Source organism: Budorcas taxicolor, chromosome 5, assembly GCF_023091745.1.
Source record: "Budorcas taxicolor isolate Tak-1 chromosome 5, Takin1.1, whole genome shotgun sequence".
NCBI lineage: Eukaryota > Metazoa > Chordata > Mammalia > Artiodactyla > Bovidae > Budorcas > Budorcas taxicolor.
In genome coordinates this window covers 149,109,749-149,181,685 of record NC_068914.1, presented here as the reverse complement: position 1 = coordinate 149,181,685, position 71,937 = coordinate 149,109,749, and the positions used below count along the sequence as shown (strand labels likewise).

The window sequence follows — 71,937 nt, the reverse complement described above, 5'->3', positions numbered from 1 at the left end:
CGTCTGAGGCTATTTTCTTGTTTCATTCTGAGTTTATCACTTGTATTAGTTGATCTCTGTCACATATCATTTTAACAGTTACTTTTTGCCACTACTTTTCTACTTCTATAACATTTTCATTATGTGATCTATTTATTTCTCAATCCCATTTTATGTCCTATCTAACTCTATTTATCGTCTATCTATCTACTATCAGCCATCTATCATCTATCAATCATCTATCATCTATTAAACCATCTATTTCTCCATCCTAATTCATTTTCATTCTGTTTTTGTTCTCTTGTCCTTTCTCCTTCATGTCTAAACAGTTATCTATCTCTTAATTCAGTCTTTCATCCTTATTATTCCCCCATTTTTCCTCTTTATCCCCTCCACTCTTTTCCCCACCCTTATTTCCACACAATCACACATCAGTTATCTTCTTTCAACGTCTACTTTCTTCCCTCCCTCCAACTGTTTGTTTTCATCTCATTAGTTAGTAATAACAAGCAAGAATACTGGAGTGAGTTGCTATTCCCTTCTCCAGGGGAATCGTCCTGACCCCAGGATCAAACCCAGGTCTCCTGCATTGCAGGCAGATTCTTAACAGTCTGAGGCACCAGGGAAATCTATAACAAGCAAACTTTTGTATAGCCTTTCTTATGTGCCAGGGAAGGTTGTAACTATTTTACTTACATTCATCCACTTTACCCCCAGGACGACACTGTGAGGTAGTTGACTCTCATTATCCCCATTTGGAGGAGACCCAGGTCCAGAGAGGTTTATAAGATGCCTAAGCTCTCCAGCTAACAAATAGCAGTGCCAAGGCTCAGTTCTCCAGCATCTGCTATAACCACTATGCTTGCCAGCTCTCAAGAAGGTCCACAGTCCCTCAGCTTGTCGGAGCCCCATCCTGCGCACTGGGTTGATGCAGACTCCATCATCACGGGGGCGCCTCACTCTGCAGGACAGGACAGAATTCCTGGGAGTTTTGTGCATAACAGAATGCTAAGCAGAGAGGCCCTACTGGTCTTCAGTCCACTTGGCTGAGCTGATACATTCACTTGCAAACAGGAGTCATTTTGGAGGCTCCGAGCCGTGGAGCTCTAGCGCCTGGGGTCATGCTTCTAGGAGGCAGCACCATCACCCTCTCTGAGCTCCCTACTAGTCTCAACCAGAGATCACTGATTCTTCAAAGTCTGGGGGACTCTCCTGCCCTGCTCTGTTCTCTCTGATCGCTCAGTTTCAGCTCCCATTGTTCCCAGAGGGTCTCCCCCTCCCAACAGAATCCCAACCTTGAGTTCAGAATTTCTAGATGGAGTCAGGAGGGAGGGTTGTCTACAGGTAACTTGCTTTTGGCCTCACTCCTCATGCATTATCGATGAGGGAACACAATATCTGCACCATCTAGGAATGCAAGAGGGCGATACAGAGGGAAGAAGACTTAGTCAATCATCTCAATAAATTATCCTGGAGCATGTCCTGCTTTCCTGGATAGAGTGAGGTGATTGTAGGCAGGAGGTGGCAGCAGGTCCTATTCTGTCCAGGTCTCCACGCCTCTGGGCCTTCGTGTCCTGTTTCTCCTCACATTATTCCTGCTTTTGTAGCTGGGGTAATCTTCTTGAAACACAGTTTCACTCCATGCACTTTCTCTTTAGAAATGCACAGAGGATGCCCTCTGTTCTGGAATTAGATCATGGTGATGGTTGCGTACCTTTGTGAAGATGTTAAAAACTTACACTTTAAAAAGGTGAGTTTTATGGCATGGGAAATACAGCTCAATTTTTTAAAGGAAGGCTATTATCATCTTTGGCCTTGGAGTTAAGTGCAGTCTTCAGGGTCTCCCCGATCTCTCCAGCCTTACTTCTTTCCACTCACCTTTCTTTCCACCACTCTCAGCTCTCCCTACCTCTGGTCCTGTCACTTTCTAAAATCCTCTTCCCCTTCAGTTCATAAATCTTTGTCTCGTAGTTTCTTCAAGACCGGTTCAAGTTTGGCCTCCTTGATGAACCTTTGATGTCAGTCTTCACTGACATCTTCCACTCTAAGCTCCCTTACACGATCGATCTGTTCCTACTTCAGCATAAACTTTAGAAGATGGACCATTCCTTGAGTGAAGGGATTCTTTTTTTTTAAATCTTTGTGACTCTGCACCCCACAGTACCTGGCATAGAGGCCACCTTAAAAAGTGATAATAAATGCATTATTCTAATCTCTAATTGATTCACATGTGCCTTGTTGTTGTTGTTGTTGTTGTTTGGTTTTGTTTTGAACTAGATTGTAAGATCCTACAGGAAGGGTCCAGGTCTTCACCTGAGATTTAGCACTGGATAAGAAGAGGATACCTGGTTGACCATTCAGCTCCTTACTTACCTGATGGCTCAGCTGAGAAAGTCACCCGTTTCCATTTCACTGGTGATGGGCGGGAAAGGGAGGATACTGAACAGGCAGGGAGGGTCCCCAGGATGCTGGTTGAATGGTGGTTGCTCCACCCTTAACCACAAATGGTTCATTGACCACCGCTTTGGCATCTACAAGGGCCTTTGGAAAGAGATGTAGCAATTTCCCCCCTCGTGGCTTATTTTTAAAATCAGTGGCTGAGAATGCCTTCCAGAAGTGGGGTCAGACAGCTCTGAGCTGCCAGGTGGACGGAATGGGTGCTGTCTGAGAGGAGATACAGTGGTTGGTCCTTAATTTCGGACCTCTACTTCCCTGGAAGAGGAAGCTGGGCCAAAGGGAAGGAGTGGCTTACCCCAAACAGATCACAGCTTCCATGGTGATACAACCATCTAGCCAGGCAGTTTTCCCAGTCCTGAAGTTTGAAGGCTGGGGCTGGGCCAGCCAGAGAGCTACTGGCCTTCCATTCACTTGATGGAAAAAAAAAAAAAATGAAAGTTTTATTGAGTTCTTACGTGTGCCAAGGACTCTTCCAGGCACTAGGGATTGAAGTGTGGACTAGATATAGTTTCTGCCCTCCAGAGGCTCATAAATTAGCAGGAGAAGACAGAGAAGTACACATGTAAATACATTAGTAGGTAAACACATCAGCACAGTAAGTGCAACAATGGAGGCAGGGGAGAAAGAGAGTCCCTGGAGTCTTTGAAGAAGTGGCATCCAGGTGGAGACCTGGTGATGAACAAAGGTCAAAGGACAAAGGAAAGAGGCATTCCAGATAGCAGACTGTGAAGTGCTCATGAGATGAAAGAAAATGCCTTGTCCACGGGTAGTTCAACTGTTTAAAGCAGGAGTCACCACACAGTGGCTCAAGAGACAAATTCAGCCAGCTGCTTGTTTTTGTAATTAAAGTTTTATTTTCACATAGTTCTACCCATGTATCTACATATTGCTCATGGCTCATCTGTGTTACAACTGGAGTTGAGTTCTTGTGACAGAGAACATGGTCCAAAGAAAGTGGTCTGGGGAGGGTCTGGAGAGTGGCAACAAGGCTGATGGGGAGGCGGACTATGAAAGGCCTTGCAACCAAGCTAAAGGGTTCACTCTTTAAATGCTAGGAGGGAGCAAAAGGAGAATAGGCAACCACTTGTACTCAACATTTACCATTTCACTTTCTCTTCCTTCACTCCTGATCTTCTGAGTTTCTTCCTGAACCTCTAATGTCTGAAGAACTTCTCTTAGCGATACATTTCAAGCAGGTCTTTTGACAACAGATTTTCTTAGTCTTTCTTCATCAGAGAAGGTCTTTATTTCACTTAACTGCTGAAGATATTTTCACTGGGCATAGAGTTCTGGACAGTCTTTTCCCACTTCCTCCTGCTTCCACGGTTTCTAACGAGAAACCTGTGGCCACTTATGTTGGTGTTGCCCTGTGGGGAATGAGTGCACTGTTTCTTCCTGGCTGCTTTCAGGAATTTTGTTCGTTTGTTTTTAGCTTTCAGCAGTTTGATGTGTCTGGATGCAGATTTCATTGAATTTATCTTGTTTGGGATTTACTGAAATTCTTGAATTTTTCAATTTATATCATTCACTAAATCAGGAAGTTTTCAGCCAATATTTCTTCAAGTATTGTTTCAGCACCACAGGCTTTTTCCTCCTGGGACTCTAACAACATGAATGTAAGACACTTTACTATTTACCCACCTGTCCCCTGAGGTTTAGCTTATTTTCCCCCCAATTTTTTTTCTTCTGTTGTTTAGCACGAAGAATTTCTTTTGATCTGTCTTCAAGCTCACAGACTCCGCCCTTCATCATCTCCATTCTGCTTCTGACCCTATCCAGTGATTTCTCCCTTTATTTTGGAGATTGAATTTTTCAGTTCTAAAGTTTCCCTGTGGTTCTTCTTTACATCTATTTCTCGGCTAAGAATTTTTAAATTCGTCTCAGGAGAGTCTGTATTTATTTCATAAAGCATTTTCTTCTAATAGCTTGGTGGTGTAATCCCAACATCTGAGTGATTTTAGGTTGTCTTCGGAGTTGAGATTTTTCTTGTTCTTTGTATGGCAAGTGTTTTTAGATTGTATTCAGGACATTTACAATATTATGTTATCAGATTCTAGGTTTCATTTAAATCCTATGGAGAATGTTGATATTTTTCTCCTAGCAGACAACCGACCCATTTTATAATTTCAGGCCACAAGTTCAGACAAACCTTTTTGTGGGTTATGGCTTGAATGTTAGTTCTATTTTCAAAGCCTTTGCGGTGCTATTTGAAATTTTCTTGCACTGGTGCTGCTCAGCAGACAGCCTGGAATCCGGGTGGTGATCTATCTCATCATTCAGTTCTCAAAGTTTTTAGTAAGACGTTTAAGATCAGATCCATGCTGCCACATCTCTGGAGTAAGTCTAGGGGCTCACAAACTATTTTGTGGTACAGGTTCCAGCTTTTCCCTCTCTATGATTTCCCTAGTTCTTTCCGTGTCTCCCATTTTTGGTCCTTTAACCAGAAATCTGGGGATTTATTTTCCCTTCTCAGTGTACTTACCTCAACTACTCTTTTTAAAAATTTTGCTCGTTTCATTTTATTTCCTCAGCCTGGGAAAGCATCTTCCTGTACTCTGTCTGGCTAACTAATATTAATTTTTCAGGTCTTAGCTTATACATCATCTTATCCTAAAAGCCTTCCATTATTGTCATATCAATTATGTTTATCTCTTTTCCATAGGACCCAGCATAGCTTATAGTTATATATGTATTTGTTTATTGATCTAATATATCTCTCCTACTAGCCAGGGGATGATATCATGTGTCTTGTTAATCTTTACGTAATATTTCTATATTTTAAACAGTGTATGACACAAAAGACACACTCAATACATATTTATTTATTTAGTTTCCTTCCATCTACCCACCCATGCATCCATGTCCTGCCTCACTTCCCAAAAGATATTAAGATCCTCATATTCAAATATGGCCTTGGCTTTTAACAATAAAATTAAATCTTATCTTTTTATTACTTTATCATTTATAAAACATTCTCGCATTTCCTTTTTTTGTGTGTGCCTGATTTTATGAAGTTGAGAGGGAGAAGGGTAAAAAAATAACCGAACCTTACATCTCAAGGAACTAGAAAAAGAAGAGCAATGTAAGCCCAAAGTTAGTAGAAGGAACAAAATAACAAAAATCAGAGGAGAAATAAATGAAATAGACACTAAAAAGGCAATGAAAAAAATTAATAAAGCTAAGAGCATTTTTAAAAAGATAAGCAAAATAGATAAACCTTCAGTCAAACTAACCAAGAATAAAAGAGAGAAGACTCAGATAAAATTAGAAATGAAAGAGGAGATATTGTAACTAATGCCACACAAATACAAAGAATCATAAGCAACTACTACGAACAACTATATGCAAAAAAAAAAAAAAATCAGACAACTTATAAGAAATGGCAAAATCCTGGAAACATTAGTCTATCAAGACTAAATCATAAAGAAATAGAAAACCTGAACAGATCAATTACTAGTAAGGAGACTGAAGCCATAATCAAAAATCTCCCAACAGGGAGTTTGGGGTGGACATGTACATGCTGCTGTACTTAAAATGGATAATCAACAAGGACTTGCTACAGTTTTTAAAATTTCAAACTATATTACAATGCTATAGTACTCAGAAGAGTATAGTACTAGCATAAAAAAAATGAAACAGAATAGAGAGCCCAGAAATAGATCCACACATCTAAGGTCAATTAATTTATGACAAAGGAACCAAGAATATACAATGGGCAAAGGATAGACTCTTCAATAAATGGTGCTGGGGAGACTGCACAGTTGCAGGCAAAAGAATAAAACTGCACCCTCATTTTAAACCACTCACAAAATTCAACTTGAAATGGATTAAAAACGCTAATGTTAAGATCTGAAACCATAAAACTCCTACAAGAAAACAGGGCATAAGCTCCATGACATTGGTCCTAGCAATGATATGTTTGGATTTGACACCAAAAGAAAGGCAACGAAAGCAGAGATAAACAAGCGGGACTACAAAGGAAAAAGCTTCTGCTCAGAAAAGGAAACCATCAACCTTGGGCTTCCCTGGTGGCTCAGACAGTAAAGAATCCACCTGCAATGTTGGAGACCTGGGTTTGATTCCTGGGTTTGGAAGATCCCCTGGAGGAGGGCATGGCAAACCACTCCAGTATTCTTGCCCAGAGAATCCCCATGGACAGAGGAGACTGGCGGGCTATAGTCAAAGGGGTTGCAAAGAGTCAGACAGAACTTGGTGACTAAGCCCATAGCACAATTAAAAGGCAACTTATGGAGTGGGAGAAAATATTTGCAAATCAGTTCAGTTCAGTTGCTCAGTGGTATCCGACTCTTTGTGACCCCATGAATTGCAGCACGCCAGGCCTCCCTGTCCATCACCAACTCCCGGAGTTCACTCAAATTCATGTCCATTGAGTCGGTGATGCCATCCAGCCATCTCATCCTCTGTCGTCCCCTTCTTCTCCTGCCCCCAATCCCTCCCAGCATCAGGGTCTTTTCCAATGAGTCAACTCTTCGCATGAAGTGGCCAAAGTATTGGAGCTTCAGCTTTAGCATCAGTCCTTCCAAGGAACACCCAGGACTGATCTCTTTTAGAATGGACTGGTTGGATCTCCTTGCAGTCCAAGGAACTCTCAAGAGTCTTCTCTAACACCACAGTTCAAAAGCATCAATTCTTCGGCGCTCAGCTTTCTTCACAGACCAACTCTCACATCCATACATGACCACTGGAAAAACCATAGCCTTGACTAGATGGACCTTTGTTGGCAAAGTAATGTCTATGCTTTTCGATATGCTCTCTAGGTTGGTCATAACTTTCCTTCCAAGGAGTAAGCGTCTTTTAATTTCATGGCTGCAGTCACCATCTGCAGTGATTTTGGAGCCTCCAAAAATAAAGTCTGACACTCCTTCCACAGTTTCCCCATCTATTTCCCATGAAGTGATGGGACCAGATGCCATGATCTTCGTTTTCTGAATGTTGAGCTTTAAGCCAACTTTTTCACTCTCCTCTTTCACTTTCATCAAGAGGCTTTTTAGTTCCTCTTCACTTTCTGCCATAAGGGTGGTGTCATCTGCATATCTGAGGTTCTTGATATTTCTCCCGGCAATCATGATTCCAGCTTGTGCTTCTTCCAGCAGCGTTTGTCATGATGTACTCTGCATAGAAGTTAAATAAACAGGGTGACAGTATATAGCCTTGATGTACTCCTTGTCCTATTTGGAACCAGTCTGTTGTTCCATGTCTAGTTCTAACTGTTGCTTCCTGACCTGCATATAGGTTTCTCAAGAGGCAGATCAGGTGGTCTGGTATTCCCATCTCTTTCAGAATTTTCCACAGTTTCTTGTGATCCACACAGTCAAAGGCTTTGGCATAGTCAATACTGGACTATAAGCCTATATAATTCAGAGTATTCAAAGATAATATACAGCAGCCGAAATGAAGGAAGTAGCTCTATTTGTATCAATATGGCTGAATCTCAAAAGCATCGTATTGAGTTTTAAAAAAGCGAGTTGTTAGGATTTCTCTGGTGGTCCAGTGGTTAAAGACTCCACAGTCCCAATGCAGGGGATTCCCTGGTGGCTCAGAGGGTAAAGAGTCTGCCTGCAATGCAGGAGATCTGAGTTCGATCTCTGGGTCAGGAAGATCCCCTGGAGCAGGAACCTGGAGGGCTACAGTCTATAGGGTCGCAAAGAGTCGGATATGACTGAGCGACTTCACTTTCACTTTCCCAATGCAGGGAGCCTGGGTTCCATCTCTCCTATGGAAACCAGATCCCACATGCCACAACTAAGAGTTCACATGCCATAGCTAAAGATCTCACATGTTGCAACTAAGAACAGCCAAATAAAAAAATTATTTTTTAAAAGCAAGCTGTTGAATGATACTCAGAAGATAATGCTTTCCTTATGAAAGCTTTTGCACATCTTGGTATGACACATTTTATGGCTACACTATATAGAGATGGATACACACTCTACAGACATGCCTTAGAACTATAAACAAGCCCATGAGAATGAAGAACATCGAAACCAAGACAGCAATCGCTACTTGGGAGAGAGAGATATACTGGCAGCAGTGTTTCTCCCCATCCTGCATCCGTGCTTTTTGCTATGTAACTTTAGGAACACTTCTCATCAAGACAGTGAACCTATTCCCTCACTCCTAGAAGATACAATGGGTTTGCAAATTGCTTTAACCAACAGCATGTAGTACAAGTGACATGTGTCATTTCTGAATCTAGGCCTCAGAAGCATTGCACGATTCCACTGTCTATTCTAACCAACCTGCTTCCGCAGGTAAGCAAGTCTGGGCCAGCCTCATGGAGAAGGAGACCCAGTTGGGGGACTATCCAGATGTCCCAGCTGAGGTCAGCCTATTCCAGCCTGCAGCCAGCCGACCTCCAAACACCCGAGAGAGACGATGATCTTCAGAGCTATCCACCTGACCTCTGAGGCCCGTCTGAAAACTCATGAAAGAGCCCAGGTAAGACCAGAGCAACTGAGGTGACCAAGGAGCTGTAAGGAGTCAGAAGGCTTTACTGTCTCAGCCACTAAGTGTCTGGGTGGTTTGCTACTGAAGTAGCCGATATAAAGGGGGAGTATGGAATGGGGGAGGAGCAGAAGGGACAAGCGGCCAATTGTATTGTTCATGTTTCATGTCTTAAAAAAAGAGAGACCTGGGACTTCCCTGATGGTCCAGTGGTGAAGAATCCACCTTGCAGAGGATGCTGGTTCCATTCCTGATCAAGGAACTAAGATTCCACATGCCGCAGGACAACTAAGCCCACACACCATAATAAGAGGGTCTGTGCGCCCCCAACGAAGAGCCCAGTCCTGCAACTAAGACGCGATGCAGCCAAATAAATTTTTTAAAAACACAGAGACCTGAAGCAAACATAGCAAAATGTTAAAATTTCACAAACACAAGGAGTAGAAAAATGAGGACTGGCTATCTAATTCTCCTAATGCTCCTAACTCTGTATGCTTGAAGTATTTCACATTAAAAGAAACCTTACATGGAAGAGTAAATATCCAGTGTGCTATGCCAGACAAGATGGCCAAGATGATTTTTTAGAAAGTATTTTATTATTATTTTGACTGCACCACCCAGCACATGGGATCCTAGTTTCCTGATCAGGCATCAAACCTGTGACCCCTGCATTGGAAGCCTGGAGTCTTAATCACTGGACCACCAGGGAGGCCCTGGCCAAGAAGATTTTAAAGAGAAGAACAAAAGGAAGAAGCTGCCCTCTCACCTCCTCCCTCCTTCACTGGCACCACACACACACAGAGCAGAGCAAGCGCATCAGGGATGGTAGAGTTCCTATCCTCTTCTCTCATCCCCGGGACGTCTTCCCTAACCTCCTGGCACTGGATCCCTTGCCAGCTTTTAATCCTCCAGCCTTAGTGAGTCATCCGCGAGACAGCACACATCTGATCAGCTCTCAGACAGGAGATCCTCAGAGATGAGCCAGGAGAGTATCACAGGGGTGAATTCTATACGGCTGCTTTGGGGGCAGCAGACCTGAAACCTCATAACTACTTCATACTATTGTTATGTTCAAAATCCAGGTTCACCCGATAAAAATGTGAGTCCTTCCTGCCGCACTCAAATACGGGGTTAGTCACCTCCCCTGTGACTTCCTCCTGACACTCTAACCTGCCCCATCCTTTGTGTCTGAAGTTGCTGCCACTCCTGGCAAAGGTGGCAGTGTGTGTCTGCCAGGAGACTTGTGCCGGCCCATCGAGAGAGACGAGGGCTCCCAGCGGATATGCACTTTATGCCAGAGAGGGGCAGGGCCAAGCTGACTGCTCTCGAGGGGCTCAGCATCCCGCTCGGCCCAATGTGTCGCTCCTGTGTCTGTTCTGATGTCCAAGCCCACTGGGTGCACCATGTCCACAGACCACTGTGTGCACAGCACTCTGTGCTGACTGTGTAAACACCTTCTTGCATGCATGCTGGCCCTGCAAGTTACCCTGAATGCTTGTCCCGACTCCACTGGGCTGCACGCTGCCCGGGGACACAGTGTGCTAAGTGACTTCGTGTCCTTACCATCCAGTGAAAGGAAAGAAGGAAAAGAGGAGAAAGGTCAGACAGGAAGGAAGAAAGGGAGAAAGGGGAGGCAGCAGGAAGGAAGGATAATAGCAGCGTGTATTTATAGAATGACGATACACCAGGTCGTGTGCACTTTCTTATTTAATCCTCCAACTACTTGGTGAGGTAGATACTATTATTAATTTTTCCTAGCTTACAGATGAGGAAACATCCTTCCGAGGGTTGGGTAACACGCCCGGTGGAACAAGCCACGGAGACTGAATTGCAGAGGCAGTCTGTGAGCAAGATTTATTTAACTGTGTTCCCATCTCTGATGCCAGACTGTCCAGCTGTGTTCCCATCTCTGCTGCTAGACTGTTGCGTTGAATAGTTTTGAGCACAGAGGCGCAGATAACGGGGAACCAGGATGTGGCTTTAAAGAAAGAAAAAGGGAGAGGAGAGAAGGCAGAAGAGAACATAGATGAAAGGGGGGATCTACACACAGAGATCTCACACCGGACCTGAGACAGCATGGTTTCTGCTTCATTCCTCGACATCTCCAGAAAGGAAGCATGTGCTTCCCGGCGATGTGTTCCAGGTTTCATTTTCCACGTGCCAAAGGCATCCACAGAGAGCCCATTCTGCCTGCCTGCCTGTGAGAGAAGATGGGCAGACAGCTGACTCTGGGGCTGTGCCCCAAGTTAGCAAGTCCTGGACCACTGCTTGGGGCGGGGAGTTGGGGGAATACAAGTCTCTAGTGACATTCTCATCAGCCAATCAATACGTAACTTTTCTTATGTTTGTTTCTGTTTAAAGATACCTGATTTTAATAGACTGTTGACTCATTATGTACACTGAACTCAGGACCAGCAGCACCATAACTGATGCCTGGGCGGAGCTTGTGCACAGACCTGTATTTCCACATAAGGCACATCACAGCCTTCTAGCACTGAGGAATCCTAGACGATCCGTCAGTGTGACACTTGGGGGTACACTTTAGCCTGTAAAACCGTCAACAACACTGTCAAAAAGGTGGCAGGAAATAGACTGTGTAAAGGACACTTGATTATGTTGGTGGAGCTGACATCAGAAGGCAGAAGGTCACCCTGCCCTTCTCGGCTGGGAGTGTACTTGTCTGCTGACTCAGTTTTCCACCGTTCTGCATGTGTGTGTGCACGTATGATGCCCAAAGTGGTTGCAAAGGCCTCCCATTTCATCCTGAGGGTCAGTTACAACATCCAAGCAACTTGGAATTGACGAGCCTATTGCTTTTGCTCAGTGGCTAAGTCGTGTCTGATTCTTTGCAACGTCACAAACTGCAGCATGCCAGGCTTCCCTGTCCTTCACTATCTCTTGGAGCTTGCTCAAACTCATGTCCATTGAGTTGGTGATGCCATCCAACCATCTCATCCTCTGTCAGCCCCTTCTTGTCTGGCCCTCAATATTTCCCAGCATCAGGGTCTTTTCCAGGGAGTTGGTTCTTCGAATCACGTGGCCAAAGTATTGGAGTTTCAGCTTCAGCATCAGTCCTTCCAATGAATATTCAGGGTTGATTCCCTTTAGGACTGACTAGTTTGATCTCCTTGCAGTCCAAGGGACTCTCAAGTCTTTCCAGTACCACAATTTGAAAGCGTCAATTCTACGGTGCCCAGTCTTCTTCATGGTAGATGTCTGGTTACTTCTGGGGTTACAAACAAATGTTAGCAAGTAAGAGAATCTGCAAATATAGAGGCCATGATGAATGAAGATTCACTGCAGGTAGTATTAAGATCGACCAGTTCTCAGACTTGGACATTACAGGAACTTGGCCCTCCTCTGGGAAAACAGGAAAGGAACAGAGACCTGGGGGGCATGGCAGTAACTGCAGCTGTATGAGTAAGAGGACATCACATACTTGTCCAGCAGGGACCCTCAGAGGCCAGCCATCCATGCTGGGATTTAGCCGGGATTATGTTCTGGTCATTAGAGATGGTCAGCAGCACAGATCCTAGAAGAGCCTCCAGTCTTCTCACTTGAATCAAATAGCTCCTCAAGGCCATTGTCTTTGTATAGCCTTCTGGAGGCTGGATCTTTCTCAGCCCTGTGCCTGTGTGGAAGAAACTCTGCAAACACAGGCTGTGAATTGAATGAGGCTCGGCTGAATCTGCCCCCACACTGTCCTATCCCTCCCCTTCCTTTGTAATGTACCCTCAAGGAAATATTTCTAAGTTTGAGGTTCCTGCAATTGGTAGTCCTTAAAGGTGTCAGGAAGCGACAGTTAGAACTGGACATGGAACAACAGACTGGTTCCAAATAGGAAAAGGAGGACATCAAGGCTGTATACTGTCACCCTGCTTATTTAAGTTACATGCAGAGTACATCATGAGAAATGCTAGGCTGGAAGAAGCACAAGCTGGAATCAAGATTGCTGGGAGAAATATCAAGAACCTCAGATATGCAGATGACACCACCCTTATGGCAGAAAGTGAAGAGGAACTAAAAAGCCTCTTGATGAAAGTGGAAGTAGAGAGTGAAAAAGTTGGCTTAAAGCTCAACATTCAGAAAACGAAGATCGTGGCATCTGGTCCCATCACTTCATAGGAAATAGATGGGGAAACAGTGGGAACAGTATCAGACTTTATTTTTTGGGGCTCCAAAATCACTGCAGATGGTGACTGCAGCCATGAAATTAAAAGACGCTTACTCCTTGGAAGAAAAGTTATGATCAACCCAGATAGCATATTGAAAAGCATAGACATTACTTTGCCAACAAAGGTCCATCTAGTCAAGGCTATGGTTTTTCCGGTGGTCATGTATGGATGTGAGAGTTGGACTGTGAAGAAAGCTGAGCACAGAATTGATGCTTTTGAACTGTGGTGTTAGAGAAGACTCTTGAGAGTTCCTTGGACTGCAAGGAGAGCCAACCAGTCCATTCTGAAGATCAGCCCTGGGATTTTTGGAAGAAATGATGCTAAAGCTGAAACTCCAGTACTTTGGACACCTCATGCGAAGGGTTGACTCATTGGAAAAGGCTCTGATGCTGGGAGGGATTGGGGGCAGTAGGAGAAGGGGACGACAGAGGATGAGATGGCTGGATGGCATCACTGACTTGATGGACATGAGTCTGAGTGAACTCCAGGAGTTGGTGATGGACAGGGAGGCCTGGTGTGCTGCGATTCATGGGGTCGCAGAGTCGGACACGACTGAGCGACTGAACTGAACTGAATGATGTCACTAAGCTACTGAAAAAATCTTTCGCAAGATACATTTCACCAGGACAAGACTTCACAGGTGAACAGAAAATGGCAAGGATGTTTCTGATTTTGTGAACTTGCCAGGAATGACAGTGAGCCTGGTATGCCATGATGCTGTGTACCGCTTGCTGATACCCATTCAATTTTACCTAAATGGGAAAACTCAATCCTGAAGGAAATCAACCCTGAATATTCATTGGAAGGACTGATGCTGAAGTTGAATCTCCAATACTTTGGGCACCTGAGGCGAAGAGCTGACTCAGTGGAAAAGACTCTGAAGCTGGGGAAGATTGAGAGCGGGAGAAAGGGACGACAGAGGATGAGATGGCTGGATGGCATCATTGACTCAAGGCATGTGAGTTTGAACAAACTCCGGGAGATGATGAAGGACAGGGAAGCCTGGCTGCAGTCCAGGGGGGCACAAAGAGTTGGACATGACTGAGCAAATGAAGAACAGCAGCAACAGAAGAGATATTCTTCACCTGAAGACTGAAAACAACAGGCCTGAGGAGCCACCCTCTCGGTTCTGCTCATTCTTTCAGCGCAGCTCGGCGGAATCTCCTGAGGGCCTCTGAAACAGGCCTCTTTCCATGAATTCGTCTTTCCTTTGTGGAACGTTTTTTCCCTCCTTGTGAGACTCGGCCAGGATCCAACTTCAGTGACACAGACAGCGACTGCTTTGCCAGATCAGCTCAGCCAGCGCCCAGCAACCTAAGCTGCGTTTCCCTTCAAATTCCTCTTCATGCCTCTCCCCCATTCCAGTCACACTGCCATGCCGCGGAACAGCTGGGGCCACCCTTTCCCACTGCAGCAAGCTTATAGCCTTGCTGGGTTTTGAGTACGTAAGGGGCAGAGACCTCAGGCTCAGCGCCTGCCTCATCTCCAGGGCATGCTTTTAAAGCCTTGAGGGCCTCATCATCTGTCCTCGGGATCCTTAACTGTACAAATTGAGAACCTGAAGCTCACCGAGATGGTCTTTGCCACTGTCCCACAGTCTGCACTGAGGCCCCGGGGTCTGCAGTACCCCGACGGCCCTTTCAGTTTGCTTTTCCCAGCTTCCTGGTGGTGTTGCACCGTCTCCCTTCGCTCCACCCCTGCTCCCATCTGGACCTCATACGGTGGGCGCTCATCCTCTTCTCAGCCTGCCAAGCCGCCTCCTCGTCATTCATGGAGTGTCTGAAACCACTTCCATCCAAGAAGCCTCCAAGAACACACGGGGTAGTCTTAATCTCGTCCGTCTCAGTCCAAACGCAACACCACAGACTTCCTCATCTACTGCTGCACTAAAATCCCTACCATTTGGTACTATTAACTACACACTTGTGACCAGCTTAGTGTGTGGTGTGTCTTTGTAAGAATGGAACTCTGCTCAATGTTATGTGGCAGCCTGGATGGGAGGGGAGTTTGGGGGAGAATGGATCCATGTGTATGTATGGCTGAGTCACTCTGCTATCCACCTGAAACTACCACAGCATTGCTAATCCGCTATACCCCAGTACAAACTATAAAGTTGAAAAAAAGGTGGTGTGTGGCATCACTGCTTGATCTTCCCATCTTGGTTGTTGTCCCGTCGCCAAGTCCTGCCTGACTCTTCGCAACCTCGTGGACTGTGTGGACTGCAGCCCACCACAGAAGCTGGCATCTGCGAATCCCAAACAATTTATTAAATAGGCACAAATTTTAACTGGTTTCTTTTGAGGCAGACCATTTTTACAGTCTTTATTGAATCTGCTACCATATTGCTTCTGTTTTACATTTTGTTTTTTTTGGCCACGAGGCACAGGGGATCTTTGCTTCTGACCAGGGAGCGAACCCGTACGCTTCGCACTGGAAGGTGAAGTCTTAACCACTGGACCCCCAGAGAAGTTGAATGTTAACGCCTTTTATTGATCACACTACACCCACCTCCAATTTGACCTGTCACAGTACGAACCCCAGCAGTCTCTGACCCCGTACCAGCACACCCCGTTTTCTCCCTACCTTGCTCTGTGTTAGAATCAGCTGCAACGGTAGCATTCGTGCTTGGAAGACAATCTCTTGCTCCAAGGGCCAAACACCTACCTTCTTCTCAGTGGGACCGCCAGGCTCTTTGGAAAAGGGTTTGTAAAGTGTTAATGAGCTGTGGACCCAGCCCGGAGTGATGTTCTCCTCGGGGCTGTTATTGGACAGTTGCTGCCTTGAGTAGAAGATCAACACACATTCTGTGTTATGAGAAAGCAGTGTCTCTGCCAAATGCGTTTCTGTGATTATGTGTAGGCGTACCAATAAGAGTGCTTTTTGTTTCTTGCGGCTTCCCAGATGGCCCTGGTGGTAAAGAACCCGTCTGCCGATGCAGGAGGCATAAGAGATACACTTCAGTCCCTGGGTGGGGAAGATTCCCTGGAGGAGGGCATGGTAACCAACTCCAGTATTCTTGCCTGGAGCGTTCTAGCCTGTCAGGCTCTGTTGTCCATGGGATCACAAAGAGTGAGACATGGCTCAGTGACTCACTAATAAGCCTTGTACCAGGATATGATTCAAACTTTTGGAAAAGTCAAGTATTTCCATGAAATTGTAGTGAATAATCTCCTACATCAAATGCCCATGTGTGAAATAGAGAAAGTTTTAACTCACTAATATTCACAGATAGGATAGTAGGGGAAAAAAAAAAAGTTTTTTTTTCCATAAACAGAGCTTAAGAATGAATGTATAAGTAAGGGGCTGATCACCAGTCTGTACAACATATGGGTTTTTGGAATGTTTAGCAGACGTTTATCATGATGGGATTTGTGCCTTGGGTGGCAAGTTCTCTTTCTGGGCATCTTGACAGGATCCCAGCATCTTCTTCAGCGTGTTGATCTGTGGGGGCTCAGTGCTTGGAGGTCAAGGTCAGTGTCGATGACACCCGGAAGATCTGGGGAAGCATGTTACTAAGTTGGTAAAACATCTCTTCAGAAATACTCTGTAAGAGGTAACAACAACAAAAAAAAAGAGTTTGCATTTGTTAAACTATCAGTGATTTTTAAAAAATGTTTTAAGTGTTTTAAAATATGGAAGTAATGCAAGTAGTTCTGGACACGAGGTGGAATGTGAGAACCTCATCTTTGGGAACTGATTCGACTGCATGGCTCTGGGCAGGGGCGTTTCTCTGAGAACCCACACTATGTCCGCCAAGCAGTAAGCCTGATTACCAGAAAAAGCCCTCAATAATACTAGTGTAATCAGAGATAAAAGTACCACTTGTTGCGCTGAATTCTACACAGAAGACAGAATCGTTTCCTGCTTATGTCCTCCTTTATGAACTCTTTAGACTCTATATAACATAAATGTGGGGGAGAAAATGGAAAGAAGAGTCAAGTTCGGCTTTGGGTTAAATCAAAGAACCCTCGAGTGGTAGATGCTAACGTTTTCAACAGTAAACGGAGTGCCTTGATGGCTCCAAACACTTCTCCCTCTAAAACACAGAAAGCCGTGAGCATTTGTTGGAGAAGACTCTTGAGAGTCCCTTGGACTGCAAGGAGATCCAACCAGTTCATTCTGAAGGAGATCAGCCCTGGGATTTCTTTGGAGGGAATGATGCTAAAGCTGAAACTCCAGTACTTTGGCCACCTCATGCAAAGAGTTGCCTCATTGGAAAAGACTCTGATGCTGGGAGGGATTGGGGGCAGGAGGAGAAGGGGACGACCCAGGATGAGATGGCTGGATGGTATCACGGACTCTATGGACGCTAGTCTGAGTGAACTCTGGGAGCTGGTGATGGACAGGGAGGCCTGGCGTGCTGTGATTCATGGGGTCGCAAAGAGTCGGACACGACTGAGCGACTGAACTGAACTGAACTGAACGAGTTGAGGGCGGGGCTTCCCTCCCCACTGTTTCCCTACTGTTCTATCTGTGAATAATAGTGAGTTAAAACTTTCTCGGCGGGTAGCCACTCCAGTATTCTTGCCTGGAGAATCCCATGGACAGAGGATCCTGGCGGGCTGCAGTCCATGGGGTCGTGAATAGTCGGACGTGACTGAGAGATTAAACAACAACGACAATGCTGTGTGCAGGGCAGTGTGCCTAGCCACGTCTGTAAGGAATAGTATAGCAGAGCTGGATGGGGCTGAGATCTACCCAGGTAACACACCTGCGGCACCAGAAACTGCACTGTCCTAGAAATCCCTCCGTCCCACGAGGCCATTTCCATCATGAAACCTGGAATAGAGCAACAAACGTGGCTGAATGATGAGTTCTGGTCTTCAAGCCTACCTGTCCTTTACTGAAAGTAAACTGGATGTTTACAGTCAGGCTACCTGTCTTCACGTTTTAGGTACCCACTTCCCTGTGGGAGAGACTAAGCCTGAGGGCCAGATACACTTCTGTAATCCTTAATTCTCCACACCAGCACGGTTTCACACAGTGCTGTCAAAACACCTGGAATGATCATTTCTCGAGTTCTATTTTGTCTCCCCACAACAAAACCAGAACAGGTCATTAAAGATTCCTTAAACATGTGGTTCTATTTTCTTTTCGGGAAAATGAGAGGTAGCTGAGAGTAAGTTCTATCAATGTTCAAATACTGTTGCATTTCAAGAGGGTTGGAGACGTCCCTGGTGGCCTAATGGTTAGGACTGGGTGCTTTTCACTGCTGCAGCCCAGGTTCAAGCTTTGGTCGGGGAACTGAGATCTTATAAACTGCATAGCGTGACCCGAAACAAACCAAAAAGACGGCTGGAGATTTTATTTTGTGATTGGAAAAGGTTAAAAAGTCCATTATGAAGGATTTGCTCATTAAACCATTTAACTGGGGCACCAGATGACTGGGGCACAGTACAGTTCTTTCACCTGGCTTGCTCGACTGTCAGGATTTTTGAGGAAGAAATACAGGTCTTTGCTGTTAAATATAAGGTGGTATCTTACCTTTGACACACTTAAACACAAGTTCCGCTCTCCTTAAGCACCATGGTATAGTCATTTCCTAAAAACAGAAACAAAATAAATAATATGATTTTGATAGGATTTTGTAGGAAAAAAATACCTAACTAACCTGTGCTTTTCAAAGTGAAAACGGCAGCTACTCTTGTGGAAGGAGCGGTGGAGAGCATGTGGGTTACACGGCTGGACGAGAGCCTGGGGCGGCTGCCGGGGTGCTGGCTGGTGACATTCTGCTTCATCACCTGGGCCCTGCTGATGTCGGTGGTCAGTCGGGGGATGTGCGATCTATGTTTCTGTGTGCTCTTCCCGAGGTGTATTATACACTAAGAAAGGTTAAAAGGGCTTCACGGCTGGCTCAGTGGTAAAGGATCCGCCTGCCAATGCAGGAGACGTGGGTTTTCGATCCCTGGGTTAGGAAGATCCCCTGGAGAAAGAAATGGCAACCCATTCCAGTATTCTTGCCTGGAAAACCCCATGGACGGAGGAGCCTAGTGGGCCACAGTACAGGGGGTCGCAAAAGAATCAGACGTGGCTGAGTGAGCAAATAACAACGAAAAGCTAAAAACAAAGAACATCATCTACATCTACCACAACCATTACACCTAAAACCTGGTGAGTCCCAAACGAGTCAACAAGTTCACAGCACAAACAAGAGGAAGAGTCAGGAACTCGGGCTTCGTGACCTGCAGGTTCACTCCCCGTCTGTCAGGTTAGACTGATCCCAGGATGACACTGTCTTCAGATCGCAAAGGTCTACAGGGATAGAACTGCTAAGAGCAGGATGTCTTCCTTCTGGCCGATGGATTATTTTTTCCTTTTTTTTTTTTTTTAAATTGCAGTTCATTTTATCAACCCCAGGACAGGACCATTTCCGACAGTGGTGTCACCTCACATGCACTGCAGCGTGGGCATGAGTGTGGCAAGTGTGTCTGTCACAGGACGAAAACAAGAGACGAAATGCTGTGGGACCCTTTCGTGAAAGCTAAGACAAACACCGCCTCTATATCCCGGGCAGTGTCGTCTGAGTTTGCAGGGTAGACTCTGTGACCTGAATGGATGTTTACATACGACCAATGGGAGGAGTGTGGCTTGATATACCACTGTGAATTAAAACGGGACTCTGGATGCAGACTTAATGTTCTGCAGCTGGCCGTCCCGATTTAAGACATGAAACCTTCGTGACACCGTGGGAGAGGGCACACTGCTAGTGTCAGATGTCTGGGAGTGAGGCCGAACTTGGTGACTTTTGGAAATGCTGCCTTTGAGGTCGTTTCCCACCTACATAGAACCATTTTTATAAACTGGTTAACCAGGAGTCCAGCTGCAGGCATGTCCGGATACTTTCGTGGGGCTGGACCGCGTCACAAACTTTCTTTGTTCCTCCCCAAAGACTCTGCTATAGATGGGCTGGTTTGTGATGAGAAGGATGGCTAAAAGTTCCTGGTGGGACTGAAACCTTATAAAGCGACAGTGGAAGGAAAGAAAACAACACACGTTGGTCAGTCACTCCCTACTGCTGTATCAGGTACCACTGAGGCTGAGACTGAGAACACGGGCGCACCTCTCATTAAATGGACTCAGAGTTCTCTTAATCAAAACGGGTGTGTCTGGTAAAAACACAAATGGATGGTCAGTGGGAAATCATCTACACCACCACCTTGTCTCACATGGACTCGAGCTGTGTGTGTGTTTATACAGAGAACTGCATTTAAAGTGAGGCCTCCTGAATATAATGAGTCTAAGCGGGGACTCAGTCACTCTGAAAAGTACAACATAAAATCTGCACTGTTTCTTTACGGTAAGAGGGTTTACACACATCTGCTACTCTGGTAAATAACTTTTAATAATCAAGGAGTGAACGCCCTTCCTTTCACAATCTGTCCTTGCTGGCTAGCCATTTTGCTTTTTAAACAATGCCACTCAAAACCAGCAGCACCGTGCTGCTGCTATGGGCCCTTCACCCCATTGGCCATGGGCTCTCTCGGAAGGACCAGCTGGAACCTGTCTGCTTGGAGGCTGTTTCGCTCCTCCAGACTCTCTAAGGTTGGATTTAACCTCTGTATTATGTCCACAACTTATCCCCTCTAACTAGCTTTCATGGAGGGGAGGGAAGAAAGCACAAGAGAAAGCAGTCATGGAAACAGAGTTTTTTTTTAAATTTAAAACCATAAAATACAGTCCATAGCAAAAGGAGCGAACAATTGTGCCACACTTTAGTTGTAGAAGCCGCCAGTATGTGCATTATAGCAACAGTGTCCTTGAGAACCTGGTAAAAGGAGGCTGGCTTCTTCCTGCCAGCGAGCAAGCATCTCTTTCTATTGCCTGTCAATGCCTACTCGGAGAATGCTAAGTAATTTTAGCGGTAGTCTAGGCCAATACAAATGTGGAGGTAAACCTGCTGCTGCTGCTGCTAATTCGCTCCAGTCATGTCCGACTCTGTGCGACCCCAGAGATGGCAGCCCACCAGGCTCTCCCGTCCCTGGGATTCTCCAGGCAAGAACACTGGAGTGGGTTGCCATTTCCTTCTCTAATGCATGAAAGTGAAAAGTGAAAGGGAAGTCGCTCAGTCGTGTCTGACTCTTAGCGATCCCATGGACTGCAGCCCACCAGGCTCCTCCATCCATGGGATTTTCCAGGCAAGAGCACTGGAGTGGGTGCCATGCCTTCTCCACAAATGTAAAGCGGATGATGCTTATTCTACAGTGTTGCCACATTCTCAGAAAAGGCCGGCACTTTTCCCACCTGCTTACCTCTGACATATCGTGCACCAGCAGAAGGGGAATACTGACGGTCGTGATGTCGTGGGTACAGCAAACCTTGAGGATGTTTCGAAGCCCCATAATGGCGGGGTCCCGAGCAGTGATGTTTCCTGATTTCACGTTGTCATCCACACAAAGGTGGAATGCGACATGTATTTCAGAGAGGTTAGAGTGCCGCGTGATGTAAAATTCTCCTGTGAACAGCAGATAACAATTGTGACTTTCAGAAACACAAAGCGTGTTCACTAGTGGGCTTCAGAGATGACTGCGACGGGCAGCCAATGTGCTGAACCAGCGGAGGAGTTTATCAGGGACCTGTGTGGAACTCAGGAAGCAAACAGAATTAGCACCAGTTAATCCTTGGAAAGAAGGTGATGGAAAAGAGAGGTGACGGCCGAATTCATCTTAGGTTCATGAATTGGTATGAAGAGACCAACAAGCAGTAAGTAAATCAAATGAGTGCCCATCATCGCAATTTTGATGTAAATGCTCAAAGTGCCATAATTCACTCAAAATTAACATGTCAAGACAGGCTACTTGAAGACCTGTCTTCCCTACACCCTGCATCTGCTCTTCTCCATCTCAGTTTAGGGGCCCAGTTTCCTTCCGTTAGTTGCAAAGACAGAAACACACGAGTTGGCCTTCATTACTTTCCTTTTCTCAGGACATCCTCCCCAATCCAATTCACCACCAACTATTTTCAGTGTTGTTGTTGTTCAGTCGCTAAGCTCTGTCCAACTCTTTGAGACCCCACGGACTGTAGCATGACAGGCTTCCCTGCCTTCTACTATCCCCTGGAGTTTGCTCAAATTCACGTCCACTGAGTCCGTGATGCTCTCTCTTCCTCTGCCACCCCCTTCTCCTTCTGCCTTCAATCTTTCCCAGCATCAGGGTCTTTTTCCAGTGAGTTGGCTCTTCACATCAGGTGTCCAAAGTATTGGAGCTTCAGCATCAGGCCTTCCAATGAAAATTCAGGGTTCATTTCCATTAAGATTGACTGGTTTGATCTCCTCGCTGTCCAAGGGACTCTCAACAGTCCAGCACTACAATTTGAAAGCATCAATTCTTTGGTGCTCAGCTTTCTTCATGGTCCAACTCTCACATCTGTACATGACTACTGGAAAAATCATAGCTTTATCTATATGGGCCTTTGTTGGCAGGGTGATGTCTCTGCTTTTTAATATGCTGTCTAGGTTTGTCACAGCTTTCCTTCCAAGGAGTAAGTGTCTTATTTCATGGCTGTAGTCACTGCCCACAGTGATTCGGGAGGCCAAGAAAATAAAATCTGCCACTGCTTCCATTTTTTCTCCTTCTATGTGCCATGAAGTGATCTATAACAAACATCTCAACCATCTCAAGCCTGAGCACTCCATTATCATTGCTATCACCCTAGTTCACAGCACCATCTTATCACCTAGGTTTCAGTAACAGCCTCTGAATTAACCACTCTGTTCCCATTCCTGCCCACCAACAGATCATAACCACACGTACAGTTAAAATGAGTTTAAGTATAGATCAGATTATATCACTCTCCCACTTAACATGGTCCAAAAGGCTCACACGACACTCGGAAAAAACCCCAACTATATCCTCTTGTCTCACCCTTTCCTCCTGCCCCAGCCGCATGGCCTTCCTTAAGGTCTTCACACACACAGGGCTTGTTCCTGATCCAGGTCTGCTTCCTGAGGGCCCTTCCCCCACGGCTCCTGTCCAGATGACTGCTTTTCACCAATCACGTCTCAGAGCGAAAGTCACCTCCTCCCAGAAGTCTTCCTTGACTGACCCATCTGATTGATGCAGGACTCCCTCACCCCTCACTTACTCTCTTTCACATTGTTCTGTTTTATTTTCACTTGAGCACTGAAATTCTTTTGTTATCTGTTTATGAGGTTATTTTAAAGAGAGTACCACTGTTTACATGCCGTGACTATGAGGACTTCTGTCTCTCTCGTTTACCGTGCTGTCTGTAGCTCATGAAGCTACAGGACCTGGTACACAGAAGGTACTTGGTAAACTCTGGTTTGCTGAATGGTAATCCAATGTCTTCAACCGAAAGCTTGTTTCATCAAGCCTTAACATCCAGGCTTTCTACAATCAGTCCATTTCCTAGGTAGCCATGCCAGCCATTGGCTTTTATATTCCGCAGTTTCCGTCAATGTAAATAAACAGAAAATATATAAAAATAAGCTTTTATAAACACACCTGCCTCACTGGAAATTCTGAGATGTTCTTCGAGGAAAATCCTGCTGTTGTAAAACCTAGTCTTCCATCACTAAGCCACATCCCCACAAATTCCGCTCATCCTGGCCTCAAGGTCTTTATCTTAGGATTTTACTTTATATTTACTCATAAACACAGTATGTTTAAAGTACTTAACACACGTTGGCACAGTGTTTAACAATTTCCAGTTACAAGTATACATAAGCTGTGTCACTGATAGGCCCTAGTCAAAAGTCTGGCTTTCTTTTTCCTTTGACTTTTGATACAAGAACTAGATAAGCAGTAGAAGAAATTAAAGAAAGGCCAGTGACAGGCCAAACTAGACAAAAGAAACGTTAAAAAAAAAACTTGTTTGGCAAGAAGTGGCACGGCTGCCATTTCCCTGGCAGGCAACACGAGACGCAGACTGCTTATCAGAAACCAGGCAGGTCCCACGAAGTCCCACCTTTCAAACTCTGGCTGACAGCTTAGGCGATGGGAGTCACCATGTTGAACCTGGGCCACGGCCAGCACAGGGGCTGATGACTTACTTAGTGTGCAAGTCAGGTGTTCCTAAGCCCCAAGCTGGCACTGCTTCATTTGACCTCAGACAACTTGCCCTGGGCCTCGTTTTACCCGTGAGGATCATGGGGGTCTCGGCGCTGGCAGCGGTGATTGAAATAACAGAAAACGGCAGGAAAAGGGACCAGACTGGGTGTTAAGAAGATCTGGCGTCTAGCACTGACTGGTTGAGAGATTGGGCAAATCAATTCATTTTATGGATCCTCTGTACTTCATGAATTAGATGGGAAAAATAACGCCTGACTGCTTTCCTTACAAAGCTGTTTTAAGAATTAAACAAGCTGATGTTTAATTCTTAAGATGATACAAGCTACAAGTAATTAGATAATGCCGAAGCAAACTCACTGGTTAAAAGAGACATAAATCAAACTCATTCTCCGTAACTTCGAAATTGAGAAGCATTTTGTGATGTGGACCCTTCTAATCTCCTGTATCCTTCCTGGCTAGGCTGGCAAGCTTTTCCCAAACGGAAACTCAGAAGCTACCAGCATAGCTCACTTAACCCTTACTCCTCCTCCTCTGATGCTGACTTATAGCACAGTCTCCTGATTTACTAGTAATAGCCAGATACTCACCTCAAGCTTTTTCCAAGAAGGACCAAGAGGGAAAATACACACAGCAGTAAAGAGTTAAGTTAAAACACATCAGACATTGGTGCCTCCGGAACAGATAAGGGTGACACATTTTAAGAAAGCCACAGAATATAGGTGATTTAAATTATGCACCTACGAAGAGAGATAAGATAGATCCTGTCTCAATGAAGGTATTTTTAGATGGAGAGGAGGACAGTTCCCTGCTCCACAAAGTGGAGAACCACCTCGTGGTGACGCAATTCCCACCACTTAGCATTATCCACCGGGGTGGGCTATTTGAGGTGGGCGTGCACTCGGCTAGCTGGCCGGGAGAGGAGTGAGCACCAGGATTGCGTGGAATGTGGCCTTGGCGTCGAAAATCTGGGGAAGGAAATGGGGCCAGACAACCTGCACCTACGACATGTGGCTGAAGAGACTTGACACAATGTCCACAAACGGGCCTTCCTGTTGTGCCCTGTCTTACAAACACTGCTGAAGGTCATCAGAGGGCATGACATCTGGAAGAGCATCGAGGGCCTGAACCTTCAGTTGGTAAGCAATATTCCCAAGAGTCACACAGGAGATTTAAAGAAAGGGAAGACAGGAAAATTTATGCGGAGATGGCAATAAAAAAGTTTCTAAATCAGATGACCTGCGTGTTCAATTATTTACATATCTATTTACTTTTGTTTATATGTCAGAACAAAAATTATTTATTGGCTCATTTAAGAAACTAAGAAACAATGTGTGACATAGCAAGTAATAAGAAGAACTTACGCAACGGCTTGAGGAATTTTTCTTGTACGCATCTGGGAAAACTCAGGGCTGGTATAAGAATAAGGATTTAGTTGCTGGACACTGTGACAGTGTATCTACAGAGATACAGAGTTCTAAGGTGATACACTTGACAACCTGTATAATGTACACCAAAGGAACCAGTGTTTCAAATCTATGATTTCAATGCATGTGATTACAAGAAAACTGCAAGTAAAATAATACTCACCAGGTAAAATATTTAAATAGTTTCTATCTGCAGTTTTAGTCTTATCATCACTTCCTCCATTTCGGCTTCCAGAATCTATTCATAAGATAATGCAACATGAGAGAACAGAGTTAACATATGAGAACACACTACTGCTGTCCCCCCAACAACCACAACAACAGCAAAGACTTACTAAGGATCTCCAGGGATCAGGTGGTCTGCCACATGCTGTACACGGATGGGCTCTCAATTCTTACAAAACTTCTCTAAGCACAACACTCTACCCTTTTCATCTTACATGTGAGAACAGAGGCTTAGATGGGTTAATTCACTTAATGAAGGAGGCGCAGGTAAGTGGCAGACCCAGATCTGGAACCTATACACTCAGATTCCACGTTCTGTGGTCTTGACCACAAGACTTGCCAAGGCTCTGTTTTTCATCTGGGCAGTTCAGGGCACTAAGTTACCTACACATAAAATAACTTCATCAGGCAGTTGTGGGGTGGCCATCTTTATTTTTAGAATCTGAGTCACTGTTGAGGATATAACTTGTTCAGGATGATAGGCTAATGGTTAGTAGCACCAGGAATCATTTGATATTCAGCCCATCCTTGAAATCTGTCACTTCTTATCTGACACTATATACAATTTCTTCCAAACAGATACTTGAGATTCCATTTCAAATGGAGTCTTCTTTTTCCTCCCAGATATTCAATAGTTTTTCTTTCTTTTTAGAAGGGATGACATTACTTTGTAGGATAAATGTTGGTAAAATAAAATATAGCACATCTGATTATTCATTATTATGGCTGAACACATTATTTTACATGTATACAAATATTTTTAATAGAAGATACATCTGAATTTTATAAGAATCCTAAGAGAACTGAAAAATGCAGCATGAATATTATTAGCATAGCTATCTTTAAGAAACTATGTATCTATACAAATTAAATATAAGACTATATTGCAATGGCCTTCACTATCAGAAAATCACTTGAAAACAGTCAGAACTTCAAATGAGTAAACTGAAACTACCAAGGGAGTATTATAGTTTTTAAAAAGTTCTGAATAAAAGTAACCTAGTGTTTTACCCACTGACTACTTTGAGTAATTGATTTATAACACTGTACCTTGTAAACGCATATATTTTATAAACAGACTGAGGGAGGGAGAGACATAGACAGAAGGCTCTGTGTTGCCAGAATCCACATTTAAGGCAATAATCTGATTCTCATACAGACCCATGAAATTGATAGGCTCTGAATAAATGGCTGCTCACAGCACAGAAAACAAAAAAAACAGTAAATGAGGACTCTTTAAATTTTGTTCACGTGCAATCTGAAACTGACAAAATCCTTCCTAAGAAACAAAAAGAGAACAGTTTATAGCCCGCCTGCTTTCCGTGTTTCAAAGGTGATACCCTGTAACACTAAGCAGATCGTTATTTTTTAAAATGGGTATAAAATATGTACAAAAACGAAACTGCTTTTGGCTTATCATGAACCACAAAAACATAAAGATGCTGATATAAAAAACACAGCGAGAAAAATAACGGAGCATCTTAGAATAGACAGACTTGCGTATTAGGATGTAAACGTGCATAACAAGCACGTGGGCACACCTCAGAAAAGGAAGAGGCGGGGAAAGCATTTTGGCAAAACTCTTCTGTAACAACACGCGGGCTTCTCTAAGAAAGGAGTCTTTTATAAACCTACTTGTTTCACTGACTCACTTAAACCACAAAATAGCTGCCTGAACAAGAACAAAATACTACCATGATGTACACACGGTGCCCTAACCGTATGTGGTTTAAAAACTTTCCGTCCCCACACACTTTCTAACCTCTCATAAATAAACTCAGCACCCTCCGCCTTCCCCTACACTGTCGTGATCTCCGTCTTCATGCTTTTAGTCACTACTGAGAATAAGAGCTGAACGTTTCTGATCACATCCATGCCACTTTGAATGAGATGGGGGCAGGAATCGGCAGAAGAATAAGAGGACGGACTGGAATTTGCCTGAAGTTCCTTGTTGGGGTGCGCTTCCAGGCTGATTTCCTAGACTCAGCCGGGGTCTGTTGTGAGTGACACGCATTGCCAGAACAAAGCCACAGTCACCTATAGCGGAAATACAAACTGGTGGGGTTGCGGCGCAGAGTAATCGCTAACATTATCAGAAATACAACTGCCTGTGCTCTTTAGCTCAGGATTGTCTTTTTAGGGCTCTATTTCACAGATACGCTCACTCATGCACGATGATACATGTGTAAGTTTATTCACGCATTATTACTTAGAAGAGCAAAACTCTGCAACAGATGAAATGCCCATTAACAGGGAAGTGGTCATTAAGGGGATATCCTGCAGTGGACCCTATCCAGCAGTAACAGGCGCTAAGGATGCTCTGTCTGTGCAGATGTGGAAGGATGCCCAAGATAAACTATTCAGTGGAAAAAAAGCAGAGGACAAAAGAGTGTGCAGAGAAAGCTGCCATTTGCATGAAGCAGGAAAATCTGTAAATACACACAGACATGTGCTCACACACATTCATAAACGCATGTCTGGAAGGTACATGAGACACGGCGCTGGCTGCCCCAGGAGCAGAAACTGGATGGCTGGTGGACAGGGTCACAGAGTCTCTCACCGTATGCTCTTTCGTGCAGTCTGAATTGTGAATCTTGAGGTGATACTAGTGGTAAGGAACCCCTACCAATGCAGGAGACACAGAAGACACGGTTTCGATCTCTGGATTGGGAAGATCCCCTGACAGACGGCATGGCAACCCACTCCAGTATGCCTGCCTGGAGAACCCCACAGAGGAGCCTGGCAGGCTGTAGTCTATGGGGTCGCAGAGAGTCGGATGTGACCAAAGTGACTTAGCACATACAAGACTATCTTTACCTATTTCAGCAACAATTACAATAAGAAAAAAAAATGTTTTTTTAAGTCTACTGAATAAACATGGACACTTTTATGAATGCCAATCAAGTCAATTCTAGAGAACTGCCTTCTATCATCAGGAGAACAGGAGGAATTCTTTAACGTACATGGGAGAGAGAACAAAGTCACCAAGCAAAGGTATAGCAGTGTCTCTGTTTACTATAGAAAAACAGAACCTGTGAACCTGAAGCACCAGAAAACTCTAAGCGTTTCTCTGAAACGCTGCAGCTGCAAGACAAACAAGACAGGCAACCAAAGCGCCAGAGGCAGGCTGAAAGGTTTGGGCAACTAGTTACAAACGCGCCGTATTTTATTTCTTGGGCAAGACATCACGTTTCTGTGAGAAATAATAAAACACCGGGTATGTACTCGAGCCGTATAAGAGCATGTACTGTAATTTTAAGCTTGTGATATACTATGAAATATCAGAAAAACAAGAAAGACACATCTCATGTATATTCTTGAATGAATATTACCCTTACATATTTAGCTCCTAACTAAACAAACTTATGGCACCAACTTACTTTCAGAGATTCCTTTTTAAACCTTCAGTTTTCAATTTAAGATAGCAGAATTACTCTGTAACTTGAGCTAGAGTATCTTCTTTTATGTCTCCCCTGTCTTTCCAAAGGTCTTCTTACACATAATTAGAAATCACTGAAGAAAGACACCATGAACTTTTCCCATAGCTTTTAAACCATCTTCCAGTAAATTTCCTATAAGGATGTTTAGATTGTGGATAAATATAGAAAAAGCAGGATATAGTTCTAAACATAGTAATTTTTAAAAAGAACAACCAAAACCAGTGCTTGTAACTGACTTCATGCTACCTAAGTGGATCAAAGATGGAACATATAAGAAGTGTGTATTTCGGGCTGTTTACCCTATGGTTTCAATGTCCTTTACAGTACTAATTATATCTGTTGCAGAGATACAGAACTTGAAGCAAAGGATCCCAACTTTCCACTGAGTGCCTACTTCAAGTACAACTACAGAAACAAAATTTAAAAACAGTTTTTCTAAGGATCTTGAACAAAATCAGGCAGAAAAGACAATTAAGAACAGAATTTAAGCTTCTGAAGACTTTGAAATTTGTTCCTAATTTCTTTCTTCCATCTTCCCACCAGTGCAACTTTCTCTATTTCAGGTGGCCAGGATTCTAAGAGAGTGCTTAGAGATGGAACATCCTCAAGTGAAATTTTTTAAAATCTGAGTTTCACTGACCATGAGATTCTTTCAACTTGCTCCTGCGCTGGGTTCTTGCATAAAGTACGACCTGCTGGACAACCTCCAGCTGCTCTTCAATCCGGGGGAAATGAAAGTCAGTGCATTCTTGGCAAACTGTGGCGAAATCTAAGGGACCCAACACAGTTAATGAACTTGCAAAGGTGAAGTATCAGATCTTTAGTGTTTACATACAGAGAGATCCAGCAGAAATGCAACACAGTATTCCCAAGGACGGCATCTCATACTTGTCCTCTCTATAATTATCTTAGTAAGTTAAGGGACAACAATTTGGTTCTGATCAGAAACTCACTCTCTCAATGGCTCAAAAAAATACATAATTAATAGGCAAGGAAATCTGAATAAAAGTCTAAACCTTCTTTAAATAGTAGATACTTTGATCATAATCTAGTTCCCAAAAGTGCTAAAAAAAAAATCAGGTTCTTACACTTATGATAGAAAATAAAATACTCAAGCATCTTAAAAGTAGTTCTACATTTCAATGCACTTTCTATGTCAAACTCTTAGAAAAATTATCAGAAAAAATGAAGTGTACTAGGAGGGAAGGCAGAATTCAACCTAGCATTTTTAAGAAATAGATTATTTAAAAATATAAAGAAAAAACATGACAAATGGATGAACTGAAATTCAGTCAGGATCTGCTTCTAAACTGAAAAATGTATTTATGTCTTAATTATTCTTTTTGTGATACCTTGAAAAAGGATCCTTACAAGTATTATCTATGATAGGACTTTAAGAAAAATGAAATATCCTAAAGCGCCCCATGGGTGCTAAAGTATGAAACAAATCCTACATGACCATGTCTGGGTCTGTGTGCTGTTTGGACTCAAGCCTTTTCCAGTTCTTTTCCTCTAACTGCTTTCTCTTTCAAATGGGATTAAGCGGAGAACTTTGAGGGCGTTAACTACGCACAATGCTAGCTCACCTCTCTTAATGCCACTGTAGGAATTGATTCGATTGTCGACCAGCAACACCAGGCCACAGAGGGACGTGGAGTACAGTGACAGCGCCGTCTGCAGTCGGTGGAGCTTCCCGCCGCTCCGGTGGCTCCTCTTGTGCTTGCAGAAGTCCAGCATGTCTGCTCTCAGCAGCCTCAGGTTGTGCATGGTCTTCAGCTGGGCCCCTGGGGGAGGGCAGCGGCCCCAGGAAGATACTTAGACAGCTGCAGAAAGCCAGCAGAGCGGGAGGCAAATCTCGGTGGCAGGAATCCTAGTAAATCTGTGCTACGAATACTCTCAGACGGGCTTTTCAATTTTCTATTTTGCTGTTGTTTACTCACTAAGTCGTGCCCAATGCTTTGCAACCCTATGGACTGTAGCCCATCAGGCTCCTCTGCGGCCATGGTGATTCTCCAGGCAATAATACTGGAGGGGGTTGCCATTTCCTCCTCCAGGGGATCTTCCTGACCTAGGGATCGAACTTGTATCTCCTGCGTTGGCAGGTGGGTCCTTTACCACTGAGCCACCGAGGAGGCCTGTGTTCTATTTTAATAACTATTAAAATTTCACCTTTGCATTTGAAAAAAAATAATGGATGAGCTAAAACAGAAAACTTATAGTCAATAAACATAGACCTTCTTGGAGCAGAACCTAATTTTTCATTTCAAAAGTGAAATGGAAGTCACCCAGTTGTGTCTTGACTCTTTTCGACTCCATGGACTGTAGCCTACCAGGCTTCTCTGTCCATGGGATTTCCCGAGCAAGAACACTGGAATGGGTTGCCATTTCCTTCTCCAGGGGATCCTCCCAACCCAGAGATCAAACCCAGGTCTTCTGCATTGCAAGTGGATTCTTTACTGTCTGAGCCATCAAAGAAGCCTTTCATTTTAAAAAGAACCTGGATATATTCTACTTATACACTAAGGATTTTTCTCTTAAAAACATTTTTAAAAAGTTCTACTGGTTACAACGTGGTGACTGTAAAAAATTAACACACTTACCTAAGTGGATGGTAAAACTTTCTTCTAACTTTCTCTGTTCCTCATAAACCCTTCCATTTGCTTCAGCGGATTCTCTGAACTGACTCGGCTGAACTTTAATTTCCTCGCTGCAATTGAAAAAATTATTGATATGCTTTTTTTTTTTTTCAGTATGCTTGTCAAGAAATTTTCCTATAGGAAAGAAAGATTTATAGTGAAATGAAAGTGAAAATCACTCAGTCCTGTCTGACTCTTTGCGACCCCATGGACTGTAGCCCACGAGCCTTCTCTGTCCATGGGATTCTCTAGGCAAGAATACTAACATGGGTTGTCATTTCCTACTCCAGGGGATCTTCCCAACCCAGGGATCAAACCCGGGTCGCTCGCACTGCAGGCAGAGTCTTTACCATCTGAGTCACCAGGTAATGAAATTAATTGCTGAAAGTAGCACTTAATTTACTCCTAAATTTATCTTTTATCCATGGGGCAGGAACACAAGCACTTACAACTTATAAAATTCCCACTTATTCTTCCATTTCTTTGGTTATTTCTTTCAGTCAGTGAGGCATATTATTTTAGTCATTACAATATCAATTCCTATGTCACTATGTAGTATTTCTTAGCAGCCTGCTGCTGCTGCTGCTAAGTCGCTTCAGTCGTGTCCGACTCTGCGACCCCACAGATGGCAGCCCATCAGGCTCTCCTGTCCCTGGGATTCTCCAGGCAAGAACACTGGAGTGGGTTGCCATTTCCTTCTCCAAGGCATGAAAGTGAAAAGTGAAAGTGAAGTCGCTCAGTCCTGTCTGACTCTTAGCAACTCCATGGACTGCAGCCCACCAGACTCCTCTGTCCATGGGATTTTCCAGGCAAGAGTACTGGAGTGGGGTGCCATTGCCTTCTCCGGTAGGGCATGATTAAATAGTGACTAACATTACCTTAAAATGTTTAAAATGACATTAAAAAACATTAATATATCCTTATATCAGGTGGCATCAGTGAAACTAGAGAATAAGTGAAATGAGAGAAATGAAAATTAAAAACAAAAAAGTCAAATAAAAAAAGAATTAAAAAAGAAGAAAGTCCATTTTGACATATTCATATCCTTTTTTTAAAAGACCATTTCTTATTTTTTCACTGCCAACAGTCTCACACTAAAAGACTTCTCTTAGCTCTAGTCTGCCCTTGTACTTTCTGAAAGTGTTTCCATGGAGGCATCAGAACTGTACAACTGTTCAATTCACATATTACGGTGAGCTGAAGATGATGCAAGTCTGTAATAGTCATCTATCCCCCTGACTAGATTTTTTCGATAAATCCAAACAGTCTTATTTGTGTCACTGATGGACTTCATTAGGAAATATAGCCAATTCCAACCCCCAAACAAATTCATACAGATTTACACAAATTAAATATCATCTTAGGATTCAGGAAGCCACCAAAGAAAGTTGTTCCTGTTCTAATAACAAGAAAAGCAGGGATAATCTATATGGTCATAACTGTTCTGAAGCTCATCAGAGATTTGAGGTAACAAGGGGACCAAGAAATTAAATTCTGAAGTGTGACATGCCTGTCTCAGTGGAGACAGGACACATGGTTTTGGCAGAGCATCGTAGAAATGAAATGCTGTAATGTATGTAAGAAGGTAAGAAGAAATCAGCTAAAATGTTAACACGTTCTTCAAGGTCAAGTATGGGGTGGCATGTACGTTTAGGACAGCAATGGATGTTACATGCTCTTGCAAACTCTTTCCTACCGGCCTCTACCAGGTGCTTCCAGGAAAGGCCTGGGGGTGGGGCAGGAGGAGAGACAGCCCACCAGGCGGCACAGGTGGACGTGCTAAGGATGCCCCGTGCCCTCGGCCCAGATCTGCAGGGCTTCCCCGAGACCACGGGGCCATGGAACCTGCCTCCTACCCTCAACAGGCAGAAGAGGACCACCTAGAGACCAAAGCCCCACTCTCAACACCAAGTGGCAGCAGCGTACCACCGTAGACAACGAGGCCTGCGGTGGACTGGACTGGAGAACAGAAACCAAACAGCCTGACTGCCAACTGGATTTCCATGGCCTTCACCTTAACAGCCTGCTCATTTCTGGGCATAGGTACTATTTACGCAGGTGGCGCTTAGTGGTAGAGAATCCACCTACCAATGCAGGAGAGGAGAGACCCAGGTTCAATCCTTAGGTCAGGAAGATCCCCTGGAGGAGGAAATGGCAACCCACTTCAGTGTTCTTGCCTGGAGAACGGGATGCATCTGAGCCACACGCTACTTCTTTTCTAATACACACAACAGTCTGCATTTTATAGCGGATATATTTACTTATATTCATCATAATATCTATGAAGTACTAGATCGTGAGTTATATGTCTAAGTCTGAACTATAAAATCTCTAGAAGAAAATACAGCAGAAAATCTTTGTGATCTTGAATTTCAACAATATCTTAGATAAGACACAGATCTCTTAAAAACTGATAAACTGTACTTAATTAAAATGAAAAGTTATTCTTTGAAAGAAACGGATAAGAAAATGAAAAGACAAGCCACGAGGTGCTAGAACATAGTTGTAAAACATATATCTGATTATACACTTGTACCAGAATACATAGAGAACTTCTACAACTCAGTAATAAGAAAAAAAATTAAGGAGCGCTATAGCTAGAAGATCAGCACATGAAAAGATGTTCAGCGTTAGGAGCCACCAGGGGAATGCAAAGACACACAGAATGAGACACCACTACAAAACCTACCAGAATGGCTAAATGTCACCACCAAGTGCTGTCAGGGCGTGGAGCATCTGGAACCCGCATGCATGGGTGGTGGGGATGCAAAAACGTCACAACCACTTTGGAGAACAGTTGGGCAGTTTCTTATAAGATTAAACACACCATGGATTTTACTTACTGTGTTACCCAGCAATTCCACTCCAAGGTATTTACATAAGAGAATTCTAAACATACGCTACATACGTTATATTATAAACATATGTCTACCCATATGTTCTGGCTTCCCTATTGGCTCAGATGGTAAAGAGTCTGTCTGCAATGTGGGATACCTGGGTTTGATCCCCAGATCGGGAAGATCCCCTGAAGGAGGGCATGGCAACCCACTCCAGTATTCATTCTTGCCTGGAGAATCCCATGGACAGAGGAGCTGGGTGGACTACAGTCCATGGGCTTGCAAAGAGTTGGACACAACTGAGCGGCTGACTTTTATTTTCACTTTCATGACTATACAAAGACCTGTATGTGAATGCTTACAGTCACTTTATTTATAATTGCCAAAATCTGGAAATACTTCAAATGTCCACCATTGGATAAACAAAAGAACAACAGAACAACAAAACCAGAAGAACCACTTAAAATGGCAACAACTTGAATGAGTCTCAAAAGGGTTATGTTAAGTGAAGAGAGTAAGACATAAGTTGCTGCATACAGTTTGATTCCATTTATATAAGAAAATCAAAATTACAGGGATAGAAATCAGATCAGGTTACCACGAGCTCGGCAAGCAGAAGGGGGGTTAATATAAATGGATAAAAAGGAAATGCTATGTCTTGACTGCAGTGATGGCTTCATGACTAAGTTTGTCAAAACTCATCAAAATGTAAACCTAAAACAAGTGACTTTTATGTAATTCATCCTTCAGTACACCTGACTTTAAACAAAAAGGCAAAAATAAATGAATTTTAAAAATTGGTCAATTTCATACAATCCCATATGTAGTTATGCTGAAAGCAGGTTTCTGCTCCCCCAGGAAACCTATCAAAAGGAAAGCAAGCTAACAAAGTCACAGTAAAAATCCTCTTTCCTAGGAATATTTGATTTTTTAAAGCAGCAGCAGCTAGAGGTCAATATTTATACAATGGAACTGATCACATAGAATGAATTTCTGAAACTACAGTAGCAAGTGAAGTGAAAGCCACTCAGTTGTGTTTGACTCCTTGTGACCCCATGGACTATATATATATAGTCCATGGAATTCTCCAGGCCAGAATACTGGAGTGGGTAGCCTTTCCCTTCTCCAGGGGATCTTCCCAACCCAGGGATCGAACCCAGGTCTCCCACACTGCAGGCAGATTCTTTACCAGCTGAGCCACAAGGGAAGCCCAAGAATACTGGAGTGGGTAGCCTATCCTGTCTCCAGTGGATCTTCCTGACCCAGGAATCAAACCGGGGTCTCCTGCATCAAGAGATATTTTTTGTAGCAAGGGGCTTTCTGAGCTTCCATTAGGTCAGTGATTTTCTGCCTTTTTGACCACAGCATAGAGTACATATTTAATATTTTACATTTTCAATACACACATGTGTAATGCACTGATGTCTTTTCCCCTAGTCTACTCTGCTCAGATCTGTTCCACTCCATTCCATACTATTATTATTTTTAAAGTTCAGTTGGAAAGTAAAGGATCTCGCATGGTTCCGGGCAGCAGTCTGAGAAACACCACCGGACCTTATGGCACATGGATGTTCCCAGCCTGTCCCCGACATCTCCTTTTGTACTGAGTTTAGCACTTTTTCATTTGAAATGAAGAGTATATACATGTTAGTGTCCAGGAGGTTATCCCATTTCTAATTATAAAAAATTGTTTAAACGTTTTTCAGTATTGTCTTGGGGAAAACAACAACACAAATGACAGATGATAATAAAAGGGGATGATAGATAGCATCAGGTAAACACTTTAGTGATAATCGACTCATAAGCCTGTCTATACATCCATCCCGTAAGTATTTATTTACGTGCTTGTATCAACAGGGAGCAAGACCAGCCCCAAAGAAAAGAAATGCAAAAAAGCAAAATGGCTGTCTGAGGAGGCCTTACAAATAGCTGTGAAAAGAAGAGAAGTGAAAAGCAAGGGAGAAAAGGAAAGATATACCCATTTGAATGCAGAGTTCCAAAGAACAGCAAGGAGAGATAAGAAAGCCTTCCTCAGTGATCAGTGCAAAGAAATAGAGGAAAATAACAGAATGGGAAAGACTAGAGATCTCTTTAAGAAAAACCAAGGGAATATTTCATGCAAAGATGGGCTCAATAAGGGACAGAAATGGTATGGAACAGAAGCAGATGGCAAGAATACACGGAAGAACTGTACAAAAAAGATCTTCATGACCAAGATAATCATGATGCTGTGATCACTCACCTAGAGCCAGACATCCTGGAATGTGAAGTCAAGTGGGCCTTAAGAAGCATCACTACAAATAAAGCTAGTGGAGATGATGGAATTCCAGTTGAGCTATTTCAAAACCTAAAAGATGGTGTTGTGAAAATGCTGCACTCAATATGCCAGCAAATTTGGAAAACTCAGCAGTGGCCACAGGACTGGAAAAGGTCAGTTTTCATTCCAGTCCCAAAGAAAGGCAATGCCAAAGAATGCTCAAACCACCACACAATTGCACTCATCTCACACGCTAGTAAAGTAATGCTCAAAATTCTCCAAGCCAGGCTTCAGCAATATATGAACCATGAACTTGCAGATGTTCAAGCTGGTTTTAGAAAAGGCAGAGGAACCAGAGATCAAATTGCCAACATCCGCTGGGTCACTGAAAAAGCAAGAGAGTTCCAGAAAAACATCTATTTCTGCTTTATTGAAATAGACGGGCAAACAGTGGAAACAGTGTCAGACTTTATTTTTGGGGCTCCAAAATCACTGCAGATGGTGACTGCAGCCATGAAATTAAAAGATGCTTACTCCTTGAAAGAAAAGTTATGACCAACCTAGACAGCATATTCAAAAGCAGAGACATTACTTTGCCAACAAAGGTTTGTCTAGTCAAGGCTACGGTTTTTCCAGTGGTCATGTATGGATGTGAGAGTTGGTCTGTGAAGAAAGCTGAGTGTTGAAAAATTGATGCTTTTGAACTGTGGTGTTGGAGAAGACTCTTGAGAGTCCCTTGGACTGCAAGGAGATCCAACCAGTCCATTCTGAAGGAGATCAGCCCTGGGATTTCTTTGGAAGGAATGATGCTAAAGCTGAAACTCCAGTACTTTGGCCACCTCATGTGAAGAGTTGACTCATTGGAAAAGACTGTGATGCTGGGAGGGATTGGGGGCAGGAGGAAAAGGGGACGACCGAGGATGAGATGGCTGGATGGCATCACTGACTCGATGGACGTGAGTCTAAGTGAATTCCAGGAGCTGGTGATGGACAGGGACGCCTGGCATGCTGCGATTCATGGGGTCGCAAAGAGTTGGACACGACCAAGCAACTGAACTGAACTGAACTGACTATGCCAAAGCCTTTGACTGTGTGGATCACAATAAACTGGAAAATTCTGAGAGAGATGGGCATACCAGAACACCTGACCTGCCTCTTGAGAAACCTATATGCAGGTCAGGAAGCAACAGTTAGAACTGGACATGGAACAACAGACTGGTTCCAAACAGGAAAAATAATATGTCAAGGCTGTATATTGTCACCCTGCCTATTTAACTTCTATGCAGAGTATATCATGAGAAACGCTGGGCTGGATGAAGCACAAGCTGGAATCAAGACAGCTGGGAGAAATATCAATAACCTCATACATGCAGATGACACCACCCTTAAGGCAGAAAGTAAAGAACTAACGAGCCTCCTGATGAAAGTGAAAGAGGAGAGTGAAAAAGTTGGCTTAAAGCTCAACATTCAGAAAACGAAAACTAAGATCATGGAATCCGGTCCCATCACTTCATGGGAAATAGATGGGGAAACAGTGGAAACAGTGAGAGACTTTATTTTTTGGGCTCCAAAATCACTGCAGATGGTGACTGCAGCCATGAAATTAAAAGATGCTTGCTCCTTGGAAGGAAAGTTATAACCAACCTAGACAACATATTAAAAAGCAGAGATATTACTTTGCCAACAAAGGTTTGTTTAGTTAAGGCTATGGTTTTTCCAGTAGTCATGTATGGATGTGAGAGTTGGATTGTAAAGAAAGCTGAGCACTGAAGAATTGATGCTTTTGAACTGTGGTGTTGGAGAAGACTCTTGAGAGTCCCTTGGACTGCAAGGAGATCCAACCAGTCCATTCTAAGGAGATCAGTTCTGGGTGTTCATTGGAAGGACTGCTGATGAAGCTGAAACTCCAATACTTTGGCTACCTGATGCGAAGAGCTGACTCATTTGAAAAGATCCTGATGCTGGGAAAGATTGAGGGCAGGAGGAGAAGAGGATGAGATGACTGGATGGCATCACTGACTCAATGGACATGAGTTTGGGTAAACTCTGGGAGTTGGTGATGGACAGGGAGGCCTGGCGTGCTGCAGTCCATGGGGTTGCAAAGAGTCAGATATGACTGAGCAACTGAACGGAACTGAACTGCTCAAGAGTTAGACACTTGACAGAGATCTGGGGATTACAAGACCAGAAAAAATACACATGGTTTTTTACTTTCAAGGCAAGACAAGTAGGGGAGAAGGACATTATATAAAAAAAATGCTATATCTAAATGTTTATAGTACACACTAGAAAACCCTGAAAACAGGATTATTATACTGTACTAAGAATATCTCCAATAGAATATACTTTAGGATTGAAAAAAGAAAGAAATTCTCAAAGGTGAGTGCACAGCCAGGAATAACAGACAATATAAGAAACACAGTGCATTTAGCCCGTAAGGGACCACACAAATTATGAACTATAGAAAAGTCTTCATTTTGTACCCTGTACATGCTTCTATAACTGCACATATCATTCTGTTTTATTTACAGGTCAGTCTCTAAAGAATATAAGCTCTCCACAGGCAGTTATCTTGTTTTTCTGCTTAAAGAGTGCTTGGCGTTTAAGATGCATTCAACCACTGTGTACTGCATTGAAAGGAAACCAATCAAAAAAAAATACAGGAGACAGTAGTCAAGGTATTTAGGTATATATACCCACAAAATTTATAAAGCTAAGTTCTAGGTGGGGAATCACCTTTGTAAAACATCCTGCCCCACATAATCCACGTAAAGTCTACAAAATGAAAGGTGTTAAAAAAAAAGCATATAGTTATCTTGAATTTTCACTGGTAACTTAAAAATATCTACAACTAGAAAGGTCCAATTTTATAGTAAATACAAACTATTACTGATAACAACTTTTCATCTCATAAAAATGGTACCTGATTAATACCTGAGGGAGCTGTTGTTGGGATTTTTTAGGTCTTGATGAAGTTTAATTACCCATTCCTGATACTCTTGTTTTTGAATGGCAGTCGATTGTTTTAATTCATTGGACCACTTATTTTCTAAGTCCTAAAAAGAGACAGTATACCAACGAGTTAATTTTTTTTTTTCTTCACAAAACTAAACAAAACAAATGCACTCTGAAAGTCATTATATATACCTCACTTACCTGCTGGGATTCGAAATGCTGAGCAGCCAGGGTGTTCACATCTTGGTCTGTCAGTGACTTTCCCAACTCCTGCATCACTTTTTCCATTTCAATACCTTGTCTGAAACATAAATAAGTAGATCGGATACAGTCATCACATTTTAGAGGTGCAGAACCACTTCAGATCCATGGAATAACTGCTACGAAGTGAAAAGAACATTTTCTTCTTAAAGGAAGGTGCCCAGGGATGGCCACAGTACTGTCTGAGAAACACTCAGAAGCCTCGGCAATGGACAGGCAGAAACGACACTAACGTCGTGTAGTATACATAACGTCAATGTGTAGTTAAATCGGAACCTAAATTTAGTGCATAAAGGAGAACATTCAGAATCCAGGAGAGAGTTCAATTTCCATAACTAGTATTGAAAAGTCCAGAGCCTTTTTCACTTGCAGATTTTCACAAAGAAGATACTCCCCAATTCAGCTCAAAGCACATTTTTTATTCCTCTGAATGTGAGTTAAAGTGACTTCAACCTTCGAATCACACATTATATTATAATCAGAAGCTGCCAGTTAGGTTCTAAGAATCAAACTGGTAGTAAGTCACAGTGTTCCCTTTCTAGAGGAATGTGAAATACATTCTGAAGTAGTCTTAATTTATCCAAACAAACAATATAAGGAAATTAAAAATGGTATTTCCCCATAAGAAAAACTAATGGTGCTACAAGTTCAGACAGTGGTTATTTACGGAGGAAATGGGTGGGAACTGCTGGATGGGTGGGAGAGAGCCTTCTGCAGGCTGGAGATCACCTACTTCTCGATCTGGGAGAGGAGCACACTGGTGTGCTTACTTTGTGGACGCTTACTGAACTGCATACCTACAGTTTATTGCCTTTTTATATGTCGGTTATATTTTAATAAATAAGTTGATTAAAAAATCTCTAATAAAAAATGTATTAATCAAGTTTGTTCTAAAACACATTTCAAACAAACTTGGAAGCAGTGAAACAGACATGAACTAAAGGACTTCACTACCATTTTAGTCAGTTTACGTAAATTGCTTAGAAGAGAAACTGCACTAATTTCTAAGAACTGATTAAGATGCCTACATGTTCATCATAAACGAAACTCATTCCTATGTTACACTTTCATACATCCCAATGTATACCTTCTAGTATCAGATACTCAGCACTACTTCTAGTATCAGATACTAAGTACTACTTCTAGTATCAGATACTCAGCACTACTTCTAGTATCAGATACTCAGCACTACTTCTAGTATCAGATACTCAGCACTACTTCTAGTATCAGATACTCAGTACTACTTCTAGTATCAGGTACTCAGCACTACTTCTAGTATCAGATACTCAGCACTACTTCTAGTATCAGATACTCAGTACTACTTCTAGTATCAGATACTCAGTACTACTTCTAGTATCAGATACTCAGCACTACTTCTAGTATCAGATACTCAGTACTACTTCTAGTATCAGATACTCAGTACTACTTCTAGTATCAGATACTCAGCACTACTTAATTCCCACTTAATGATAATGCAGGCGACCCCACTAGTTTTTTAATAATTACTAGAGGCCAGCTGAAGATAATGCTTGCAAGTAAGATTTTAATTTAAAACAGCAATAACTGCTAAGCATTTATAATTACAAACTTTGATGCAAATATTAATATTTTACATTACACATGTTCCCTCTAGTGGATAAAAAGTATCATTGCCACTTCAAAGGTTCAAAGAACTATCTTGAAACTGGTTTGCTAGAAGAAGGAAATTTTCAATCAGGAAAAAGAGAACTAATAAATAACAATTCAACTTCATGAACATTTATTTCACCCTAAAAGTGTTAGAAGTGCAAGTACAGTTAATGATACAACATTTATTTCTACGATTAAGATGAAAGGAAAATTTATTATATGAAATACTATGTAGTGACTCAAGATGTCTGTCATGATGATTCTGACAACCTGTACGTTATCTTGAAGACATTTAGGAAAAAAGATAATTGGAACTGTTGATGCTGCACTGAGACAAATTCTTTTAAAGATGTAAAATGGGATTAAAATGAAAGGAGAGATGAGAAAATACGTCACTTCTACTCACAAATTAGATAAATGAATTAAACACCAAAATTTTGGGTGAACTTCCACTAATGAATTCCAACTTACTATTAATTATACGGTTTAACTTTGCAAAAAATATTACCTACCTTAAAAAGAACATGGTTTATTTTTATTTATTAAGCTGACAGTTTGGACACGTGAAAAACTATAAAACGGTTCTTAATATAAATGTTTTCAAACATTTTTAAAGCCTTTATTGAACTTGTTACAATAGTGATCTGTTTTATGTTTCGGTTTTTTGGCCATGAGGCATGTGAGATCTTAGTTCCCCAACCAGGGATCGAACCTCCACCCCCCGCATTAGAAGGTGAAGTCTCAACCACTGGACAACCAGGGAAGCCCCAAATGTATTCCATTTGGAAAATTCTGAGAGAGATGGGAATACCAGACCACCTGACCTGCCTCTTGAGAAATCTGTATGCAGGTCAGGAAGCAACAGTTAGAACTAGACATGGAACAACAGACTGATTCCAAATAGGAAAAGGAGTACGTCAAGGCTGTATATTGTCACCCTGCTTATTTAACTTCTATGCAGAGTACATCATGAGAAACGCTGGACTGGAAGAAACACACGCTGGAATCAAATTGCCGGGAGAAATATCAATAACCTCAGATATGCAGATGACACCACCCTTATGGCTGAAAGTGAAGAGGAACTAAAAAGCCTCTTGAGGAAAGTGAAAGAGGAGAGCGAAAAAGTTGGCTTAAAGCTGAACATTCAGAAAACGAAGATCATGGGATCCGGTCCCATCACTTCATGGGAAGTAGATGGGGAAACAGTGGAAACAGTGTCAGACTTTATTTTGGGGGGCTCCAAAATCACTGCAGATGGTGACTGCAGCCATGAAATTAAAAGACGCTTACTCCTTGGAAGAAAAGTTATGACCAACCTAGACAGCATATTCAAAAGCAGAGACATTACTTTGCCGACTAAGGTCCGTCTAGTCAAGGCTATGGTTTTTCCAGTGGTCATGTATGGATGTGAGAGTTGGACTGTGAAGAAAGCTGAGCACCAAAGAATTGATGCTTTTGAACTGTGGTGTTGGAGAAGACTCTTCAGAGTCCCTTGGACTGCAAGCAGATCCAACCAGTCCATTCTGAAGGAGATCAGCCCTGGGATTTCTTTGGAAGGAATGATGCTAAAGTTGAAGCTCCAGTACTTTGGCCACCTCATGCGAAGAGCTGACTCACTGGAAAAGACTCTGATGCTGGGAGGGATTGAGGGCAGGAGGAGAGGGGGATGACCGAGGATGAGATGGCTGGATGGCATCACTGACTCGATGGACATGAGTCTGAGTGAACTCCAGGAGTTGGTGATGGACAGGGAGGCCTTGCGTGCTGCGATTCATGGGGTCGCAGAGTCGGACACGACTGAGCAACTGAACTGAACTGATTATCTGTAATGTTTGGGGGTAGGGGAACAAAGCCCCGTCAAGAAGTCTGGCTAAAAGACATTTCAAAAAATTACATAAACCAGAACAAATCCCTATTGAAAAACTATCCTGTAACAGAAAAAAATATATATAAAGTACCAGTAAATGCAGATAATTAGTAACTTAATGCAGCTTCCAAAAAAACTGAAGGTTTAAATGGAATAAGAACCTTCTTCCAACTTAGAAAAAAGAACAATTATAGAACAGTGATGGCCAGAGATGAAATTTTCTGGGAGGTGGAGTGAGCAGGCAGCAAAGAGGACCACAGCTCAGAGCAACTCAGCTGCTGACTGAAAGCAGGAGCGACAGCCACTGACGTCAACTGCAGATGCTGAGCTGAGCATTTTTTAATATCCCTAAACAGGCTGGAGAAGACTCTCAAGAGTCCCTTGGACTGTAAGGAGATCCAACCAGTCCATCCTAAAGGAGATCAGTCCTGGGTGTTCATTGGAAGGACTGATGCTAAAGCTGAAACTCCAATACTTTGGCTACCTCACGCAAAGAGTTGACACATTAGAAAAGACCCTGATGCTGGGAGGGATTGGGGGCAGGAGGAGAAGTCGATGACCGAGGATGAGATGGCTGGATGGCATCACTAACTCGATGGACATGAGTCTGAGTGAACTCCGGGAGTTGGTGATGGACAGGGAGGCCTGGCGTGCTGCAATTCATGGGGTCGCAAAGAGTCGGACATGACTGAGCGACTGAACTGAACTGAACTCAAACAGGTAGAACGAGTGCAGGCCCAGAAAACCTGAGAGCTGAGAACAGATTCAGAATGAGAGGAAGACTGTATTATCTGAAGCCCCAGTGGGGAAAAAATGAAACCAATGAAGTTCAAGAGAAGGTAATTAGTGCTGGGTAACTAGCATCATATTTTTAAAAACCTAATCTGTATTTCACGCTTATTTTAAAGTATGTTCACAATATTCCATGCGTGCGTGCTTAATTGCTTCAGTCGTGTCTGACACTTTGCGACCCAATGGACTGTAGCCCACCAGGCTCCTCTGTCCATGGGGCTCTCCAGGCAAGAATACTGGAGTGGGTTGCCATGTCCTCCACCAGGGGATCTTCCTGACCCAGGGATCAATCCGACATCTCCTGAGTCTCCTGCATTGCAGGCAGATTCTTTACTCATGAAGCTACCTGGGAAGTCTGTGGACAATATTATTGGATATGAAATAAAGAACTAGAGGAAATCCATTTCTGCCTCAGTAAACTGGGGCAGTAACAGTAGGGTTGTGGATCAAATGAGACAAGGCATCTGTTAAGAACTGCATCTTCGTGGCCCCCCAGAGTACAAATGCTGAAACTCTAACCTTCACTGTGATGTTATGTGGAGGTGGGGCCTTTGGGAGGCAATTAGGTTAAGGTAAGCTCCAGAGGCTGGCATCCTCATGATGTAATTAGTCTGGAAGAAGGGGTGCTACTGTTCTCTGTCTACAAGCAATGCACCAGGAGTGTGCACGGAGGAAAGGCTGAGGAAGCAATGTCAGGAAGGCACTGGCTACAAGCCAGGTGGTGGGTCCTCACCAGACACAGTCTGCTGGCACCTTGACCTTGGACAACCCAGCCTCCAGACTATAGGAGGTCAATTTCTGCTGTTTAAGCCGTCCAATCTGTGGATGTGTTTTTTAATATAGCGGCCTGAATGAAGACGGCATCCAAAGCACTTTGCACAGGGCCTGGAACAAAGCTGACCCTTCAGAAGAGGTAAGTTCTTCCTCCATCAGAACTAAGAGTAGATAGAACCGTCATAATTCGTTTAGGTAAATCCCTTGAGGAGTTCTATAAACTAGGAGAACCTTATCTGCCCAGGTGAAATGAGAGATCGAAACACACAAGAAAATTACTTTCTAATGTTGAAGATGATTTTCTATTCTATTTTTCAGTTTTATTTAAGAAAAAGAGAGAGAGCGAGCGAGAGAGAGAACACGCTGTTCTGTAGCCCGTCATTATTTGATGATGTAACATTTAATTATCGTGATGCAAGAACTAGGAAGTACCTCTCCCGTAGCTTTTTCAGCTCCACGTCTCTTTCGCCAATGAGTTCAGAGATACTGACGAAGTAGTTGTGTTCCAAGTTTAGGAGAGTTTCAGAGGCTGGAGAATGGATGAGGTCATGGTACACATCCGCGAAGTCTTCATCCCAGCTGGGCTCCTCGGGCCTCGCGTGCTCTAGCGTGGTCTGCAAGATGGGACCAGGCATTCTTAAATCCTGACACAGTGCTCTTGGTTAACACACTGCTGGAGAAGTGAGTATGCTATGATTCCATTTCGGTACATCAAAGGACAGAAAGGCCCTCTACATATGTGTTTATAGGTTACATAGGATTATCTGAGCATACACAAAAAATACGGAAAGAAGTGGACTCAGTTGTCAATGTGGATTACCCGGAGGCAGGGATAAGGGGAAGGTGTTAATGTGGAGCAAGGGATAAGAAGTGTCCATAATCTCAAAATAAAAAAAAGAAAGGGTAATAAGTAAGCTCTCATTTCCATAAACACACACACACACACACACACACACACACACACTTGAAGGGGCTGTCTGTAGCAGAGTGGGATTTTTAGGTACCTTACTTTGTACTCTAATGTGCCACGTAAGAGAATAGCTTGCATATAGTAATTCTATCATCAGGAAAAAAAGCTTTTCATTATTAAAAATTATTGCTAAAAAAGGTTTTGTAGGCTATATATTTAGAGAATGAGCTTACCTATGTAACAACACTGCCCTTGATAACCCAACTCATGCATAGGATTTTATATCAAGATACACATGCGAAACTTTTTTACTTTGAACTCAGGTATTGTTTTCTTCATAAAATGTAAGTCCCCTCAATTAAATGTATGAAAATAGTAGTTATCAAAATGATAAAGGGACTGCATAAACACTGATAAGCAAACAAACAAAAAACCCAGAAACATGCAGAAGCAGAAAAGAGACCCTGAGTGCGCACACACAAACGCATCTGGGGAGGCAGATGCCTGGCCCCAGACACGTGCCATGACCACACACCAGACACGCACAGCGCTCTACAGCGGCAGGAGACTGACATGCTCAGAAGGCCCCAGAAGGCCCCCGCCAAAGGCCATACCATACAACGGCAAGAGTGGAAGTTTCACAAAGATTTCAACACTGTTTCTATTTTTGATCTTGGCAGCTAGCCACCTGTAAAGGAGAACAATCTAAATTCTTCCCTTTTCTTACCAATGAAAATACCCCATGGGAATCTATGATAGGGCTCAAAATAATAATCCCCCTTACATACCACAAACGGATAAATCATGGAAACAGGTATTTTGAACTGGGACAATCAGGTAAACTCTTCCCCTTGTTCCCTTTCACTTATACTTGGATCCACTCCAGGTCAGGAGGGGAGACTTATTAAGAGAATTAGCCGAATGTAGAGGGTGGATTTTATCTGTCCCGCACCTCTGCAAACCCGGACCACGCTCTGATAACTTCTATGCATCCCTAGACACAGCATCCCTCTAGGAATTATAACCAGTCCACGTGACTTAGGCTCTGTTCCAAAATCACTCCGGGTTTGGGCTGAAGTTTTGTAGGAAGGAGCCAAGGTCAAATCCGAGGGACCTGCTTGGCCATATATAACACCAGACAGTCAGTAACCCCACAAGGTCAGATCAGCTCATTATGCAACTTGCAAGCCTCAGTTTACAACTTGGCCTGGAGTGACACTTGTGAACAGGGAGAAGCATCTTACTACACGAGATGCACCCAACAGAATTCTTACTCACCCTCAGTCAACTAGAACTCTGGCACCGAGTTTACACACTTCCTCCCTGTCCCACATCATGAGACCAGCCTGGGCCACCTGGATGTCCCGGTGGATGATTCACCAAGGCCCTGCCTTCCGGTGTCCCTCAACGCTGTATTTTTAATAAGCTCTCCCCTTTGCCTGTCACCCATTCTGTATCTTCCCTGGGAACAGCTCGGCTGCTAAAATTCAAACACTCAGTCACTGATTACAAACTCCAACCGAAACTTCTCATTCAGCAGTTCCCAGGAAACTGGTTCTGCAGCCTCACCAGGACCTCCGCTTCACAGTCTCCACTATCTTGAGCTGTTGGCTCCCTCTCACTGCCCTTTCTTCCTGATAAAGCTTACAGTCAATCACTGTCTTGCCCACATCCTCCTTGCCCACCTAACAAAACCGCATCTTATTCCTCTAGCTCCACCTGCAGTCAGGCTCTGGGGAGCCGCAGCAGAAAAATCACACAAGTCCAGAGTCAATGGAGGCAGACCGGTGCCAGTCCGACCCTTCCTCGCGATGCTGCCTGGCAACTCTGGCTTCCTCTGGTCAGTTCAGTCCTCAGACATCCAACCATGGCATCAGCCCCCCACCACCCCATCTAGACAAACGACCTCCTTTACTATTTCTCAGATAAAGCAGAAGCAGTTAGGAGAGAATTATCTTCAACTTCCTGCTACCAAAGAAAAGTTTTCTAAATTGATGGTTATGTTTTCCTTCTTCCTCTCTGCTATGATGGAAGCCACCTCCCTCCTCCCTGGAAAGACTGATCCTCCACTTGGGCTCTGGGCCTGGTGCCTTTCGGCCTTTCTCTCTACTGTCTTAAACAACAAGCCTCTGATCCTGGGTCTCACCCTCCTCTCTGCAGCCCAACTTCTTGAGTTGTCTAGACTCATTCCACTTCCACATTCCCACTTGTTCTTAAACTCACTGAAATCTAGTCTCTGCTCCCACCAATCTGCTGGAATTTATCTTGCCACAGATAAGACCTGATAAACCCGGTGGGTATTTCTGAGTCTTCTCCTTGCTTGATCATCTGTGCAGCATTTGAACCACAGACCAGTCCCTCCTTCTTGGTTACCTCTTTTTTGGTCAGCTTTCATGAAACTATAAACTTTTTCTTCTTTGAAACTATAGTTTTTTATCTTCCTTCTGTTTCCCTAACCAGTTCCTCTCTTTCCTTTGCAGGGTTTTCTTCCTCAATTCACCTCTTAAGTATTTGGATTTGTTTACTTACTTGTATATATTCACTCATACATCCATCTATCACAGACCAAACCCTGTTATTTGCAAGCTTGTTGCTGGATGTATTGTTGTTTACTTGCTAAGTTGTGGCCAACTCTTTTGTGACCCCATGGACTATGGCTGGTCTCCTCTGTCCATGGGATTCTCCAGGCAAGAATACTGGAGTGGATTGCCATTTCCTTCTCCAGGGGATCTTCCTGGCCCAGGGATTGAACTCAAGTCCCCTGCATTGGCAGGTGGATGCTTTACCACTAAGCCACTGGGGAAGCTCTCTGTGCTGGTTACTAGTTAATAAAAGGGAAGAAGGCAGACCTTTCCAGGTGGATATTCAGATAAGCCAGAGATACAGGTAGGTCAACAGACAATTACAATAAAGGGTCTTGTCAAGATTCTGTCCTGGGGTCTTCTCTTCTCAGTCTACAGTAACCCCGGGCCACTCCATTGAGCAATGAATAATTTTTTAACATAAGCATGCTCCATGTATATGTGGGATATACTCATATGAAAAAATTCATTGTTTATCTGAAATTCTAGTTTATTTGTTTATTTAGGGCCACACCACATAGCATGTGGGATCTCAGTTCCCCAACCAGGGAACAAACCCACAATCCCCTGCATTGGAAGCACAGATTCTTAACCACTGGACCAGCAGGGAAGTCCCTGAAATTCTAAGTTAAATGGGTGGCCTGTATTTTTAATGACTAAATCTGGCAACCCTATGTTGGGTACAAATACAAAAGCAGCATCTCATTTTACAAGAATATTACAGGAAGCACTGTGTCCTGTGTGCTCACCTTGGTAGCAAGAAGGAAGCACACAAGCACCAATACAGGGTGCATATTACGGAGTAAATCTTTGTACACAGAGAACCAAAGATTCTACAGCTGTTCCAGTATTACCTTGGCAATTTAAACACTCTTATCATTCTGCTTCAGAAACAAACATACACACAGAAAAAGCGATCAGATTTGTGTTACTTCAGGCTGGGGATGGAGGAAGCGGAAATGGGATGAAGGCAGTCAAAAGACACAAGCTTCCAGTTATAGTAAGTACTAGGCATGTGATGTGCCATGTGATAAATATAATGAACACCACTGTATGGTACAGATGAAAGTTAAGAGAACAAAGCCGCAGCACAGGAGAAAACGTTTTACTTTCTATTTCTTTAACTCTGTGTCTGTGTGAGATGATGGATGTTCAGTACATTTGCTGTGATAACCATTCTCTGGTGCATGTACGTCAAACCATCATGCTCTACACCTTAAACTCATGCAGTGTCAGATGCCAGCTACATTCCTAACATCTCAATAAAACTGCAAGAAAAAAACAACACATCAGAGTCCAGAATATCCTTTAAGTTTAGGATCTTATCTATTTTCATACCTCTGCATAAGCTTTGGCCCATGTGCTTGCCAGCTGATGTAGGTCAACTTCACCTGACTTCACAGCTTCCAGGGCGGCTTCAGCCTCTCTGTCATGATCTCTGAGGGATTCTTCTTCGATAAACTGGCTCAGAGCTTCCTTTAACTCTGTAATATCGATAACAAATACCATCATTGGCAGACATAAACTGGGAACATTTTACCTGGCTAATCATTCCAGTGTGACACTCCTGTCAAGCTTATACCCTTAAGAGCATGTCTAACTAACATAAATTCAGCTTAGAGGATCATTCAACTAATCTCACACTTATTTTTCTTTACAACCACAGATTACTGAATGGTCAAAATTCTTAACTCTTATGTAATATAACCCTGATACTAATTAAAAACATTAATTTCTTAAGTCTTCATCTGAAACTGAGTAGAGAAAAAGCACATAAAGACCTTCTACAGAGAGGGCATGAAGCTTTCTGCATTTAAATGAGTTTCCTGTATAACTTTCAAGGGTATTGTTGTGTGTGTGTGTGTGTGTGTGTGTGTGTGTGTGTGTGCTCAGTTGCTTCAGTTGTGTTGAACTCTTTGTGACCCCATGGATGGTAGCCCACCAGGCTCCTCTGTCCATGGGATTCTCCAGGCAAGAGTAGTGGGGTGATTTGCCATGTCCTTCTCCAGGGAATCTTCCTGACCCAGGGATTGAACCTGCGTCTCTTGTGTTTCCTGCCTTGCAGGCAGATCTTTTACCCACTAAGCTACGTGGGAAGGCCATATATTGTTACATTCTTTGAACCTGAAATAGAACTAGAGTGATCAGCATATTAAAACTGATTTATTTCAGATGATCTACAATTCCAACTTTAGAGACACTACTTAAAGACTGCTCTGAGGATAAGAAGACCATGGCTTTCATCTTGGGCACTTCCTTGCTCCCTCCCTCTCTCAGGTTGCTGGCCCTGGGGGAGACCAGCTGCAGGTGCGGAGGTGACCGTATGAAGAGGCCCCATGATAAGGCCTGAGAACAGCCTCACAAGTGACCTTGGAGATGATCTTGTACTGGTAGAGCCTTCAGATGAGACTCTGGAGTCCTGACTGACAGTTTGGCTGGAGTCCCATGAGAAACCCTGAGCCAGAGGCACCCATCTAAGTTGCACTTGGATCCCTGAACCACAGTAATGGTAGCAAGATAATACATACTTGCTGCTCAAAGAAAAAAAAAGACAGATTAAAGAGCAGTGAGACAGAAACCAGGATACCTGTGCTTTAGTCTTGGTTCTGACACGTCTGTAACTCTGGACCAGAGAGTCTCAGTTGTTAGGACACATCAGAGTTCCCTGGGGGGCTCATTGGAATAGATGCTGCACCCCAGTCCTAGAGTTTCTGATTCAAAGTGAATGCAGTGGAGCCCAAGAATACACACTTCAAACAGGTTCCCAAGTGATGCTGCTTAGGGAACAACTTTTGAGAACTACTGCCTTGGGCGAATTATTTAACCTTTCTAGGCACCAGTTTCCTTATTTGTATGATGAGATTATGCTAGAAAGTTTCCACATTCCCTTGCATCTCTCACCTTCTATGATCCAACATATTCTCAATTAAAACATTTTCCCTTCTCTGTAGACAGAATGTAGACCTTTTAAAATGGCATAATACAGATGACTATGGAACTAATTTAGGTGAGCAAAGATTATTGAAAGATAGGTACCCCCTTCTCTTTCATGACATCTCAGAAACTGAGGACCAGATTGTTATAAGGGCAAAACATTGAGCACATAACCAATGATAGCCAACATGCCTTATGAATCCATCTAGCTACATAAAGAGGTTAGGAGTTCTAATCCAGACTCTGTCATTTTCATCATATGTAATTAAATTTAATTTTTATACTAAAATGGCTAATAAACAGCTATAAGAGATACAGAAAAAAAATTCAATAGAAGAAAGATCTGGGGAACCTTTTTATTCTTGAAAGCATCACATTTTGTGGTTGTTTCCAGTGCTTCTCAGGTTTATGCTACCATGAAACTTCTAATGACAGAGACCAAAGGAAAATAACAAAGTGATACTTTCCAAAAATCAGTCCTCACCTTTTTCTATAAAGCATGGTAAGTTGTGCAGCAGCATTAGACGTCCATGTAAATGACTGGCATTCTCTTGAACAGGAAATTTAAGGGGTACCCTCAGTTCAAAGCACTGACTTCCAACTTTGAATTTATACACAAATTCCCTCTCTCGGTTGCAGAATCTTTCTCTGTTTTTTTTCATCTTTAGCAGGATTCTAGAAAACTAACAACAAAAAATTCAGCCAGTTATTAAGTCCAAAAAAACTTAAAATGTTTCCTTATTGCTAAGCCACTTCTGGACTTCCCTATAGCTCAGATGGTAGAGAATGTGCCTGCAATGCAGGAGACCCAGGTTTGATCCTGGGTCAGGAAGATCCCCTGGACAAAGAAATGGCAACCCACTCCAATATTCTTGCCTGGAGAATCCCATGGACAGAGGAGCCTGGTGGGCTACAGTGCATGGAGTCACAAAAAGCCACTTTTAAGATGGCTCCCCACGCAGATTTTGTGTGACACTCAGCTAATTATTCTACTTTTTCCCTACTTTTATCCCTTCATAAAAGTAGGGATGTTTTTATGATGAAAACAAAGTGCTTCTTTTTTAATGAAAAGTCTCTCTTCAACTTCATATATTAAAAAAACTGCCCACTTAGCATTCCTAGGCAGTGTGCTCAGTCTCTCAATCACGTCTGATTCTTTGCAATAGCCCTCCACTCTCCTCTGTCCATGGGGTTTTCCTGGCAAGAATTCTGGAGTGGGTTGCCAATCCCTTCTGCAAGGGATCTTCCTGACCCAGGAATCGAACTCGCATCTCCTGCACTGCAGGTGGGTTCTTCACCACTGAACCACCTGGGAAGCCAAGATTCCTAGGCAGAGTTCTCACGAATTGGTAAGGATCATGTAGAGAAGAACAAAGAGGATTCTTTGGAAGAGATGCACGGTAGCCAGATACAGTTCATGAAATAGTTGGTGAATATAAAGTCAAAGAAACAGATCAGGGATTGAGACATCTTGAAGACCCTAGAGGCTATAGGCGTAAGATCTGATTGAGGGGTGGAGGGAAGGGAGATGGTGCTGCAAAGATTTCTCTATGGGGAGAAAATATACTGAAAATGTACAGGATAGACCACAAAGCAAAGTGGACAACTACTGGGAAAGAAGAAATCTAGTCAGAAAGAATACATCAATTGAAGATTTCCTTATTAGCCCCAAACAGGAGTCCTGTTCCTAGGCATTCCCCCATCAAATCAGCTTTCACACTATTCTCTACACTGAAGTCAGAGTAATCTTTTTCAAGTGCATACCTGGTCATGCTGATTATCTGCTTAAAATCCTTCTATGATATTCCATTGCTTTTAGGATACAATACAAATTTCTTAACAGTTTCTCGCCCCTGCTTATACCTCCAGACTCTTCTTTGGGGAGCTGAACTCCCCTCCTCTCCAACACACAAACTGACAAACTTTATTTTCAGTCATATTGAACCTCTTTCAATGCCTAATCTCTCTTTCCACTTCCAACCTTTCTGAATGTTTTTCCTTTGCCTAGAGCACGCTTACTGCTCTTCTTTCCTTGGCCTTGTCTCAGATTAGATATACCCCAGGAAGCCTTTTAACTTGCCGGACTGTCTTCATGCTTAATCAAATAATAAATACGAAGCATCTGGTAAACATAACATGACCGGTAAATGGAAGCTGGTAAAAATAATAAAGAAAGAAAGAAGCTTTTATATAAGAACATATCAGTTTTTTAAAAAATCAAAGGCTGCTAAGTACACATGAGGCAGACAGAGGCAGTAAAGGAACATTTTGCAGGGAACTGAAAATTAATTAAATATGGGCTCATGGTCTCATTTTGTTTAGAGTCAATATTCTAGGCAAACAAAAACCATTAGCTCTGGTTTCAGTTGATTCACTCTTTAGAATTGTGTCTCAAAAAATGGATACTTTAGTTATCTCTCTCCGGTTTGTTATTAATGCCTGCGTGCATGGGTGTGCTCAGTCGTGCTCCACTCTTTGCAACCCCAGGGACGGTAACAGGCCGGCTCCTCTGTCCATGGAATTCTCCAGGCAAGAATACTGGAGTGGGTTGCCGTTTCCTCCTCCAGGGGATGCTCCCCACCCAGGGATCAATCCGGCGTCTCCTGCGTTGGCAGGCGGATTCTCTTACCACTGAGCCACCTGGACCCTCCCCAGTGCTGAAATCAAGGAAGATTTCCAGACAACAATGGGATGGGAAGAGGAGAGCGGAACCGAACTCATTCAGTCAATAGAATGGAGGTTTGGAGGCTTGAATGAGTCAGGGAAGGGAGGGCAGACTGTCGGGCCGAGAAGTCTCAGCCGAGTGAGGGGAACAGCCCCCCGACTCGAGAGTTCCGGTCCGAGGAAGCTTCCTCGCTCTGGTCGCAAGCTCACCTCCTCTTTTTCCGAGTTCCCAGCTGCCCGCTGTACGGGTCCTGACCAAGGGCCTTGGCGCTGGGCCCATCAGCTGACTTCTGCCTTGTTTTTACAGCCAGAAGATCCGCTACGGCAGATTCTTCCAAGTATTTTCCTCTTTCCTGGCACCTCGTGGAGAATTCCTCGGTCTAAATGTTCCCTTGTTCCATCCTACCTATTTTTAATAATTTAAAAAGTGTCGAAAGATGTATTTATACTATTATGGTGTATTTTGGAGACGGCACAGAGCAAACTCTCGTGACGAAAGTGAAGTGGCGAAAGACAATCTCAGTTTCGGCGGACCGGACGCGGAAGGGCGGTGCTTGGGAAGGGCGTGAACTAAGGCGCGCCTCTCAGAATGCAAGCGCGGCAGTTGGAATGGCCAGCCAGGATTGGCGAGCCGCGGAATGGGCGGAACGCTCTGGGTTTGGTTTTGGGCGGGAATTGAAATAGCCGCGGCGGCTGCCTGCTAGATCCTGAGAGGTGCAGGTTTCCTACCTCGGAGGGGATCATGGTGCGGCCTGCGAGGTGAGTAGCTCATGGCATCCGGCGAGGGTGGGGAGGAAGGTCAGGAAGATGCTGTAGGCTGCGTTACCTGCACGGGATGGAGAGAAGGGCCCGAGGACCAGGTGGCGATAGTGGGACGGACAGGGAAACACTCCGGCCTCCAGCAAGCGCTCCCGCTCCTTGGAAGGGTCCTGTCAACCTAGCCGTTTCCTTCTCTTGGCGTCCTTGACACTTCCTGCCGTTTCTTTTACCCACCCCGTTCAACTAAGACCCGATTACCCTTTGCATGGCTATGGTTTTTCCAGTGGTCCTGTATGGATGTGGGAGTTGGACTGTGAAGAAAGCTGAGCGCCGAAGAATTGATGCTTTTGAGCTGTGATGTTAGAGAAGACTTGAGAGTCCCTTGGACTGCAAGGAGATCCAACCAGTGCATCCTAAAGGAGATCAGTCCTGGGTGTTCATTGGAAGGACTGATGCTGAAGCTGAAACTCCAGTACTTTGGCCACCTCATGCGACGAGTTGACTCATTGGAAAAGATCCTGATGCTGGGAGGGATTGGGGGAGGAGGAGAAGAGGACGACCGAGGATGAGATGCTGGATGGCATCACCGACTCGATGGACATGAGTTTTGAGTAAACTCCGGGAGTTGGTGATGGACAGGGAGGCCTGGCGTGCTGCGATTCATGGGGTCGCAAAGAGTCGGACACGACTGAGCGACTGAACTGAACTCAACTGAGTTCCTACTTAGGTGTTAATTCACTTGTTCGTCACTATATTTCTTTGAGATAGAAAGTTTAGTTCTCTTCATTTTATCAGTTTAAACCTCTGGGCCTGAAAGTCAGTTTGCCTGAGTCATACAGCTAGTAAGTTACTGGGTAACAAGCAAATCTAAGCCAGCTGGCGCCAGATCCTCTGTGTTTTCCACCAAGTGCTGTTGGAAATTGTCCCTCTACTTTACCTCAGTCGAGCGCCATGGAGACCTAGGGTCAGCCATTCATTTAGTAGAGTTTCGAATATACTTACTTCTGCGCTGGAAGTATGTATTTACTAGGTATATGTGCCTATATTTAGGTGCTGGAGGTTGCATTCTAAGGAGCTGAGAATAAACATGGGAGTGTGAGAGAGTGAGAGGAAGGAAAGCCTTACTTTAATTTTAATTAAAAACTTTTTATTGAAGTGTAGTTCTCTATAATCTTGTGTCTCTGGTGTACAGCAAAGTGATTCAGTTTTATATGTATATATATACACATACACATGTATTCTTTTCCATTAGGGTTTATTACAAGATATTGAATATAGTTCCCTGTGTTATATAAACTTTTGTTTACCTATTTTGTATATAATAATTTGTATGTGTTAATCCCAAACTCCTAATTTATCCCTCCTACCCCTTTTCCCTTTTGGTAACCCTAAGTTTGTGTTCCATGTCTCTGAGGCTGTTTCTCAGACTCACCATGTTTTAAATGTCTATTGCATAGTGAGCCATGGGGAGGAAATGGCAACACACTCCAGTATTCTTGCCTGGAGAATCCTGTGGACGGCAGAGCCTGGTGGGCTGCTGTCCTCAGGGTCACACAGAGTTGGACACGACGGAAGCGACTTAGCATGCATACATGCATTGGAGAAGGAAATGGCAACCCACTCCAGCATTCTTGCCTGGAGAATCCCAGGGACAGAGGAGCCTGGTGGCTGCCGTCTATGGGGTCGCTCAGAGTTGGACAGGACTGAAGCACCTTAGCAGCAGCAGCATCATAGTGAGCATGAATTAATATTGGAAGAGATAAAAGAAAATGGCTTTCAGTATCAAGAAGTTCGTAATTTAATACATCAGAATTCACATATAAAACAAAGGAATACATACAACAAGAAATTCTAAATGCCCAATGGCAATTAAACAGTGTGTACACTTTGTGTTAATTATATTGATTATTCTTACTTTGTTCTCTGAATTAACTTTTTTCCTTATCAAGTATAATAATGTTATATCTTTGCTGTAAAATGCAAATCATGTTTTTAATTTACATGTGCTTAAGGGAATCCAAACATTTTTATTTACTCAAGAGTATTAATGGCCTTAAAGAATGGAGGCGAGAAGTTGACATTTGTATAAATAAAATTTCTGTCTTGGTCACAGGCATAAGAAGCCAGTCAATTACTCCCAATTTGAGGACTCTGATAGTGATGGTAAGTAGAGCATCTTATTTCTTCATTAAAGTTTTGATAATTTATTTCCTTAGTTTATAGGATATATTATGTATGGGTGTGTGTGTGTGTGTGTGTGTGTGTGTGTGTGTGTGTGTGTATGTATGGCTAAAATATGGTTGTACCAATTGCATATGAGGAAGGTCTGGAGAAATAATTTTTTTAGCATTTAGGATAATTATGCTGATTACTACACTGACAAGAATTATTATTGGCATAAATCATAACCACACAGGGCCAGGAGAAATCATTTTTCAGGTCTAAACTACTCTAGATCCAGGTTCCCCCTGTCTTTCAGAGATGCAGATGTGTTACAGAATATATTGTAAAATCCCCATTAATGATAGAGTAAAGCAAGCCCCTGAAGGAAGCTCAGGCTTAAGCTTTATCCTACTGTGTTACATATATACTTGTCTTTCTTTGCTATTGAGAGAACTTTGGTCAAAACTTTGAGAAACATGGTGTTAGGTTACATTATACTTCAAAGTAAGTGATTTGTTTCTTTCTTAGACTGCTGGAGTTTTCTGGAAGTCAAATGTTTAGTAATCCCTTGGTTTGAAGGAGTCTGTTTTTGCCTGGAGCCCAGTCTTAATATGCATCTGAGACTTGGGACAGAAGAGTATAGAACATGACTTTCTAGCTTTTTACTCTTGTCATCAGTCTGTTGCAAAATAGGTATAAACTGCTGGCTGTATTCTGGAAACTGGTGTGGAGGTAGGGGACAAGTCACAGATTATTGTATTTCTATGTGGAGAAGCATAAAACACTTGTTAATAAATGGGAAAGTCCATGATTCAGACTGCGTACCTCGAAGGTATGCATACGTGTCACGTATGCATTTGAAAGTTAGAGCAGCGGTTTTATGTTGAGTGTCCACAGAAGAATCACCTCAGTTCTGAGGATGGTAAGACAGAAAAACCCATGAAAACTGAATGGACTAGAAAACAGCATCCCTTTGCCAAAAATAAAGTTACTGTGGTGGGATCATAGGAGGGCTCTTAAGATGATGATACCACTGTAAAGACTGCTACTGTAAAGTCCTAAGTAGGAGCTACTTTCTCTTCCTCCAGTTTCCGATGCTTCTTACTTTACTTAGCTTGGTTGTTGTTTTAGGAAAGGTAATGAGAATGAGATGGTTGGATGGCATCACCAACTCAATGGACGTGAGTTTGAGCAAGCTCCGGAAGTTGGTGATGAACAGGGAAGCCTGGTGTGCTGCAGTCCATGAGGTTGCAAAGAGTCAGACACGACTGAGCAACTGAACTGTGCTGAATAGGCCTTTGAAAGAAAGTATTTGGCTGTGTTATGAAATTTCCATAAAAATAATTTTCTTCCACTTGTCAATATGATAAAATTGTACAGGGAATTTTATTGATTTTTCTAATGGTTTTAGAGGTTTTTAATTAATCGGTTTTTTCTTTGCCACTTATATATGCTAGCTTAGTGGCCCTTATAGTTTTTCAGGGAGTTAGTTTTTGACAGATGAATTTTTTTTTTTAAGTTACTAAAACAAAGTTGAAAAGCTCGAGTGAGAATAAAAACAGTATGCCAACTGTCTTTTTTAGATTATGGAAAGCAAACAGTTTGCTTATCTTTAAAACTTGAACACACATAGTAATGACTCTCAACTACCAAGAAAGTAAGTTTACCTTATTTCTTCCTTAGGAAAAGCAGTTTCATGTATTCTTTTATTTTTAATTCATGCATAAATAGATGATTTTGTTCCTGCAACCGCACCGTTAAATAAGAAATCCAGAACAACACAAAAGGAGTTGAAACTAGAAAAACCAGAACCTAAGCTGAAGAATCTCCAGGAAAAAGACATCCCACTACAAGAGAAAACCCCTAAAAAAAGGTGAGAGGTAAGACATGCAGTGAATATATTACATTAGATGTGTTAATCTAAAAGAGATAAATTCAAACTCTTGGTTTAAATTAGAACTTGAGCAAAATCATAGGTCTTATTCAATTCATGTAGAACAGGAATGTAACCGCTAATCCCCTCTGGCTTTCTGAACTGCTTTACGTTCATGAATGCATAAGGAAATAACCATTTAAGTCATAATCACCAAGTTTACAAGGTGTATCTTGCCTTTACAAGGAGACCTCGCACCTGACTCTGAAGTCCTCAGGTCTCACAAGACTACTTTGTTTAAAGTTACGTCTGTAAGGACAGTTTATAAAATTCAAAGCCACATTTCTCAATGAGACGATGGATGTTCCCTAAACTTGTCATCATTTCATGATGTATGTGAGCCACACCATTGTGTCACACATGAAACTTACACGGTGCTGGATGTCCATTATAGATAGCTCAGGAAAACCGGAAGGAAAAAAAAAAAGTGAAACCATGTATTTCTCTACAGATAAAAAATATTTCCACTTTATCTTACTGAGTTTTGTCCAGCAGTGAGAAGGACCTGTAGTTTCAGACTAACCGTGGAGTTCCATTAGTTAGTACTTGGAGGCAGTGGGGGAGATGGAGGGGGGGATTCTGAGAGGCCCCAGACTTGCAGTGTGGGGAGGAGGTGGCCGAGGAGGGATTCTGACAAGTGGAACATGGCATGTGTGATGCTTCACTGCTCCAGCAGTGTGAGGAAACTTCCTTAACATAGAGAAACTTACCCCCACGTCATTCTCTTCGCTTTCGATTCTTTGTTTTTCAGCTTCTTGTACTATCTTTAAAATATAGTTTAAAAAACAACCAATGGATGGGAAAAAAGATTTGCAAATCATGTGATCCATTAGGGACTTGCATCTAGAATATATAGGGAACTCTTACAACCCAACACTAAAAAGGATCATGACCCAATTTGGAAATGGGCCAAGGACTTGAATAGACATTTCTTTAAGGAATATATACAAATGGCCAATAAGCACATGAAAAGATGCTCACCATCCATAGCCATCAGGGAAATACAAATCAAAACCCCGGTGAGATCATATGTCACACCCACAGGAATGGCTGGATGCAGAAAGACAGATAGTAGCAGGTGTTGAGGAGGATGTGGAGAAATGGAAACCCTCATGCATTGCTGCTGGGAGTATAAAATGGTGCACCCTCATTGGAAGACAGAGTAGCAGTGCCCCGAAATGTAGGGTTTATTATATGACCCAGCTAGGCATATGCCCGAGAGAAATAAAACTCTGCCCACACAAAAACCTGTACACGGGTATTCATAGGAGCATTAATCATAATAGCCAAAAATAAAATGTGAGTAATCCAAATGCCTGTCGATTAGTGACTGGATAAATAAAATGCAATACACCCGCACAGTGGAACCTTATTCAGCAATGGAAATAAATTAAGTCCTGATACATGCCACAACATGGATGTACCTTGAGGACATCATGGTGAGCCAAAGAAGCCAAGCACAGAAGGCCACATATTATGTGATTCCATTAATATTAACGTGGAAGGCCCGAAACAGACAAGTCCATGGAAACAGCACGTAGACTAGTGCTTGCCAGATGTTGGGGAGGGAGAATGGGGGCTGACTGCTAGTGGGTATGGAGTTTCTTTCTGGGATGATGAAAATGTTCTGAAATTAATAGTGGTGGTAGCTTCACAGCTCTCTGAATATACTAAAAACTGCTGAATTGTAGGCTTCAAAGGCTGCATTTGACACTGTGTGACTTATATCTCAGTAAAACTTGTGATTTTAAAAAGTACTAAATCCTTCTAGGTGCAGCTCAACATCTCCTCCTTTATGTAACCTTTTCTGTCTGTCTTTGCGTTCCCTTCTTAAACACCGGAGCACTCTTGACCACCTTGAACAGGAGCCATGATTATCTGTTTACATGGGATAATTATTCCAGGACTTTCTTTCCTACCTCCTCATTAACTGCAGAGTCTGAGGGCACGTCTAGTATCCTGTCTAGTGCAGTGCCTCACGCAAAGTAAGTACTTACTGAAATACTTGTCAGAATCCAGATTGGGCGGAGCAGATGTAAAAAAAGAAAAAAAAATATATAGAGAGAGTAATGTCAGTTTAATGTAGGAGCTGTAATAGCTGCCTAAGGAGGTGTGGGTGAGGTCAAGGAAGATTCCTAAGCAGAAGTGATGTTTGAGGCACGTCTGCTCTCACTTGGTCGGGTGCTTCCCACCTGGACAGGGCTGGTGGTGAGGAAGAGATGTCACAATGACGTGGACACCGTCACCCACTGCCCATGTCTGTTCTGTTCTGCTGGGTCCAACATGACACTGTTACATTTCAGGAGGTGGAACGTTAAAGTCCATTATGATAATGATCATTGTTTAAGAACATCTTCCTGAGGTTGGAAACTCTCAGCTAACCTCTCTCAAGGTTTGCTGTTTAGTTGAGACTGATAGTTTAAAAGCTCATTATCTGTGTGTGTTTTAGGATGGCTTTGGACGATAAACTCTACCGAAGAGACCTAGAGGCCGCACTGGCTTTGTCAGTGAAGGAGGTTCCAGCTGTCACCATTGATGTGGAGCAGTCTCAAGGCAAGCGTAACTTATCTTCTGTAATTATCTTTGAAACCTTCTGGAAAGTGAAAGTGAAGTCGGTCAGTCGTGCCCGACTCTTTGCGACCCTGTGGACTATAGCCTACCAGGCTCCTCCGTCCATGGGTTTCTCCAGGCAGGAGTGCTGGAGTGGGTTGCTATTTCCTTCTCCAGCGGATTTTCCCAATCCAGGGATTGAACCTGGGTCTCCTGCATTGGAGGCAGACACTAATCTCTGAGCCACCAGGGAAGCCCCAAAACCTTCTTACCCCTTTTGTAATCATTTCTCTGGATGAGCTTGTACAGGGGGAAGGATGTACTTTTAATACTTCGGACTATAAAAGGAGCAGTTTGCAGAGGGTACTGTTGGATTTGTTGTTTATTCCATCATAAAACTCTCATCCACAAACAAATATCTCTCTGCCTAACACTCAGGGTCCACTTGAGGACATGGACTGTGACTCTGGATCCAAAGTTCGTCTTCGTACACAGTGAAAATGTAATTTCTTGGTCAAATAAATTGACCTCTATATCCTAACAGCCCACTTCCTTTCTCTCCAAATTGCAATTAGTTAAGCATCATCTAATGGTGATAATCTTTATTATTCAGAAAGGTAAAAGTACTAATTTGGTGAGCAAACTCAGTAGACTCAATAGGTTTATGACTGCTGACTTTTCCTGTGGATTTTTCTTTGGATTTTTCTGGCAACTAGGAAGCAGACGGCAATATTGATATCCTGGAGAGGCAGAAATCATTATTCTTGGAAAAGACATTCATATTTCTAAAATGCTTTCTGGATTAAACTACTTTGGCCTAACTTTTTTGTTGGAGGTTATTTTAAGCACATTCCCTTATTTAAAGGGTAAAGATGTTTAAGTCAAAAGTGCCTGCTGTTTGACAATCAATGAGATAGTGTTGATTAGAGGGGCCTTTATCAAAGAAACTTAAGAGAATTGTCTTACACCTAAAATTGAGAAAATGAAAATGTTTCCTATAAAAGATAGTGACATATATAACAGGATTTCCTTCTCCGAGAGTCATGTATTCCATAGCATTGGGATCAATACTCTAGATCATTTTAAAGTTATAATAATGATTGAAGAGTCTTTACGTTAGTAAAAGCACAGATCTGCCTACATAGGGGTGATAGTTAACATTTATGAACTGTTTCCTATGTGCTGGGACCACAATAAGCTGTTTCCACATTTAGCCAACATCTAATTCCCCACAGGAGCCTCATTTAATCCCCACCCTGTTTCTATGTCCACATTATGGATGAGGAAATTAAATCTTGTAAAGGATAAGCAGCCTCCCCTTGGTATGTAGCTGATTTAAGAGCCAGAATTTGAACTTAGGTCCCATTGAAGTTTGTGTGATTTCCGGGCCAAAAGTCCTAAGCTTAGGCTAGCTTCGCCAAGTCAAGTCAGTGTGCTAGCTTGAGCTTGGCTCATGTGTCTGTATCTAAATGCTATCAGACTTTAGCACTTCTCTTCTTGTTTCTAGTCATTGGTTGATTAGGGTGCATTTGCCTCTTCCTTCTTCCTGATATCCAGGCTTTGATAAACATGGCAAGAAGGAAACAGGAGCAACGAGTAAGTCTCCTCATGTCTCCAACTGCAGTGTAGCTGGTGATTATTTAGGTAAGTTTTTTATTCTTACATTTATTTTTTCCGTCATCATTTTTCTAACTCTTACTTAAATTCTTTGAACTAAAACTAGAACCAAGGTCTTCACATTTGTGAAGGTTCTCTTCACCTCTTCTCCTTCGTCTCTTTCTGTGTTCAGTCTTTCTCTGCAGACCTGGTTCCTTCCCTGGGGTAGGGTCACGACTTCCCCTGACTTCTAGTTGACTGGAGTTGAACTCTGAAGAAAGGGGCTGCATCTTCCCAGCTCAGCTTGAAAACTCTTGGGGAAAGAGTCTCAATTTGGGTCTTACACTTATGCTTAACTCAGACTGCTGCAAGGAGACTGATGTATTATATTGACCAGACTGGGCTCTGTGGTCTGTTACTAGAAGTACAGGAAAGATGAAGCTGGGCAGATGTTTTAATAAAAGCAGGTGTAATGGAAGTCCACTTTGCAGTTCGTCAGATGTTGTTGTTAGTCACTCAGATGTGTCTGACTCTTTGCAACCCGGTGGACTGCAACCCACCAGACCTCCTCTGTTCGTTGGATTCTCCAGGCTAGAATACCAGAGTGGGTAGCCATTCCCTTCTCCAGGGGATCTTCCTGACCCAGGGATCAAACCCAGGTCTCCTGCATTGGCACATGGGTTCTTTACCACTGAGCCACCTGGAAAGCCCCTCTTTAGATGTTACCGGGCACAAAAATTTTCTTTCTTTTTTTTTAAACGTCCTGAAGATCTGGATAAGATCACTGAGGAAGATGATTCTCAGGACACTCCACGGAGAAGGAAGGCTGCGTCCCGAGCCGTGGTCCAGCAGAGGAAGATTCTCTTGGAAAACAGTGATGACGATGGAGCCAACGACTCTGAGCCAGACTTCGCAACTGGTAGGTTATGTCCTCGCTCAAGCTCCACCCTATGGAGAGTCAGTCAGAAGTTCCCGGAGACTCCTGCTGTACGCAGAACACTGCTGAGCATTGGCTGTACAAATTTGAGGAACACAGGACAGTTAAATTCAGCTGTGCCTTTGGTGGGAAAGCTTTATCCGGAGATGAACTTTAAGCTGTGCCTTGAAAAATGAGTAGCATTTAGGAGAGAAATGGCACTTCTGACTGATGGAAAGGCATAGACCACAGAACAGGCAAGTACATACCCAAGAGCTCAGTGACACTAGAGATTTCTCAAAGAAGTAAAAATGGAACTGCCTTGCGATCCAGCAGTTCCACTCCTAGGTATTTATCGGAAGGAAATAGGAGCAGTGGTGAGAAAAGATGCATGCCCGCGGTGCTCAGTGCAGCATTGTTTACGATAGCCGCGACACGGAAGCAGCCTAGGGGCCCGTCAGTAGCTGAAGGGATGAAGATATGGTTCATATATATGTTTGCTGTGTGTATATTGGGGCTGTTTGTCCACATTTATCCAGCAGATATTTGGGTTTCTATTTTGGGTGCTGTATTCTTGACATGAGAGCTTACCTTTGAGGGCAGGGACATGGACAGAAAACCAAGATCTGAGGTGTCAAGTGTTGATGGTTTATGTACTTAAGAATTCATAGATTCCCCGAGAAGCATCTCTTGTCTTCTTGCTTCACTTGCAGTCCAAAAAGACTGTCTCTTTTCCAGTTCTCTGAGAGCTGGTTTGGTTTTTCTCTGCTGCATTGTTACAATTCCCCCCAAACTCCCTGGGTGGCTGTGCTTCTCATCAAACGCTGTGTGGTCCAGCCCCAAGAACTCCCGGCCTCTCAGGGGGCGGCTTGTTGAGGGGAGGTGGTTACCACCGTCCAGCCTGTGCTGTGGCTGCACAGCCTGAGCTTCAGGCACAGTCTCCCTCCTCCCGGCCTTCTGACTCCTCCTGAGTCCCCCACCCAAAGAGTGCGCAAGTCCATGCTGTCCTGTGGGTCTGGAACCCCCTTCGGATCCCTATCCAAGCCTGCTTTACCTACCATGGAAGGATGGCCGTGTTCCCTGTCTTGCTTGGTGTACTTCAAGGAGCGGTATAGCCAGTTTATTTTCTTCTGCCCTAAGCTGAGAATGGCTCCCTCTCCTACCCCCTCAGAGCTGATGGTTTATTATACTTGAATGTGCTGCTGGAATCATCTCAGACAGCCTGCATTATCTGGAGCAGGGTCTCTTCTTTAAGTGACATTTCAGAATTTTCCACTGCATTGGCTCACCCTAGATGAGAGAAGGTGCCTTTTGTGACCTTCAGTAGGGAAAGAAAAGTGAAAAGGAGAGAATCAAGGCTTCTCCTAAGGACATATAAAGCTCTCCAAAATCCATAACCCAGTGTCTGGGTTTTTAGATTCTCTAGGAGGAGATGCTAATCCTTGGGATTCTGGGTGTTCTGTCGCTGCCCCTCCAGTTTATGTACATAGAGTCCTAGCCTGTCCTACAGTCTGTCCCCTCAAGCCAAAAGAGAATACGTGAAATACCATCGCTGTTGAGTTTACAGGAAGCTGAGCCTCCTGGACTTTGTGTTCTGATATTCTAGAGAGGCTTCTCTACCACCTGCCCTTCCCAAATCCAGATCCTCTTGGGACTCCAGAAATAATTACTTGATTTTGCCAGGTGCTATTTATATTAATAGCAGCCTTCATGCAATCTGCTGGCCTTATATAGTAAATTCTGTATAACTCGGTAACTGTTATGTGAATACGTGGGTTGATCATCTGTTTTTAAAATTGTGTTAGTGTGGGAAGAATGACAGATAAGGACAGTTTGAGATCATGATGACATAGTTGATTTAGGCAGAGGCCATCAGCGAGAGGCTGATGAGCATCTTTACAATGGGATTCAAGCCAGGCATCCACTGACCCCACCGGGAGCCGGGCAGCCACATGTTCTGTGCTCTCAGACACGAGTGACACCATAGGCAGAGCAGAATATCACCTAGGAAGTGTGTTCATTACCTGTATTAACTCAGTCTGCACAAGAGCCCCGTGGTGGAGGCAGTAGGGTCCTCCCCATCTTATACATGGGAAACAGGCACAGTGGCGTCAGGGGCCTGTCTGAGGTCAAGGACACGTAAGTGAGGGGCCTGGACTCACTCCTAGGCACTGTGCCTTGTTCGGCCCCTGGAGACGGCACGACACGGGACAGGGATGTGTGTGCAGAAGGTGATGCTGGAGCCCAGAAGCCCTGCATCTTCCAGCAGAGGTGAGCAGAGGTGTGATCTGTTTCAGGTGAAGACTCTGAGGATGGCTCTGATTTTAGTGGGAGTGAAGACGATGAAAGCTTCACTGTGAGAAAAAGTAAAGTTAAAGAAACCAAACGGAAAGAAGTGAAGGCAAAACCTCCAGCTGAAAAGAAAGAGAAGCCTAAACCCAAGCGTGGTGCTGGGGGTAAGCCAGTCCCTCATGTCACTTCACGCCAGAGACGGGCCTGCTTTCCTTAAAGTGCTTCCCCGCTTCTGCCCTTTTCTCCCTAACCTGTGGGGTCTTCCTTTCTTGTCATAACCCGGGGAGGACGGCAGGCTGGGCTGGGGTGGCAGAAGGCCGAGGGGGCCCTGAGCAGCTCCTGTCCCCTGCATTTCATGGCCACAAAACTGAGGCTGTCAGAGGTCAAACCACATGTTGGATTCTCACGGCTAGGCGATGGCCGGAACTAGCCCCCAGCTTTGTCCATGCAGAGCCTGGATCTGTCCATTAGACACATTTTCTCCAGGCAGTTGAATGGGGAGGTGGCGTATCTCATTTGCTGCTGTCGCACATGACTGGTCTTGGAGCGGAGAACCCTTCTGTCTGTGTTTAGGGGCCTTTGGTTTCTTCAGAACAGATTCAGTTAGAAGAATCCAGTTTTACAAGACAACTTCTGAAACTAGTGACGACCTGAACGTGGAATAGTTGTTTCTTGTGTGAAAGAAGTTGGGATGTTTGTGAGTTCATAATACATTAATAGATTATTGTAAAATATAACTTCCTTAAACCTGGTTTTTCTTACTTATAGAGTTTTTATATCTTAGTTGTTTAATATATGTATAGTATTTGAAACTATTGTTCAGACCCCATTGCTAAGGATGGCCTTAGTCTCACCTCCCGTTGAACAGATCAGTGCTGAGTACTGGTGCCGAGTACTACTGAGAAATGAGAACTAGGTACTGATAGAGTCCCATAATTCTTCCCTTGGTAGAGAAAATTTTAAGAGCTGTGGCATCCAATACAGTAGCCACTAGCCAAAGTAGTTCCGTCACATTTAAGATAATTAGGTACAGTTTGAAAGTCAGTTTCTTGGCTTTGCTGCCACATTTCAAGTGCCCATCTGACTGTGGCTTGTGGCTACTGATGTGTTGGACAGCACGAAACACAGGGCATCCCCATCACGGCAGAGAAGCCTGACCTCGGGCTTCGGCAACAGGAAGAGGAATGCGTGGTGAAGGTGTTCACATCCACAGGCACTCAGATGCTGCGGAGGTGTCTTGAAGCAAGCGTTATCTGAAAGAGACTTTGTCTCCTACTTCTTCTCCCTCCGTTTCTCCCTCCATCAAAAACAAACCCAAACCCACTCGCATTCTCTATTCCTTCTCAGACGGTGTGTCCACGACGGGAGTTTGTGAGCCCTGATGGTTCCCGTGTCCCCAGCACCATCCTCCTTTCTAATGACCAAAGCCCTCCACTCTGCTGTTTCCCCACTTTCTCCCACTCCCTTCACTCCTGATTCGTTCCCAGTCCCCTCTCACCTGGGCCACCACGGAGCCGCCTAGGTGCTCTGCTTTTACACCGCCCTCGGTGAGATGCTTCTAAATGTGCAGATCCATGTGGCTTCTAAGTTCCGCCAGGCCCACCTCTAGGTCCTGTCATCTGTTACCACACTGCAGTGTACATATCTCTTTACTTTTGTGCCGTTTCTGCTAGAGTCTACTGAGGGGACCATGAACTCCCTGGGAATAGGATCTCTGGGACCCTGGAGCCTGATACATTCAATATCTCATAACACATGGTGACGGGACACTGTTGTGTGAGTTACAGGTGTGGACTCTGGACTCAGACGTGGTTTCCACTTCTGGCTCAGACGCTTACTAGCTCTCAGACTACAGGCCGACTGTCTAATCTCTCTGTTTCCTTAACTGACAGTGGGGAGAGTCATTTCTGTATCAGAGCTGCCCTCAGGGTTAAAGGTAGTGTTAAAGGATATATTTACCATACTTCCTAGTATAGAAGTGCTCAGAAAGAATGGCCGTTCCTAGGCCCTCTATAAATGTTGATTAATGAAAGTTTTCTGGATTTATGATTCTGCTTCTTTAGTTTTTATAAGCTGATGGAACTGTATAATTTTCACACATGGATGCTAGACTTCAGTCTTGCTCTGTGACCCCCATTTTATGTATATTTTCAAACAAGTGACTTCAGTAGACTGCACTCCAGCTGCCGTCAAGTCAGAATCTCGGTCCTCACCAAGAAAGGAGGCCAGTAGGACGCCTTCACAGATACGCAGTCCTGCAGCAGAAAGCAAGAGACCCAAGTGGGTCCCTCCAGGTACGTATAGGATGTTTATTTACTGCTCAAGGGCAGGGACTTGGAGGATTGCCACAGGTAGGTATTTTTCCCTTGTAAATGTTACAAATGAGCACTTCCTCATATTATTGCAGTCTTCAAAACTAAAGGTTTTTAATTGCTGTATTTGTTCATCACTTGTTATTCCCTTATATTTGAGCATCTAAGTTGTTTATTATTTTTTCATGGTGATAAATAAGGTTGCAGTTAGCACCGACACCCTTACTTTAGAAATCTGGGCACATCCCTGGCTATTTCCTAGGATAAATTCCTAGTAGTAGAATTACAGTGAAAGTACCAGCATTAAAGATTCCTGATACATATGAATGAATGTTTGTCGACAGATGTCTTTGCTTAAGACCTGCTGACCCCTGCAGTGGGACAGAAACCTTGGGAATTCCAGCATTTAGCAAACTTGACCTTCAGTGGTTACACACTCGGCTTCTCTTTGGTTTCTTTTGCTCCACAGCCCGGTCTCATGGTCCTTCCTGCTTACGGACATTCCTAAAACCCTAGTCCAGGTTCTGCTCATGTCACATCCAGGCTGGTGGTGACTTCCTGCCAGTCCCTCTCCACCTTCCCTCATCCTGCCCAGGAGCCCTCTGCAGTGGACAGATGCATTCTCTGCTCCTTCAGCACCTGGGGGTGCACTTCTGTCCAGCTTCCTCCTTCTGGGATGGCTTTCTTCACGTGTCTGCTCCCCTTTGCTGAGTCATTCCAAGTCTCCTGGGGTTTCCTGTCCTGCTTCTCCATGATGTCCTCTGGCTGGTCCACAGTGGTCACTCCCCTAAGGATGACCGACTATTCACAGATGGATGCAGGCCTGAGACTCCTGTGGTTGCTTCATTTCTCTGTGGCCTCATTTCATCATCTGAAGTGGCAGGCACTGTATAATCTTTAAAGTCTTCTGGTTTCAAAATTATAAGATTTTAGGGAGGACTTTAAAAGTTTTGGGAGAAGGAAAGGAGAAAGGTTATTTACTGAAATAATGATGCTGTTTCATGTTTCAGTTCAGGGGTATCTCTTAGTTTATTTCTTCTAAGAACAATTAGATTCCTCAACAAAAGACATTTTAAGGAATTGACATAATGAGTTACAGAAGTTTGAAGGCAGCATAAGCCAAAAGATAAGAAATAATGGAGTGATGGCTAGAGTCATCATCATAAAACAGAGAGCTTGCAGACTCACTGTGTGGAAGGCGGGCAGGTCAGCTGCTGGCGGCATGGGGCCAGGGCCGGGGAGTGGGCCTGGGGGAGTGGGCGCCGTGCCCTCTGTAGGGAGGCCGCGCTGCTCTGCTCCCCTGGCTCTTCACACGCAGGGCAGTGGGCCATGTGTTCTCCATGTCTTGAGCTTTTAAGAGAAGCCAGAAATCCACATTTTAGTGGGAAATCTCCTAGTTTGTAAAAGTGAACTTAAAAGTGGACCAGTCGATACATATGAGAGCAGGACTGGCTCTCGGGTGGCCTCTTGTCTTACACAAACTTGAGAAGACCAGCGAGGCTCCAGTGGGGAAATGGGCCAAGGACATAAACGTACTGCTGCCCCCAAGAAGCACCACCAGAAACAAATATGGCAAGAGTGGCAGTCTCGGTGGTAATTAAGGAAGCATAAAACAATAAAATGCAGTTTCATACCTCTCAAGCTAGAAAATAATAAAACTGTCAACCAGTGCATCTGGGTGGTGGGGTAGTAGGTGTAATTATTATAAATTTGTAATCCTTTTATAGAACAGCTTAACAGGAACCATAAAAATAAACCTGTCTTTTCAGAGCTACTTTTGGGAATTTACAAAGAATTCAAAAGAAGAAAAAGTAATAAGTGGTCAGTTTTTTTAATAACCATTTATAGAAAAGTGGTGAAAAACTAGAAACAACCCAGAAGTTTGTTGTAGGAATTTTGTCAATATGTGACACATACATGCAATTAAGAATGATAAATCAGATGGCTAGAATCATGGAAATGTTTATAAAACCTTTGTATGAAAAAATTATACACAGTTGTACTTTTTATACTCCATATCAACTACAAACGAATATGTGGATAAATTCGGAAATTTAGTACCCGATGGAAATAATCGCTCCATTAGTGTGGCAGCCTAAATGAAATGTGTACATAAAGAAAAATGGTACTTGTCAAAGTTATTTACTGTTTGAAAAATAGGCTCTTTAAGGAGTATTTGTAAAAGTTACAGAATTTTTAAAAATGTATTAGATTTGCTACTTCTTTAGAAATTATAATTACATTATTTTTATTTATTTTTTAAATTTTAATTTTTACTTTATTTTACTTTACAATACTGTATTGGTTTTTAATGCCTTTACAATCAATGTTGTTTGCTCCCAACTTTCCTATTTAGCTTTCACGTTTAAAGTTGTAGCGTCATTACATTGGCCTCTGTTTGCTATCCGACATACTTTCTGCTCTATGGGTACTTCCCACTCTTTTGCTCTAACTTGATAGAACCTACATAGCAGGAGAAGGCAATGGCAACCCACTCCAGTACTCTTGCCTGGAAAATCCCATGGGAGGAGCCTGGTAGGCTACAGTCCATGGGGTCGTAAAGAGTCGGACACGACTGAGCGACTCTGCTTACTTCTGCTGGCCTCTCTTGTTTCATAGACTGATCGTTGTGAAGAGATGTCTGACATGCTCAGCATCAGGTGATGTGCTTTCTTGCAGCCATGTCCGGAAGCAGCAGCCGCAGCCCCCTGGCAGGAGTGGCCGTGAAGTCTCCGAGTCAGAGCCTCCGCCTCGGCCTGTCCCGCTTAGCACGGGTTAAACCTCTGCATCCAAATGCCACCAGTAGCTGCATGTAGCCACAGGAAGATGTTTGATTAAGAAGCTCTCACTCGTATAAGCGGGTTTATATTTGAGGAGGGAATTGTAATATAAAGGAATCCTTTAATGTCATAAATTTCCTCTACCTGTTTTGTGACTGTTCTCTGCAAAGCTGCCCGAGACTTCAGCAAGAGTTTTATGTGAATTCTCTTGGAATGTCCTTTCCTTCTGAAGAGCATATTCTCCTCCCTCAATGTATGTAAGTGGTCACTGACATCCACCTTGCTGTCAGCATGACACGGAAGAGGTCCACGTTACACGCTGCTCATTGCCAGTAACAGGATGCTG

At 43.4% G+C, this 71,937-nt stretch overlaps 2 protein-coding genes across 3 annotated transcripts; one reads left to right on the top strand and one right to left on the bottom strand.

The window, feature by feature from the left end:
• Nucleotides 1-16,384: 16,384 nt before the first annotated feature.
• On the bottom strand, nucleotides 16,385-52,288 carry C5H12orf4 (chromosome 5 C12orf4 homolog). Of its 2 annotated transcripts, XM_052640710.1 has the most exons (13): nucleotides 52,111-52,288; nucleotides 50,031-50,176; nucleotides 45,633-45,814; nucleotides 40,079-40,178; nucleotides 39,857-39,978; nucleotides 31,793-31,899; nucleotides 30,779-30,976; nucleotides 29,833-29,961; nucleotides 25,691-25,765; nucleotides 21,326-21,528; nucleotides 18,561-18,618; nucleotides 17,788-17,855; nucleotides 16,385-16,620 (listed from the first exon to the last, which is right to left on the bottom strand). In XM_052640710.1, exons 1-13 carry the CDS (start codon nucleotides 52,286-52,288, stop codon nucleotides 16,528-16,530), a joined length of 1,659 nt encoding a protein of 552 aa, XP_052496670.1. In that variant the 3' UTR covers nucleotides 16,385-16,527. The 2 variants fall into 2 exon arrangements, with proteins under 2 accessions (XP_052496670.1, XP_052496671.1); XM_052640711.1 differs by lacking the exon at nucleotides 29,833-29,961.
• A 2,744-nt stretch (nucleotides 52,289-55,032) lies between these two features.
• RAD51AP1 (RAD51 associated protein 1) lies at nucleotides 55,033-71,627 on the top strand. Its single transcript, XM_052641060.1, has 9 exons — nucleotides 55,033-55,049; nucleotides 57,163-57,212; nucleotides 58,944-59,085; nucleotides 61,595-61,698; nucleotides 63,253-63,339; nucleotides 64,061-64,210; nucleotides 66,505-66,663; nucleotides 68,659-68,793; nucleotides 71,491-71,627. The coding sequence occupies exons 1-9, from the start codon at nucleotides 55,033-55,035 to the stop codon at nucleotides 71,625-71,627; spliced, it is 981 nt and encodes a 326-aa protein (XP_052497020.1).
• Nucleotides 71,628-71,937: the final 310 nt, after the last annotated feature.

Excerpts from the sequence above, each read along its gene's own strand:
- C5H12orf4 (XM_052640710.1), bottom strand. The coding sequence starts at position 52,288 with ATGAAAAAAAACAGAGAAAGATTCTGCAACCGAGAGAGGGAATTTGTG. Across the intron at positions 39,979-40,078 it reads AGCATTTCGAATCCCAGCAG|GACTTAGAAAATAAGTGGTC; the intron begins GTAAGTGAGGTA and ends GTCTCTTTTTAG. Across the intron at positions 18,619-21,325 it reads TGGTGCACGATATGTCAGAG|GAAATGACTATACCATGGTG; the intron begins GTAAGCAGGTGG and ends TTCTGTTTTTAG.
- RAD51AP1 (XM_052641060.1), top strand. Across the intron at positions 59,086-61,594 it reads GAGAAAACCCCTAAAAAAAG|GATGGCTTTGGACGATAAAC; the intron begins GTGAGAGGTAAG and ends TGTGTGTTTTAG. Across the intron at positions 68,794-71,490 it reads ACCCAAGTGGGTCCCTCCAG|CCATGTCCGGAAGCAGCAGC; the intron begins GTACGTATAGGA and ends GCTTTCTTGCAG.